Genomic DNA, 72,089 nt, shown 5'->3' with positions numbered 1-72,089 from the left:
ATAATTTTTTATCTAAAAAAATAATATATTTTAAAAAATAAAAATTATATTCTAATAAAATAAAAATATAGATTCAGAAAAAATGTTTATTTATTTTATATCTATCAAATTTTTGAAAGAAATTAATTCTCATGTAATAAATTTTTTTTTCTTAATAATGAATTAATTTTTTAAAAAAGTTTAATTATAATATATATATATATGTATATATATATATATATGTCTTAATATTCACATATATAATGTAATATATTAAAATAAAAAGTTTTTTGATAAAATAAAATTTTTACTATGCATGTTTATCTTTTGGGTTTTTTCTTTATTGTATACGTTGATTGAAAAAATCAAAATAGTAAAATTATATATATTGATTAAAAAAATCAAACTAAGAAAAATCAGAAGATTTATGTTCCATTTAGAATTGTTATTATAAGATATATTTTAAAATAAATTATCATCTAAAAATATATATTAGATATTAAAAACATATTTATATCATAAATAAATTAAACTCGATTTTTATAAATTTTAACATATTTATTTTTATATTTTTAAAGAAAGTATATATAAAATTGTTAATAAAATATAAGTTCGTTAAGATAATATACATAATACTTAAAAAAAAACTTTTAAATTCTAATAAAAAAAATGCTGAAAATTTTGCGACGGTTTATGACTAACTGCCGCAATGTTAAATTTGCGACGGTTATGATTAACTGTCGCAATGTTAAACTTGCGACGGTTTATCATAAACCGTCGCAATGTTAAACAAATTTTGCGACAGTTTATGATAAACAGTCGCAATGTTAAACAAATTTTGCGACGGTTTACGATAAACCGTCGCAATGTTGAACAATTTTGCGACGGTTTTGAAAAATCGTCGTATGAAGGGTCGCAATATCAAAGCGACGACGGTTTCTAGCTAACCGTCGCAATTTGTCCGTCGCAATTTATCATTTTTCTTGTAGTGAAAAAAAGGGTTTTAGGTTAAATTTTGTTTTTCTAGCTAATGTGAAAAATAAAAATGTTTAGATGTCTCATTCCGCCTAATATCAAATAAATTTAATATATATATATATATATATATATATATATATATATATTTATTGTGTGTGTGAGTGAAAAAAAAAAATCAAGAAAAATTAAAACAAGTGTAAAAAATTAAACTTGTATAATTTAATGGATTGATGTAGTGATTAGACACTTTATACTTACATATTATAAAGACAATCTATTTAATAAAAAAATCTAGTATTTAACTTCTTCCTATATAAAATTCATCAAATTAATGATAGTCACATTATCATAAATGACATTAATCTTTTCTCAAATAACATTATAAAAAAGAAAATTGAACTTGCGTAATATCAATCTAGATATTAATTAAAAGCAAGAGCAACCGAAAGGTCATCTAGTATAATCATATAATGAGATATTAAGAGACCAAAAATTCAATTGTAATATAATTACAATGTATATGATAGGATCATCTTAGTTAGATATGGTAACAGTCCATTTCTTCTTGACAAGATGAGAGATGGTATTGGTCGCAATGATGATGCTGCATGGAAATGAGACTCTAAAGAATCTGTTAAATTTGTCCTGCAATCAACATGTTTGATTCCCACACTCCACACAATTAGGTTCATTGTTCAAGCCCTTTCATCATAGCCAGCAAGCCCATGTGATTCAACATGACAAAAAGTAATGCTTTAATTCATGGCCATGAAACCCTTTTCATCCTAAAGCTGAGACCACACACTCAGTTAGACTTGGATTTCCAAACGTGATTGTGATTCTCTCTAAACCTGTATCAGTTGAATAAATTTGAGTATTTATTAAAAAATAATAATAATATTACATTAATAATTGAAAAAGAAAAATATTAACTTGATTTAACTTAAAAGTTAAAAAGATCCATGTTACAAAAATGACACTGTCATAAAAGATTACAAAAAAAAATATTATCTTACATTTGAGAATTAAAATTCAAATTAATAATAATAATATAGTCACGTGATTTTAAAAATAATATACTAAATAGAGTATAGAAAATATGCACTATCCCAAGTTAGTTGCAACTATGAATTAAAAATGCAATAAGTTTGGCATAATTATTATTAGATTGTTAAGTTCTTTTTTAAGTCCGTTGAATTATTGGTTACCTGTATAGAGAAAACTTTATTGTAAGAAATAAAATGTATTTCAGTGATTTCTATAAGAAATTATTAATTTTTATTATCAGTTGAGATGTACCTTTGGTGTAAAAACACTATAAATTAAAATATATTTACATTGTTTAATATTTTATTTCATTAAATAATTATATTGTTTTAATAAAAAAAGAATAATAGTTCATTATAGATGCAAGATTTAAAATATAAAAAAAAAAAAAAAAAACAAAGTTGTTTCTATGATTGACAATTGTTTATAAAGATCATAACAAATGTTTTTAGTGTACGTTGATTTGATTCTCACACATCTTAAGAAATTATTTTCTTAGAAAATCACCCAAATATGTCATACTCACAAAGTCACACTTAACTTAAATTTTGTAAAAAGAATATGCATTTAGTTGCTATAAATTCTACTAATCAATTCCTTTAAGTGTATAGTGATTCCTTTCTCAATTTGATGTGTATTCTATTTATTCATGTGTCTTATCTCTTTTGCACCCATAATCACTTCTAGTAGAAGTCTTCTAACAAGTGCTTTATGTGTCGTATTTATTTTGTATTGATAATCACCCACCAATCTAGTTAGCATGTGACATGCCACTTTGATTACAAATTAGAATTGTGTTTGAAAATTGCAAATACAAATTAAAATTAAGTATTTACAATTCAATTTCTATATTTTGTTTAGTTAACTAATAATGATAGTTAAAAAAGGAAAGAAAATGGAGATCAAAAGAGAAAATCATTTTACAATAGAGATATAGGTATAGATCCATATTCAACAATGGTTTTTCATGCTCATTTATTTAGACGACTAAATTGTTTGCATGTCTCAACAATTTTAAATCCTTTTTAATGCTCGAAATTCAAGCACATTTTTTTCACTCTGTCTCTATCACAAGCCCACTTGGCTTTGCTATCCAAACTCCAAGTAGAACAGAAAAGGAAATTAATAATTTTGAAGAAAAAATATATTAAAAATATTAAAAAGGCTAACATTTATACACTTTTGGCGTTTTATTTTGTTATAAAATTTTGTTTTCTTCTTTTTTTTAAAAAAAAAATATTTTATTCCTTTAACTTTTAAATTTGACTTATTTTTTTTTATCATTTTTAATTTTGGGACATAATTTTAGATTATTTTTAACTAATTTAAAATACAAAACTTGTTCTACTAAATTTGTCTACATGAAGTTCAATTATTTATCGAACAAAAAAATTGTAAATATGATGAAAAATACACAAAAATGAGTCTTGAAAACTATAAAAATAATATTATCTCAGATTATTTTGGATTACTTATGCCGCTTTGCACCATATTTATAATCTTTTGGTTGCAACACTAGTTGTATTTCATAGTTTTCACATGTATGAATTTAATATGCCAAACTTTATGTTTTGAATTAATAAAAAATGTTTAAAATCATACTCTAAAATAAAATTTTAAAAAAATATTTTGAAAAAGACAAGTCTAAGTTAAATTTGAAATTAAAAAATCAAAATGAATCATTTAAAAGATAAATGATTGAAACATTTTTTTTAAAAGAATAAAAATATTTTAACTTATAAAAATAAATAATTTAATGATAAAATTATAGAGATTTTCTTTTGAAGATTTAGCTCCTCTAACATAAGTCATAAAAAGTAAATTTCTTGATTATTATATACAAGTACAGAAAATAGGAACTCTGTATCTCTGTTAAAATAAGAAAGAATAATAATTTTTCTAAGTGGAGATAAAGATATACATCTCCATATAATATTAATTATTGGACACACACGTAATATACGGCATTACATTAATTAATAACTAAGTTTTTAACTATTCGGCCATTTGATTCGTCAATTCTATTTATATCATACTTTAAAATTAGAACCATTTGTGCGTCTCTTGGCTATTCTCTATCACGCTTTTTCTTGTTTGACGTATCACTAACTGGTCATTAATATTTCAATATAATAATAATGATTTAATTTTAATAAAATTTTAGGTCAGTCACCTGAAATTTTTACTCTTAAATATTTCTATATTAATTCTTTTGAATTAGTATCGTTAATTAAAATGTGAAACAAATGAAGCAAACTAAAAAACAAGCAATAATAAACCCAGACAAAGATTATTAGATAAATATAAAATTTTATTTTTATAAGTATACAATTTTAATTACTGTGACTCTAACTGCATGATATATATATATATATATATATATATATATATATATATATATATATATATATATATATATATAAGTTTTTACACTATCAAATAATTGAAAATTATATACTGATGAAAAAATAATTAAATATGATCTTTTATATGACTTCTAAAATATTTTTTAGATTGGTGCAAAAAGAAAATGTTTTTCACATATATAAAAGTTTCTGATTAAAAGCTAATAACAAAATATTTATTTTCTTCTAGTAAATATATTATTTATTCTTATTAATATTTTAAGCTAATAGTTTATTTTGAAATGAAATTGATTTGTCTCATACATATATTTTAAAGTTTAATTTCATTCATAGTTAATGTAAAAAATAATATACCGTTAACAAATCAGAAATTAAGTTTGAAATTATTTATTTAATTAATTATTACAAAACTAAATACATTTACTATACACACAAATACTCAATATAATTTAATTAATTTCATATTTATATTTTTTTATCTAACTCCTATAAAATAAAGAAACTACACTTTATAAACATGTAATGATTATTGATTGAAAAATTAATAATTGATATTATAATTAATTATTCTTAAGTGCACTTCCTCATTTTAGAAGAGTAAATATTTTTTTTTTCATATGTATTTTATATTACGTCATTTTTTATATTTTTCCTTTTATTTTCTGTTTATCCTTTACTTTATCTGTTTTCTTTTTAGTTTTTTATCTATTTTTTTCAACAATTTTTGTTATATATCTACCTCTGTATCGCTAAGTATCCTTTTCTCTCTCTTTTTTTTTTTCTTTTCAAAATGTTCTTAAAATGCAAAATAATAAATAGTTTTCGCATATGGTAAAATTCAATACGGAATGTTTTCAAAAATAAATAATCTTTTTAATATATGAGTATATGATATTTAACTATTACGATAATTTTAAAAAAATGTGAGAAATTTTTATAATTTTTGTAAAATTTTATTTTATTTTTATTTTTTAAAAGTAAGTATGTAAAACTTTATTAAAAAAATATGTTCATAAACTTAAATATGAACTAAAATTTGAAGCTATAGGCCATTAATTAATTTCAATTAAATTCTAATGAGAAAGAGTAATTAGAAAATTTCTTCTTTATTTAAATGCCTGTAATTCTAGAAAACCTTCACTAGTTTATAATCAACTTTTCAGGAGAACCAACTTGAAATTTTAGACTTACAATATCAATTGAATTATAAAAGAAGATTAAGGTACTTGAAGCTCATTAATTTTAGACACTTTATTATAAGTTGTTATTTATTTTTATCTTATTAACACTTATTATTTATCTTTATCTCTATCTTTTTTTCATTACATTACATTACATTACGATATTTATGATATCATATTTGTTAAAGAAAAAAATAACATTTAATAATAAATTTTTACGTTAGTAATAGAATATTGATGTAGGAAAAATATGATGACAATTTTAAAATTAACTAATGTAAAATGAGTTTTTGATATAAGTATTTTATTATTATTATTATTTTAATTATGATATAATTACGAAATATTAATAAATCTCTATCATAAATTATAAATATACACAAAAAATGAATATACTCTTCTCAAAATAAAATTTATTTCATATGAAAAGTTAAGATTTCAACAATTTAATTGAATAATACAACTTATTACTATTTAATTATGTCAATTAGTGGTGGTATATTTATATCTCTCTTTTTTGATAAATATCAAACAAGTACAATGATTAATGAGTGAATAATTATTTTTGTAAAGAGAAAAAGAAGGGTAAAAAAAGAAGGTAGGTGTTGTTAGCTGGTGGTATTGGCAACATTATTTATGTTTCTAATGTGATGGGTGATGGGTGTGGGGTATAGTAAAGAGGGTCCGTTTGAACAAGTGATCATTTCAAACTTTAGTTACAACTATTTTTTTTTTCTTTCTGCTGCCGTATTTATTGCTCACAATTGAAGACTTCGATTTCATTTACTCTTCCATAATTCACAGCTGGTTGTGGTTGTTGGACTTGGGTCTTTAATTTAGAATCTTCATACCATTGCCCTAAGTAAATTCCAAATCATCTCTAAGCCTCCACTACCAACCACTTATTTAAAAATTTTAATTTAACTTGTCTTAATTGAGTAATTCATTTTAAAGAGTAAGATTATTAATATAAAAAAAAAATCAACACTTAATATTACTTAAGTTCAAAATGGTATTCCTTCCACCCCCTTTGAAGGTAAAGTAATAATAGATTATGATGTATCGAAATATTATAATTTTATAAAAAAAAAATAACTATTAATTTTATTTATAATTAATCTTTATCATATAATTAATTATTTTTAATTAAATCTCTTCTATCATTCGTGCTTTCTTTATGTAAAATACTTAAATATGCAATAAAGTTTAATAAATATTAAAATTATTACTAAATTACCTTTAGCTTATTTCTTTAAGAAAAATTAAAAAAAATTTATATTTTTCATACCTTTATTTAATTACAATTAATCAAATTCAAATACCATTAGCATTAGCTGTAAGTAAAAAAGGAATTGGAATAGTAAAAACATGTGTAATGCCATCGTAATTGTAATTTTCTCATCCCAAGAAAGAAAATCCTAACAAGTCTATATACTCAATAATGCTTATTTTTTTTATATATAAAAAAAAAAAAAACTTGAACACACGAAGTAGATAAGCTAGAGCAAGAAAACAGATCTCATATATCACACTTGAGAAGCATCATCACAAAGACCCGTATATGATATATCATATAATATATATTCCTATTGAGATTTGAGACCGACTTACTTAGTACTTACAAACACACACCACATAAAGCACAAAAGTAACCCACCACACAGAACTGAAGCTACATCTACATGTGTTTCCCAACAACAACCAAATAAAAAAATAAAAAAAAAACACAAAAACTTTTGGAGCGTTACTTAATTCCTTGTGTTGGTAGCTAGTGTTTGGCAGCATACTGGTTGATGAGGGAGAGAGCATTGCTGGTGACCTGAGCGACATTTACCATTTTAGCCCTAATGGAGTCCTTGATTTTACCATTAAGCCCCTTCCCAGCGAAGCCATCCCCGCACGTGGACTCGTCCGTGAGGGCAGAGCTGACCCACGTCTCCACATTGCTGATGTGCCACGTGAAGTCCTCCCCCTTGCCCTTGCACAGCTTCAGCTCCTTCAGCGACCGCCTCAGCCGGTCCACGCTGTCGCTTATCTCCTCCGCGCAGTCCTTCAGCGCCGCGTACTCCCGCGCCTTCAACCCCCTGAACCGGTTGCACTTCGCCACGAACGCCTTCGTCGTCTCGGTCCGGTTCAGGCTCACCGACAGTGCGGTCTGGACCAGCTCGTGCGGGTCCTGCTTGATGCTCGACGCGTAGACCGAGAGCGAGGAGACGCACAGGGCTGGGTACTGCGTGCTGCTGCACGACGATTTTATGAAGCTGCTGGGGCTTGATGCTGATGTTGATGTTGCTGTTGCCACTATGCATGCTGCTGAGAGAAGCGTGAGAAAAAGAGAAGCTTTTGCCATTTTGGTTTTTGGGTTTGTGAGATTGAGAAGTGAGGGAGGCTTTGGATCTGGATATTATATAGAGGCGTTAGCGTTACCCATATTGTATTGAAAAAAATTGAAGAGATTGATTAGTGTTTGGGTGTGGGGTCCAGTGTGGAGGTAACAAAAATCTAGGGAATTATTGGGTTTTGGGATGCACCAATCAAGGAGTGAAGCGTGGACTGCTTGATACACGTCTTTGTCTGAACTGGCGCATGTGCAGCACCTCTACTTTTCTCTCCTTCTTTTAAAAATATGATAGGGTTTTGCTAGCTCCGACCGACATCCAGAAACCTAGCTTGTATAATTTTCTAACTCATTCATTTGTTTATTAAATCAAAGGATCTTTTAGTGGGGGAGGGGGAGTTAAATATCTACATAAACATTTTTATGAGAAAAAAATTAATCAAAGAATGAAAGTTTAATCAATTGAAGAATGTAAGTTTTAATCGATTAAAATGAGTATTTGATCTGAGTGAGGATATTCTTTCTTGTTTTTAATCGATGTCTTTGTTTCTCTTCACTCTTTAAACTGATGTGTTGAGGAATGTGCACCTGTAAAAGACACTTTGCTGCTCGAGTAAATTACTCATTTAGTATAATAAATGTAAATTATGAAAAGTCAATTTATTTTAAGATAAGATTATTTATACTGATGTTAATGAATCCCCCATCTTGATGGGTCGTAAGTTAGGATTATCAATTAGATAATATGTCGATAATTGATTTCGTATTCATGATTAAGCCCTAATCATCTCTGTTAGAATATCTCAGAGTTGTTTACATCCATATGTCCTTTGTCTTTATTAGCTTTCAAAAGGATTGGTTTACTTCTAATCATTTTAATTGCTGAGAATGTCAAAAGGTATCTTGATCCTTCTCGCAAAGGGTGTCAAGAAGTGACACGATCTTTTTGAATGAATTCATTACTCTGAAGAGTGAAAGTTTAATCAAATGAAAAATATAAGTTTTAATAAATTAAAATGAGTATTCGATCGACTATAGTAAAAAATAAAATGTTAATCAATAAAAATTAGCATTCAATCTAGGAATGGCAACGGGGCAGGTCATGTACAGGTTTCATGATACTCGTCCCCGTCCCCACGAGTCAAACCCATCCCCGTCCCTGTACTTGTACCCGTCGGGTATATGATTTTCATCTCCATCCTCGTCTCCGTCGGGTATCGGGTATACTTGTACCCATACCCGTCAATTTTTTATTTTATTTTTTTTGTAAATTATTTTTGATATTTTTAAATTATTTTTTATATTATAATCATAATTAGGTTATTTCTCTATCTCATATTATAATAAATAAGCACACATAAAAAAATATTAAAATTCTTATAATTAAATTAAAAGTGGGTATTAAATTAAAAATGGGAACGAGATGATTATGGGTACTAGTATGGGGCGAGTAAGTACATACCTGTACCCGTAACTGTACTCGATTTAATATATCGAGTTTTACCTGTACCCGTACCCTGTTAAATCAGGTATTCCTCATCAAAGTCGGGACAGATTTGGGTATTACCCGCGGGCACGGATATATTTGTCATCCCTAATTCAATCATTTAGGATGAAAAAATATTTTCTTTATTAATGATATAGATAAAAGAAAAAAAAATTAAAATGTCTAATTAAAAAAATAAAGAAAGTAAATCTACGTAAATTTATAGAGATGATACTCTTATTATAAATTATTATTTTTACTGTATTTCACATTATCAAAATAATTTATAATTATATGTATATAATATTTTATAAGTATAAATTAATCTTTAATTATTAGTTTTAAAGTGAACTATATTTATAAAAAATAAAAATAAAATAAAATAAAAAAATAAAAAAAAATAAAAAAAAAAAAAAACGTAGTTCCGCCATGCGCCTGCCTTATGGTATCTTAACCGCACTATTAAAGAAGGACGGTCTTTGTCTAATTTGGCAATTACCGGTACATGTCCATTTATTCAGTCATGTCCCATAGAATCCACCTTGTGGTAAAAGAAATGTATATAACATTACAGGACCCTCTTTCATGAATCAGATTTTGTTAATTTTATTACGTGGGATTAGTGTTTTATTAACCAAAACGGTCCTACCTGGCCGACATTAAATCAAAGTTGCTTTCACACACGATCTTATGGTGACTGCACCCATGTGACAAACACAGCCTCATCTTTGATTACTACAACTTGGACTTATCTAGAAGCGTCAGCCACCTAGGATTCTATTTGATTTCTTTTTTTTTTTATAGATCAGGTTGTAGTACTTAGATCTTGCTCGGTAAATTTATGTTTGTTTTATAAATGTTATTTAAATATTAATTTTATTCATTAGGTATCTATTTAAGATAGCTATGACTATGATCCATTGCGTAATTCTTTTGTTCTAACTATTAAAAGAATTGCTTACAATTAAGCAAAGGTAAAAAAAAATGACAAGTGGGTATTTAAACAAAATGCATACTCTCTCTATTTTTTTTTTTCCATTTCTTTCATTTTTTAATTTTTTAAAAAATCAATAAAATAAATTTGATAAAGCTGATGTGTACTTTTATATGAGTTACATTTATATTTTAAAAACTTTAGTAATGGAAGAAATAGATATATTTATATATTTTTTTCTTCTATTTTTATTTTTTAAAAAATATATCTATATTTATCTATAGATATAGATATAGATATATTTAATTTGTTATAATTTATTATTTGTTGTCCCTATCAATCAAATAAAAAAAGAATTTATATGGGAATGACCGATTACATAATTTAATTATATTTTATATTTTATATTTTACAAAATTTATACTTTATAAAATTGTTATATTTTATTGAGTATTTCATAGAGATCCTAACTTCGATATTTAATTTAGTATATATTTCATTCCTTTACTTAAAATTTGTGCATGCAAAATTATTAAGAGATTTAATCTTATTATGCTTAGACTGTTTTTAGGTTAGATAAAGTTTATGGAGGGACCTTGGTCGATTAGCATGGATAGATAAATCTTGAAGTGTTATTGGAGACTTTAATGCAGTTTTGTGTGATCACGAATGAAGTGATTATAACACATCTTCATCTCGTAGAGGGGATAATAACTTTAGAAATGAAGTGCATGAGTGTAAGTTGATCAACATTGGGTTCCGAGGGGCCCTTTTTACTTGGCAAAAAGGATTGCTTCTAGTAAGATTGAATCATTTTCTCATTAATGTTGATTGGCATATCATGTTTCCAAAAGCTAACATTTTTCATCTAAACCTGCTTAAATAGAATCATAGTCTTATCCTAGTTAAGTTTCAACATGGTGTTGGAGAACAAAATGTTGGGTATTGGACTCCCTTTCTATGTGGAGAAAATGCTCAAAATTGAGAAGTCCACTTGATGTCTCACTTAATTAAGTGGAGAGAGAGTCTGAAGCACAAGAGTGAGAAAGAGGGAAAGTCAGAAGTCACTTAGAACACCAGCACTTTGAGAGAGAGAAAGAGAGAAAATCATTCTCGTTTTTACACAGGGCTGCGACAGTAAAATCGATACTTCAGATTCGATCACCGTTGGATCGGGCTGAAAATTGGACAGCAGGTTCGTGATCCGGTTCTTCATTCTGACCTGTTGGATCGTTGAAACGAGGTCTGAGTAGGGAGATATTCAGTACGCACTATAGCTGTGTATTTGGAGTTTTTCATCTTCTTTGTTCTCTATTTGTAAGCTTTATTGCTTTGTTGTTTGGTTGGGTGTTAGCACTATTTTGTGCAGTTGATTGAGACTCTTTTGTACTCTTTGTTGATCATAGTGGAGCTATTTCTTTGGTCTGGACGACTCATGGTTTTTACCCTTACTTTGAGGGGTTTTTCACGTTAAAAATCTTGGTGTCTCTGTGTGTGATTTTGGTGATTTATTATTGTTGTTCATTGGTTGTTGCTCCTTACAGATTCTTGCAAGTTTGGGGAATTTATTTCCACTACGATAACTGTTTGAGTTTGCTCTGTGTTGTTATTGTGTTGCTGTTTCCCCATCACAAAACACAAAGAAGGCCTTTATCATAATTTTTTGAATGTTGTTTGACGCGATATGAATCTTCAAGTGATAAGAATTATAGATTGGGTCACTTAGAGTCTTTTCTACATGATCAAAATAAATCTACTTTTGGAAACATTTTCTATGCTAAAAGGTGGATTCTTCGAAGGCTTAGTGGTATTACTCAAAATATGTTACAGGGACCTAATCCTTATCTAGATAAGCTTTAAGGCAAGCTTTGCGTGAAATATGAGTAGATTTTGGTAAGAGAGGAGCTCTTGTGGTTTCAAAAGTCTCATTGCAAATGGCTTGAATATAAACCACTTCTTGTTATATAATAAGAAACATAAAGTCAATATTTGTGATATATTGGTGTTCATTGCATAATATATTATAATCTTATATGATATTGTTTATTATGCTATGAATGAATTAAGAGGAATGATTCTATTATTGGTGCATGCTACAACTAAACAACTATTAAGATAATGTTATATGTGTATGGTATATCTTGTTGTATGCATTGTTTGTATTTTGCTAGTCGGTTTACATTCCTATACTATGAGACAATGTGAGATGTTTTTCACTCTTTTTTCTTTTATGTTGTTTTCTTGTGATTTCTCTAGGTAATTATCAACATGGTGCTGAGAATGTTAGTGGTGAGACCTAGTCTTCAATGATGGGTTATGCTTTGATAGGTCATGTGATATTGGGACATAATTAAGACTAGTTTAGGAGTTGGTTCATGTTATTAATTTTGAGAGTTTTGTTTTAATTCTTTTATGATCCTATTGTTCTAATAAGCATAGTTTTAAAAACCGGACCGGTCATCGAACCGGTTAAGGTACTGGGTCAGTGGGTCAAAGGTTGAACCGGTGGGTCACTAGTTGAACCGTATGACTCAATTTTTATTTATTTTTATTAAAAAGTATTCATATTAAATATATTTTATACTTATAAATTTTAATAAATTCATATCTTATTTTAAATTTCAATTTTTCTATCTTATTTAAAATTATTTTTATTTTTATTTTGTAAAAAAATACATAAAAAAATTATATGTTAAACGGTATATTAATACAAATTAAAAATATAAATAATATGTACATATATAATATGCTTGCAATTAATATCAGAAAATAATATATGTAATATTTACATAGATATTGCATTATTAAATATATAATTTAAAATTAATAATATACTATAAAATTTATTTAAGTTGTATATATTGCAAACAAAATATATTAGAACAAGTAGTCATTGTTATATTTAATAAGACTCTTTGCTTTTCATTAAGAGATTCAATTTTCATTATTATTTTTGTGATTTATGGTCCCTTAAAATTTAAAAAAAAAAAAAAAAAAAGTGGTTGAACCGGTTTGACCCACCGGTTCACCGGTTGAACCGGAAAATTGACCGGTTCAATCCGGTTTGAAACGGGTCGACTGCATAATCGATCCAACTTCAGATTCGGACCGGCTGGACCACCAGTTCCCGGTCCAACCGGTCCGACCGGCCGGGTCGGTCCGGGTTTTAAAACACTGCTAATAAGTATAGTTTTGTTAACAATATGATTCTTAATTTCTACCTATAAGGACTTCGAGTTCTTTTATTTTCTTACATATTTCAATTTTATATTATTTACGTGTTATGGTATACATAGTAGAGGGTATCACATAAAGTTCTTCAATTTAGTGCTTAAGGACACTCAAAATTCGCCAATAGTATCATTGGTCCTAGAAACATACATCAAGCTAGCTAAATTATTTGCTAGGAAGGGGAAGGAAGCAAATGTAATGTTGTTAGTTGATCACGAATATGGAGTAACTGTCATAAAAGTCATGGATGACAATTGACAAGGTGACAAAATCAACCTTTCACAAAGTTGAAACGTTTGACCGACAAAATCAATCATTTATTGTGTTTGAAACAATAAACTCACATGAGGGTGGACAACCACAAAAAAAAAAAAAAAAGATATTCTTCTAAACACAAAAGTGTGACTGTGGTAAATTTCAAGGGATACACATGCCTTGTTCACATGTCATCATTGCATGTGCATATATTTATTTGAACCACATGTCATTCCTTTCTCCGGTTTATAAATTACAAAATATTTTTAACGTGTATAGTGCTTCATTTGGATTGCAACTTGACAAAAATGAGTGGCCGAAATATAACAAAGATGAATGATGTCATGATCCAAAAATGTGAAGAAATCCTAAAGGTCATCTAAAGTCTACTCACATACATACTGAGATTGACCTAAGAGAAAATGGTCAACTCAAAAGACGTAATTATTGTTGAACCATTGGACATAAGAAAAAAAAATTCCATAACTATAACAATTATGATTTATATTTTTTAAACTATTCTGTATTTGAATAATAATAAAAAATTAAAAAGTTCATGTAATTATTTTTTTGTAATTTATATTATTTAAATCTAATTTATCCTTTAAATTTAATTTATATTTTAAACATTTTTTTAATAATATTATACTTTATTCATTTATATATATATTAAAAATATATTTTTATAAATTAAAATTTAAATTAAAAAAATTATAAAGACTTTTTAGAACTAATTCAAAACATAAAAATGATTCTATTGAATTCACAAGAGTGTTAATCATTGTTCAAACAAAAAAATAATATACATTAAATAAATTACACAAAAATTAACCTTTATAACAAACTTAAAAAATTTAACTAAATAAAAAATGATTGACTATAATTTTTTATAATGATTTCTATTTTAAAGTAATTTAAGAAAAATATTTAAATTTGTGTATTTATTATTTTATAAATTATTTTATTTAAGATTATTCTGTATTTGATTATTTTAAAAATATATTTTTTTATATATTAAAAATATTTTTTTATAAATTAAAATTAAAAAATAAAAAATAAAATAAAAAACCTCATTAAGAAGTCGAGTCTCTTATACCGACTTCTCACTGTATAAAAAAATGTGTGATATCTTGATTAATAAAAACTGAAATGTAACATTGAATGGTTAAAAAAAATTGTGTCAATATGAAGAAAAAAAATCTCATCAAATCCCCTCTTCATCCTCCAAAGTACAAATGGTAAGTTGTTTGGAAATGCAAGTGCACCAAAAAAATGGAGAAAAAAAAAGTTAGTCAAATTCGTGTTGTAACGACCCGCCAAGGTCTCTACACTTAGTGGAATCGCACTACTACTAGTGAACTAAGGAAAATATTAAATTGGATAACTCATACATACATGTATAGATAAGAATAAAAATAACCAAATTCTTTAAATACAAAATAAAATGCTATATATGTACAGTCATCCCAAAAATAATATTTCCTATTGCCGGTCAAACAGACAAAAATCGCTACCTAAAATGGTAACCCTAACACGAGGATCAAACTCCCCGTCTCGCAGCGGTCACATCGACTCCAAGCTAGCCCTGACCTGCTCCCATACCAAGTATGATCATCGCAGTTCCACCACATGGAAACAGAAGGGTAAGCTAGAATTCAGAAATGAATCATAATAATCTATACTACACAATCGTATTTATAGAGTCACATCATACACTCTATCCAATACTACTCATGCATAAAATACAATCCACCAATCATGAAGTCAAACACCACACTTCATCATATTAATAATCATGCAATAAATGCATCTCATGACAGATATCAATGCATATCAATCATCTAATGCGTCGTCACGCATACACCTAGGAGATCTCCATAACAATAGAGCTGTATAAGTGACATTCCATCCTACCGAAACCACCCCAACCGTTTTCACGCCCAATGCGCCCGCTCGGTCACAGCTAAACAGGATATATAATCCTCCCTCGGGTTTACTCGGATGATGTCACTTACACAATTGGAAGTCCAGATCCACCGTCAGGTATAGCACAGCTGGGTACGGGCTTACCACGACCTTGGCATGCATTAACCAAGTCAATTGTGGAGTTCGCCCACCGACTATCCGCAAGGATCCACGCACCTTCCCGAGTACTTGGTTAAGGGAATAACCCTCGACCTCATACCCCGCTCCAACACTAGCTAAGGACTTAGAGGAGACTCACCCAACCCAGTGGCCTATCTGAGCACCACTCTCCCAAATCCAGTGGCCTCCCAGAGCACCACTCTCATATATCAGTGGCCTATCCAAGCACCACTCTCAAGAGACTCTATGTGAGCTCTTCCAGTTCGAAAATATTTTTCCTCTCCTCAAGTCCTAGGCTAGACTCATGCCATAAGGCATCACATGCAATAATGCATCATACATCATAATGGTCTGCCCACCATCATGATCAACAATCATACACATGTTCAAACATTCATACGTATCATCACAAAGCATACATATGAATCACACCGCACCATACATCATATATCACACATATATGATCTAACATTTTAACTTTTAACATATTTACGCTCGGCGTAGCTTGAGCTCGCCCAGCCTAATCCCAACCTGAGAGCCCTAAGCTCTTCCATGCCTGGCGCACTCAACCTGCGCCTAGCCTAATCCCAGTCAGAGAGTTCAGAAACTCTCATCCAAACCAACAAATTGTTGAAGATTGAAGAATCTACATCTGGAAGATGTTCCCTAGAAGTTTTAGTTTTGATGTTTTGCTCATGTTGCTTTTTATTTTAAGCCTATGTCAAAAGGATAATGTATTGATTGTTTAAAAGATTAGGCTTGTATGTGTTTGTTTGTTATGTGTTAAAAGTTAGTAATTAACATGAAGGTAAAAATATCATAATACTCATTTTTCTTATTTCATTCATTGTTGAGAACATGAAGTATTAATTTACTGAGTGTTTGAGACTTTAAATGAAAACTTGAAAACATCAGAAATTTTTCTGAGTTAAGGAATAGATTACCTGAACTGGTAATAGATTACCTGACTCATGTTGAAAAACTGATTGATACTGGATTAATCGATTACCATGTGTGGTAATAGATTACCAAACTGGTTCTGATGATTTCAAGAGGAAAAAGGATCGTGTTAATCGATTACCTCTTTAAAGTAATCGATTACCTCTGTTCAAAATGTGAGTTTTGTGTTATTTTGGCATCGTGTTAATCGATTACCATGTTAGGTAATAGATTAAAACAGGAGCTGAAACAATTAGTTCAGTTATTCTAACTCGTGGTAATAGATTACCATCACAGGTAATAGATTATCTCTGTTATGAATATAACTGAAATAACTGTTTCCTTGCACATGAAAATTATCTTTAAATAAGATTAAAACTGAAGTTTTTTTTAAGAAGAAAAAAAGAGAGATACTTACACGAACAAGAGAGACTTTTTTTAGAATACACATTACTGCAAAAGAGAAAAAGATTTTCTGAAAAAGATAGAAAGAACATATCTGCTGAAAATCAACTTTTGGAAAAAGAAGTGTGCAAGATCAATTCAAGAAGATGAAGTTCATATAGAAAATTCATTCTAAACTGGTTTACGTTGTTGAAGATCATATCTACACGAACAGGTGTACTCGTTTCTGATCTTTTATTGTTTGGATGGTTTTAACTCTTGAGATTAGAGAATCTCTGGAAGAGTTGTGTAAAGAGAAATCTTGAGATAGGTTTTTCTCAAGTAGGATATTGTGGGATCAATATTCTTGGGTTATATGTTTCTTGTGGAGTCAAGAAATGGTTTGTTAATCTTGTAGGTGTCAAGATTTGCTTGTTAAATTCATTGATTGGATATTGCTTGTGCAGGGTGCTTGTAAAGAATATCAATAGTGGATTTGACTGGATTTAGAGGTGTATCTAAATCTGAAACTGGATGTAGGCCTTTGGATGGCTGAACCAGTATATATCTTGGTGCATGATTTTCTTAACCCTTACACTCTTTACATTCTGTATAAGTTTCTTGATTAATGTTGTATGAAGAAAAACATTATCTGCAGAAACTGAACTTTAAAGATTCTTGGTAATTGATAAATTCAATCTTTACATATCTTGTTATTCAAATCTTGTTGGATAAGCTGTGCATTTATAACTCTGAATTACCTTTTATGTTTAAAGGTTTGTTTTAAATCAAGATTTGTTTGGTAAAGATTTAGAAAGCAAACAAGAAAAGGAAAAATAACATAGAATCTATTCAACCCCCCCTTCTAGATTCTAACCGTAGGGACCAACAATTGGTACCAGAGCTGTATCTTGTAAAACATTCAAGACTAGATCTTTAGAAAGGTTAGATGGCTGGTAATCAATTACCGTTTGCTGAAGGTGCTTCTATAAACAGACCCCCATTGTTTTGTGGAGATAACTATCCCTTTTGGAAAGTTAGAATGAAAATTTTCATGGAATCTGTTCATAGAAATATTTGGCAGGCTGTAATCACAGATTACAAAATACCCACTAAGATAGAGGGAGGAAAAGAAATTGAGAAACCATATGATAGCTGGGATCAAAGTGAAATTAGAAGAGCAGAGAATGATGCAAAAGCTTTAAATATAATACATTCTGCACTAAATTCTGATGAATTTTTTAGAATTTCAGCTTGTTCTACAGCAAAGGAAGCTTGGGATTTAATCCAAGTAACACATGAAGGAACTCCAGAAGTGAGAAGAGCTAGAAAGAACACACTCATTCAGGAATATGAAACCTTCAGAATGAATCAAGGTGAAACTGTCATGGATATGCAAAAGAGGTTCATTCACATAATAAATCACCTAAAAGGATTAGGGAAAGACTTCGTGGAAGAAGAAGTAAATGTCAAAATCCTGAAGTCACTAAACAGAAGATGGCAACCAACTGTCACAGCAATTACAGAGTCAAAGAACTTAGCTCAGATGACAAGTGCTGAGTTATTTGGAAAGCTAAGAGAATATGAGATGGATCTGTCAAGGATTGCTGATGAAGAACAAAAAGATAAAAAGGCAAAAGGTTTGGCCTTAAAGGTAAAAGAATCCTCAAGTGATGAAGAGGATAGCAGCAATGAAAGTTCTGAACAAGAAGAATTAAATCTAATGGTGAAGAATTTCAGAAAATTCATGAGAAGGAAGAACAACAATAAGAGATTCTCCAGTCAGAAGAAATCCTTCAAGAAGAATGAAAACTCATCTCCAAAGTTCAAATGTTTTGAATGTGGAAAAGCTGGACACATGAGAGCTGACTGTCCAAGCCTGAAAAAGAATGAGGAGACGAAACAAAAGTTCAGATCAAAGAAAAAGAAAGCATACATAGCATGGGAAGAGAATGCCTCAACAACTTCAAGTGATAGTGATGAGGATCAGGAAGCAAATCTCTGTCTCATGACCAAACATAATTCAGATTATGAGGTATATGATTCTGACTCATCTATTGACTCGTATGATGAATTGCAAAATGCATTTGCTGAACTGTATGCTGAAGCAAAGAAATTAGAAAAATCAAATAATGTTTACAGAAAGAAAATGACACACATGAGAGATAAAATTTCTGATTTAGAGAATGATAACAGGAAACTACTTTCAGATATCTCTAAACTAAAGTCACCATGTGAGAACTGTGAAACATTGTATGCTGCATTAAAAGCAAAGGATAAAGAAAAACAGAATGTTAATGTTATGAAATCCATTAATTCCCACTCATGTAACTATTGTATGAAATCTGGTCATAACTACTACAGATGCATGATAAGGAAATTTGGCATTCCTAGTGGAAAATATAAATGGATTAAGAAATTAGATTATGTACTCACTGATTCTCCAGGACCCAAGATCCATTGGGTACCAAAATCAAATTGAATAACTTGTGTTGCAGGTGTGCTTGAGAGCAAAGCAATCAATGTGGTACTTAGACAGCGGCTGCTCAAGACACATGACAGGAGATAAAAGCAAATTTATCTCATTACAGGAAAAAGAAGGAGGATCTGTAACATATGGAGATAACAACAAAGGCAGAATACTAGGCTCAGGCAGTGTTGGTAACAATTCCAATACTCTCATTGAAAATGTCCTGTATGTAGAAGGTCTCAAATATAACCTGCTTAGTATTAGCCAGCTTTGTGACAAAAATTACAATATCTCTTTTAATAATCAATGTTGTATGGTTTGTGATAAGGAATCAAATGAAGTCCTGCTTATAGGAAAAAGAGTCAATAACATATACATCTTAGACTTAGAGCATTCATCATCCAATTCTTGTCTCACATCACATGATAATGTAACATGGTTATGGCATAGACGCATTGCACATATAAATGCAGATCAGTTAAATAGACTTGCATCTAAAGATCTTGTTAGTGGTCTTCCAAAGATCAAGTTCTCTAAACAAGGACTTTGTGATGCATGTCAAAAGGGAAAGCAGACTAGAGCTTCTTTTAAATCAAAGAAAGTTATGTCAACCTCTAGACCGTTGGAACTTTTGCACATGGATCTCTTTGGACCATCAAGAACCAAAAGTCTAGGTGGAAACACTTATGCTTTAGTTCTCATTGATGACTACTCCAGATTCACATGGGTTGCATTTATATCCCATAAAGACAATGCTTTTAAAGCCTTTAGAATCATTTCAAAAAGAATTCAGAATGAAAAGGACTTGAAAATTAAATCTTTGCGAAGTGATCATGGTGGTGAATTTCAAAATGAATCTTTTCAAACTTTTTGTGAAGAAAATGGTATTAATCACAATTTTTCTGTCCCTAGAACTCCTCAACAAAATGGAGTTGTAGAGAGGAAAAATAGATCTCTAATAGAGCTAGCAAGAGCCATGTTAAATGAAAATGGTTTACCAAAATACTTTTGGGCTGATGCAGTAAACACTGCATGCTATGTTCTAAATAGAATCTTGATTAGACCTATTTTAAAGAAAACACCATATGAGCTTTACAAAGGAAGAAAGCCTGACATTTCACATTTTAAAGTGTTTGGCTGTAAGTGTTTTGTTCTGAATAATGGAAAAGACACTCTTGGAAAATTTGATGCTAAGGCTGATGAAGGAGTTTTTATTGGATATTCTGCAATTAGCAAAGCATATAGAGTCTTTAACAAAAGTACCTTATCTGTTGAAGAATCTATACATGTTACCTTTGATGAAACTAACATCCTTGAAAAAGGAAAATCTCTTAATGATGAAGATGAGATAGGTGACAGTATTACACAAGAAGAAGAAAAACTGGAACTACAGCAGAAAACACCATCTGAAGACACATCACTACCCAAAGAATGGAGGAAACCCAAAGATCTATCTCTGGATAACATTCTTGGAGATATAAATAAGGGAGTTTCTACTAGACACTCTTTTAATCTTCTAAGTGATGATATGGCATTTGTTTCTCAAATTGAACCATTATGTGTGGAACATGCATTAAAAGATGAATTCTGGATAATGGCCATGCATGATGAACTGAATCAATTCAAAAGAAATGATGTTTGGATTTTAGTTCCTTTCAATAAGAATATGAATGTCATTGGTACAAAATGGGTTTTCAGAAACAAACTAAATGAAGAAGGTGTTATAGTTAAAAATAAAGCTAGATTAGTAGCCAAAGGATACAATCAACAGGAAGGTATAGACTTTGGTGAAACATATGCTCCAGTTGCTAGACTAGAAGCTGTTAGGCTTTTACTTGCATTTGCTTGTGTGTTTGATTTCAAACTATATCAAATGGATGTGAAAAGTGCATTTTTAAATGGTTTAATTGATGAAGAAGTTTATGTAGATCAACCACCTGGTTTTGTTGACTGCAAATTACCTAAGCATGTTTACAAGCTCAAGAAAGCTTTGTATGGACTGAAACAAGCTCCAAGGAAATGGTATGAAAGGCTGAGTAAGTTTCTACTAACTCATGACTTTCAAAGAGGTAATGTTGATAAAACTCTTTTCATAAAGAGAAAATCAAAAGATATTCTGCTGATTCAGATTTATGTTGATGATATAATATTTGGATCTACTAACCAATCTCTTTGTGAAGAATTTGTTTCCAATATGCAGAAGGAGTTTGATATGTCTATGATGGGAGAATTAAGCTTCTTCCTAGGACTACAAGTCAAACAAATGGAAAATGGAATTTTTCTACATCAAACTAAATATAGCAAAGAACTGTTAAAGAAATTTGATATGGAGAATTGTAAGATATCAAATACTCCTATGTCTACTAATTGTTATCTAGATAGTGATATTGCAGGAAAAGATGTTGAAGAATCAATGTATAGAGGGATCATTGGATCTCTTCTGTATCTAACAGCTAGCAGACCTGACATCATGTACAGTGTATGTGTATGTGCTAGATTCCAATCAAAACCAAAGGAATCACATCTGAAGGCTGTAAAGAAAATACTGAAGTATTTGAAAGGCACAATCAATGTTGGATTGTGGTATCCTAAAGGTACTTCTCCATCTTTAACTGGTTACTCTGACTCCGATTTTGCTGGTTGTAAATTGGATAGGAAAAGTACAAGTGGAACGTGCCACACGTTTGGAGAATGTCTCATATCGTGGCAGAGCAAGAAACAAGCTTGTGTAGCACTCTCAACTGCTGAAGCTGAGTATATAGCTGCTGGAAGCTGCTGTGCTCAGTCAATTTGGTTTAAACATCAACTTCAAGACTTTGGTTTGAAGATTGATCACATACCACTGAAGTGTGACAACACAAGTGCAATTAACATTTCAAGGAATCCTATTCTACACTCAAGAACTAAGCACATTGAAGTTAGACATCACTTTATCAGAGATCATGTAGAGAAAGGAGACTGTGACATCAAATTCATAATGTCAGAAGATCAACTTGCTGACATCTTTACAAAGCCTCTACCAAAGGAAAGATTTTTCAAGCTAAGAACCAATCTTGGTATCATTAGTGAGTCCAATCTATCCTAAATCTCATAATTAAAGTATGATTGTGTGAATATGCATGAAATTGCTAAGCACTTATAGGTTTAAACTTGATGTATGTGCACTCATAATAGGAAATCACACAAAACACAGTATGCCCTGTATCTGCACACATTTCTCTGTGATAATCGATTACCTATCGGGTTAATCGATTACCATTGGAAGAAATGAAGAAATTGCTGAAAAATCAACAGCAGTAATCGATTATCAATTTTCAGTAATCGACTACCTCTGCTACTTTGATGCAATTTCTGATGCATACCCACTGTGATAATCGATTACCATGCGGGTTAATCGATTACCACTCACTCACTTGCATAATTACCCTGTTTCAGTTGCGAGATAATCGATTACCAACTGGGTTAATCGATTACCTGACGCGAACCCCTGTTTTTTTTTTTTCTCTCAAAAACCCTCTTTAAATCTGTTTCGAATTCAAATTAATTCAAAACTCTCTCCATTTTTACTTCAAACTAAAACGAACGAAACCCCTGGTTCCCTTTTCTATCTCAAAATCTATTTCAAAACCTAACCCTAAGCCCCATTCATGGAAAGTCTTGGCAAAGGAAAGCGTGTAAAGCACATAGCCAACAGAGATTACCCTCGTCCTACTACTCAAGGCCAAGGTACATCTAAAAAGAAGAAACAAGAGTCCTCTCGTCCAGAACCTGAAGAAGAATATTCTCATTCGTGGTTCACAAGGAAGTCTCAAGAGGAAACTTTCAATGAGTCTTTTGCTTGCAAAGACATTGTGGCTCCAAAGGTACTCTACTCGTCTTGGCTTATAGAGCAAGGTTTTACATTTCCTACTCTGTTATCTAGTCAAGGAGTTAGCAAATTTGTTGGGTTAAGTGGACTGTACTACCCTGATCTTGTTAGGGTCTTTTACTCAAATTTGGGAAAAGATGAAAATGGTGCTTTGGTTTCAGAAGTTAAAGGAATAAAAGTTACTCTATCTGCTGATGTATTTTTGAAGATTGGTGGATTAACCAGAAATGGTATTAAACCTACCTTCAATGAATTAAAGATGAAAAATTTCTTAATAGATAAAGATACGTTTTTTATGAGTATGCTGAGGGATGTTTCAGCCTGGGAGGCTAATAAAGAATACAAAAGAAAAGAAAAGAGGAAAATTACATATAATGCTGGAGGTCTACGAATGGAAGATAGACTCCTACATTATGTAATTGTCTGGATTCTGGCAGCAAGGGGGAGCAATCACGCACAAATCAGTGAAGAAGATATGGCACTGCTCGCAGCTTTTAAGAACAACATTCAAGTTGATTGGGTATATGTGGTAGAAGACATAATGCTAAAGACAAGGAGGTTAATGGACTGCAAGTGTCCATATGCTGTGTTCATAAGCAAGGTATTGGTGTTCTATAAAGTTCCCTTAACTGGTGAAGCAAAAGAGGTCACCAGAGATGTTCATGATATCAAGGATAGAGCTCTGAAAATGATGAAGCTAGTGAAAACAGATGCTGGTTGGATAGCAAAGGAAGATGTTCCTACTGCTGAGACTACAGAGCCGTCTCAACCTGAAGTTCAAACTGAAGAAGAGGAAGGTGCTGAAGAGCCCAAGCCTCTTTCTACTTTTGAGCTATCTGTTCTGGCAAAGCTAGATGACATCAGAGAAACTCAGAGAAGAGATTATCAAGAGCTGAAGGCTTGTTTTGAATCTATATCTGAACGACTGGATGCGATGAACATACCCTACCCTGAAGAACTTTAGTTATGCATTACATTTTAGGCACTGCATTTTAATTTGTTCTGCATAAATACTTTGATTTATATTTCAGACTTAAAGTTTGTAATAGTTGTAGTATTTGTATGCTTCTGAACATTTTTAATGCTTATATGATGAAAGTCTTATTAAGTGCTTGTTGTTTTTGTTGCATAAGTATCATGTTATTTCTCTGTTTACTCTGTTTTTTTTTGGTTTGGTTAAGCCAAACAGGGGGAGAAATTCATGAGAAACTGATTAAATGTTTATATGGTTGTTTATGTATTGTATAAGAAAGAAATGGAAATAGAACTGCATAATGCTTTGTATGGAAGTTTTTGTTCTAGACATATGCAGGTTCAAATTCAAGTTCAAATTTCAAACAAACAAGTGAAACAAAACAACATGATGATCGTGAAAGTCAACATGAAGAGTTTGGCTCATCAAAACCAAAAAGGGGGAGATTGTTGAAGATTGAAGAATCTACATCTGGAAGATGTTCCCTAGAAGTTTTAGTTTTGATGTTTTGCTCATGTTGCTTTTTATTTTAAGCCTATGTCAAAAGGATAATGTATTGATTGTTTAAAAGATTAGGCTTGTATGTGTTTGTTTGTTATGTGTTAAAAGTTAGTAATTAACATGAAGGTAAAAATATCATAATACTCATTTTTCTTATTTCATTCATTGTTGAGAACATGAAGTATTAATTTACTGAGTGTTTGAGACTTTAAATGAAAACTTGAAAACATCAGAAATTTTTCTGAGTTAAGGAATAGATTACCTGAACTGGTAATAGATTACCTGACTCATGTTGAAAAACTGATTGATACTGGATTAATCGATTACCATGTGTGGTAATAGATTACCAAACTGGTTCTGATGATTTCAAGAGGAAAAAGGATCGTGTTAATCGATTACCTCTTTAAAGTAATCGATTACCTCTGTTCAAAATGTGAGTTTTGTGTTATTTTGGCATCGTGTTAATCGATTACCATGTTAGGTAATAGATTAAAACAGGAGCTGAAACAATTAGTTCAGTTATTCTAACTCGTGGTAATAGATTACCATCACAGGTAATAGATTATCTCTGTTATGAATATAACTGAAATAACTGTTTCCTTGCACATGAAAATTATCTTTAAATAAGATTAAAACTGAAGTTTTTTTTAAGAAGAAAAAAAGAGAGATACTTACACGAACAAGAGAGACTTTTTTTAGAATACACATTACTGCAAAAGAGAAAAAGATTTTCTGAAAAAGATAGAAAGAACATATCTGCTGAAAATCAACTTTTGGAAAAAGAAGTGTGCAAGATCAATTCAAGAAGATGAAGTTCATATAGAAAATTCATTCTAAACTGGTTTACGTTGTTGAAGATCATATCTACACGAACAGGTGTACTCGTTTCTGATCTTTTATTGTTTGGATGGTTTTAACTCTTGAGATTAGAGAATCTCTGGAAGAGTTGTGTAAAGAGAAATCTTGAGATAGGTTTTTCTCAAGTAGGATATTGTGGGATCAATATTCTTGGGTTATATGTTTCTTGTGGAGTCAAGAAATGGTTTGTTAATCTTGTAGGTGTCAAGATTTGCTTGTTAAATTCATTGATTGGATATTGCTTGTGCAGGGTGCTTGTAAAGAATATCAATAGTGGATTTGACTGGATTTAGAGGTGTATCTAAATCTGAAACTGGATGTAGGCCTTTGGATGGCTGAACCAGTATATATCTTGGTGCATGATTTTCTTAACCCTTACACTCTTTACATTCTGTATAAGTTTCTTGATTAATGTTGTATGAAGAAAAACATTATCTGCAGAAACTGAACTTTAAAGATTCTTGGTAATTGATAAATTCAATCTTTACATATCTTGTTATTCAAATCTTGTTGGATAAGCTGTGCATTTATAACTCTGAATTACCTTTTATGTTTAAAGGTTTGTTTTAAATCAAGATTTGTTTGGTAAAGATTTAGAAAGCAAACAAGAAAAGGAAAAATAACATAGAATCTATTCAACCCCCCCTTCTAGATTCTAACCGTAGGGACCAACACAAATCCAGCCCCATGCAAACACAAAACACAATACATAGGCTCCATACAACTCAAAATAAACTCAAATCTCACATGCATCCAACCTATGCATCAAAATCATCAAAATCCTCTCAAAACCCCAAAAGATGAGATTTTCTTCAATCATCTATGGATTCTCAACATTCACGCACCTATTGAGTTTCTAAACTCACATGCAACCTACACAACAAACATTCTAGCTTCCCTTACCTGAAGGTTGGCTAAGAATGGCCAACAACTGTGACGAAAAAGAATTCCTTTCCAAAACTCAACCCGGAACTTCAATCCTCCCAAAGCAAGCTTTCTAATATGAATTTCAAGAATTGTCTGAAGGAGTTAGTGATCTAGAGGAGAAAAGGAGTCAAACAGAGAAATTTGGGAGAGAAAGGAGCTCACTGACCTAGAGACCTTCTCTCTAAAACTTCTCTCTAAAAACTCCAAAACTCCTGAAGGCCCCCAACCCCCTATTTATAGACTTTCGGATTGGCCCAGAACGGCCCGTACCGAGTTCGGAACGGCCCGTTCCGAACTCCCAAATCACGCACAAAATTCACGCCCAGAACGGCCCGTTCTGAAATCAGAACGGTCCGTTCCGGGACTCATCCTGAACGGCCTGTTCTCCCTCCAGAACGGCCCGTTCTCCTTCCAGAACGGTCCGTTCTCCTTCCCAGAACGGCCCGTCCTCCTTTCCAGAACGGCCCGTTCTCAACTACAATATGTAGTTCAATTCAGTAGCTTGGAACGGCCCGTTCCAGTTTGGGAACGGCCCGTTCTGGGTTTTTTTTTTTTTTTTTTTTTTAACAATGTTACACGTGTGACAGAAAAATAAATTTATACCAAAATACATTACTTATTAAAGAAGAGCAGTTTTTTTCATAAGCTGATAATGTTTTCTTCATTTCATAAAAAAATCCATTGGGTTAGCAATTATTATTTACTTGAAACCTCAATAAGGATTAGATGATTCTCCCTTTTCAAGTATATATTTGTCACATTTTTTTTATTTAACACATCATTTTCTGTTGGTGACCCGACATCAACTTTTAGAAAATGGACCACATTTTAAAATTTAAAAGAAGATGATTCGAAAAAGCAAAACCACATTAATACCTAAAAAATATTTTTCACTATAGTTAATATGATATATTTGTTAAAAGCCCAAATTGCATGTTACATACAACACTAAAAACAGAAAATAAAATTATATATACCTCCCTTTTTTAATAAATATATTTTCATTCTCTCTTATTTTTAAAATTGTTTTCTACATACCTTTTAATTAATTTTTTTTTAAAATAAATCTTATTTTTAAAAATTATCTTTTTGGTTCAACTTCTCTTCTCTTTACTATCTATTTTTTTTTTCGTTACTTTTTTTTTTTGGTTTTACTTTAATCACTCTTGGTTGAATTTTTATTTCTATTTTTTTCTTTATTAGTTCTGTCCCAACCCGTGCCTTGTTCTTCCCTAGTGTTTTCACACATTTTATATTTTGATAAAGACACATTTTTGTTCACACATAGTGTCAAGTTGCATTGCATGCCTAAGTTTAATGCATTGGCCAGACAAGGCGTGACCATGCTGGTAAGAGACCATTTTCCATTTCCAATTGAAGGGTTCTTTTCATTATAAATGATTTTAAATAAGGGTCGGATTTTTGAAAAATTTATATCGAACCGAATTGATCGGTGATTAGTTAACCGATTTATTTTTTATAAAATAAACTGGTTTGACTTTTTTTAAAATATGGATTAATTTTTTTAAAATTGGATCGATTTTATGTGGTATAATTATTCATTTTTTATTCATGTATAGATCAATTTTTTTTAAATCAAATCAAATCAAATTGATTCATTTTATAAAAATAGATTGGATAATTTAAAGTGGATCAGTTTAATTTTTTTTCTAAAACAGATCTAATTTTTTAATATAAATTGGATGATTCACATTAATTTGAATTTTTTTATACCCCTAATTTCAAGAGCCACCCATACTGACGAAATCTTCCTCATCTTTGTGGACTAGTGCCAGCCATCAGCTTAAAAAGAATATTTTCATGGTATAGGTTTAATCACACTTTTAATTTTGAAATATAATAGTTGGATCATTTTGGTCCTTGATTTAACTTTTTAATTTTCAAATTTTAAAATACCTAATTTAATTTTTTCAATTATTTTTTTTAGTAAATTTCTATTAATTGAATATTCAACATAAATGATGATGTGAAAATAGAATGTTGATATAGGTTTATTGACGTGAAGTTAGATTGCAACGACACGAGTCTTAACTTATAATTCCCTTATTTATTTTTATTTTTATTTTTTTTTTAGATCGGCAAATATTAGTAATTAGTAAGTTATGTTAGTTGGGTCACGAGAGTTCGAACCTCCGACCATCCTTATTCCTCCAGACCCAGGACCACCCCTTCGCCACCAAACCACCTTATCACTCCTCCATTGATCACACAAATGCAGACAACTAATAGAAATATCTGCATCACCTAATGTTTTTAGTATATGTATAAAAAATTATTATAAGAAAAATATTCTTAAGGGAGTTTTAGAGTGAAAAACCCTGCACATATATTTTGTGTTTTTTCTTTCTTTCTAAATAATGTTTTTAATTAATAAATTTATTTTAATGTTAACTAATAAATATTTTCATACTTAATATTATTGATAAAATTTGTGAGTATTTTCAGATAAATAAAAAAATTTAATTGAATAATTAATTAAAGAAAAACTTATTTGAATTGTCATAATATTACCTTGAAACATCAAAACCAATTAGAATCAACCAATATTTGTTACTTAATCAATTACGATTATTATTTATAAAAGTATTCTTCTTGGCTCTTCAAGCTTTCTCATAAAAATAAAAATGGTTAAGATAGTTATTCAACATATCTTTATTTGTTTAATATATCAAAATCTTAAAAATTAGACACTTCATACGTTTTTATTCCAACAATCTCTGTATTTTTAGGTGACAAAAATTATTAACATTTTATTTTTAAAAGATTATAATAACTTGTAAAGTAATACGCGAACTTCCCCTAAGTCGATGGTTACAAAATAATAGATGTGGGTATCTTTTGGACTCATAATGAATTTAACTATCTAATAGTGTTATACATTTCTGGTTTTATCACAACTTATGAAAAACATTAAGGAATGCATAATATGTGACATAAAAACAACTATGACATCAGAGCATAAAAGAAAATATGCATGGCATCGGAAAAATTGATCATGCGCCTATATATATATATATATATATATATATATAGAGGAGGGTTTAAACGACACCGGTGTAACTTTTACTAAGTGTTACACCGCTTAATAACTTTATATTAAATGTAAATTTTAAAAATCCAACCGTTAGATTGAAAGTTCATATCTCTTAGATCATATATACAAAATTTTATATTAATCCAAAATGATTTGATACTTCATTCTCATAAAACAAAATTGACGTAATATATTCATTTCAAAATACACTAAAATATGAACAGTTTGATTACCTTCAAGTTGTTGTTCAAATTTAACAAAATTTGATATATATGATCTAAGAGATATGAACTTTCAATCTAACGGTTAGATTTTCAAAATTCAAAATTAATATAAAGTTATTGAGCGGTGTAACACTTAGTAAAAGTTACACTGGTATCGTTTGAACCCTCCTCATATATATATATATATATAAAATATCCATCATTGTCATAAAAATCATAAGATAGAAGATGAGGAAGAGGGTTTTGCGGCAGAGATAAAGAGCTAATGTGTAAATGATTTGAGTTAGGTTAAGTTGTTGAAAAGTTTAGATTTGATTTATGAAAAAATTAATTACTTAAATTTGATTTATTTATTTAATTAAATCTAATTAAAAGTGTGAGTTTAATTCGTTAAAAGAAATTATGTTTGAACTTGATTTGTTTAACTCATTTATAACTTATTATTCTTTACTTTTATGATTTTTTTTAAAATTATTTTTTTTAACTTTATGAATACAATATTTAATAATCATGTTAATATTAGATAATTATCTACTAATAGAGAAATGTGCTTCAAATGTGATATGTGGAGTTAAATTTTTTAACTATAATTTTTCCATGATTGAATAAATAAAAAATCATATCTTATTGACTATTGAAAAAAAAACTTCAAAATTAATTTAACTTTTATTTTTTATTTTGAAGAGATAACAATTTTTATTTTATTTTATGAAGAAAAAATTGAATTTATTAATAAACCAAACTTGCCACCAAATGTATCAAAATTTAATAATAAAAAAATATGAAAACACTAAAATTAAGTCTATATATAAAATATCCACAATATTAATAATAAAAGAAAAGCACAACCCAACCACAATTATGAGTGTTTGTAAGTTGCTAGTAAATTATATAAATCTGTTTTCATAAAATAAATATCACACAAGTCCATGTACAAACTCACAACACAATTCACAACATTATTAAAAGGGCACACATACATATAATAAGTAATTGATGAACTAAGAGCAATAGTTGATGAATAATTTGACCCATTTATACCCTATTTAAAAGTGTTGGCTTGATTATTGCTTTTGTTGTTCTTCAAGCAAAGTCTTCAACATACTCTCTATTCGTTCAATGGAAGCAGCCATTGCATCCATTTTTTGTATGCAAGGTGTTAGCTTCACATCCAAATATGCCTTAATAGCAGGATCCAGTTCAGGTATCAAATTTATGTAACCATTTTCAATCATCCACTTGAGGCTCCAATGGCCGAACTTACACTTGTAGGCCCAATAGGCCCATCCAAAAGTTGCACGAGAATACACATCCAATTGTGCTTTGGCATAATTTTGATAATCTTCTTTGGTCGCACCATTTATGCTCCACTCACCAGTCCACTCTCCTGTCAAAAAATAATATATATATAAAGAAGTCAGAGAACAATTTTAAATATTTTTACAATGCCTTTTTATTTATTCTTCTCTTGTTTGTTGTGTTCTATAAACATGGTTTACAAATTCCATATAATATCTTAAAGTTGACAATCATATAGATTATCACATGTCTCAAGATAAATCTTAATATCATCAAGTCAAAAGACTTAATTCATTCTCCTACTTGTTTAATATGTTGATTATTCATATATTTTTTTTAAATGTTTTTTAAACATTCATTAAAAGAATTTATTATGTTTTATTTTCTTTGATTCATCATTTTAGGTTAGCTATAATATTACCATATTTTGAATCCTATGCCTCACTCTTGTTTTCAATATACACTAGATATAAAATAGAATAAGATTAGTACGTTACGTTTTTTTTTTTGAATTTTTTTTATAACATGCCAATCAAATATTTACTAAACTATTTCTAGATTATTAGGTGATTAAGTATTTATTTTTAAAAAAGAAATCCCTACACTGAAATCAAATTAGTGATTGTTTTACAACCTGATGAATTAAGTTACAACCTAAAATCAGTGATTGTTTATGAATAAAAAAACAAAATGAATAAAAGAAATAGTGATTGTTTAACCTAATTAGTTACTTTTGAAAGATATTAGACTCCATTCCCTTAAAAAAAAATTACGAGTTTAAGTTTTGTAAATAGAAAAAATGTAATTAAAAAAAAAATCCTATTAAAAGTGGTTAATTAAATTCTGTGAAAGAAATAAACTATCCACAAAATTAGTATTTTTTTTTCATAAAAATGTATAGGACTATACTATAGGTTAGGATTAGGCATTTACCTACAAAACTAAGAGCTTTTGTGGAAGAGACGCCGCTAAGATCAGAGGCTCGATCATTTCTTATGAAGTCAATATTTTGCTGAACATTCATGTTGTTGAAATTACTCCAAAAAAGATTGTAGTAATGCACATCAATGACTACATTGTCAAAGCCTTCCACAAATGAGAGAAGCACTTTAGAATCTGCATCCAATGGGTTTGACATGATCACATAAGCATTTGGGTTGTGCTTCCTCACAGCATCATAAGCTTGCTTGTAATATTTCTTTAGGCTCTCTAGATTCACACCTCGTGGCTCATTCAACAGCTCTATTCCTCCTAAGTTTGGTCTGTTACCATATCTATCAACAAATTCAAGTATAAAAATATCAGTTCTTAAACTATAGCAGGTCATATATCCTCATGCTGATAAAAATATACTGTCATTTATATTAGTCCCTGGATGATGAAAAAAATGCCTAAAGCTAAGATTTTTGAATATCTATGCATTTCTTCACTCAAATTCAGAGACTAATTTGATTGATGGAATACACACTTAGTAACTATCTTTGACAATTAATTAAATGCATATAGACACCACATATAATTTCTATCATTTAGGGACGTAACATGACCAGACATTATCTTTCAAGTAATAAATCAACTTTATGTTTAATATATATATATATATATACAAAGGGACTTTTCTTTAGAAGTGAAAAAACCTTTCTGCTAAGAAGTCTATGACTTGGACCGTGTTTGGTATGTATGGATCTCCCCATTCTGTATAGCCATCTCTTGTGCCACTGTGGTCATTGCCATTTTGTGAACCTTCAGCTGCATGCAAGTCTATGATCACATGAATCCCATGGTTTCTGCAAGTTACAAAGAGTACATGATTTGCAATGCAACGTTGGTAATTTAGAGCTGAATTAAATGCTGCAAAATGGTTATATAACATTAAACTAACATATTCACCGGAGAAATTATTGTATACTACAAGACTACATGGTCTTGGTCAATCTCTACATGACATATATAATTACATTTTTCAATTTATAAGAAAGAGTTAATAACATGCCAAATGGAGGGGACTACATGATCTTGTACCATATTATAAATTCTCAACTTACTGTGCCCAAATGAAAGCATTGTCCAATGCTGCCAATGATCCTCCAACAAAAGGCTTTGGCGGGTTTGGATCTTTAGCTATCCACCATCCAACAGGTATTCTCACAGCATTTAAGCCATTCTCTGACATGAATCTGAAATCATCTTCAGTTATGTATGTACTCCAGTGATCCTACAAAGCCAGAGTATGAAGATAATGTTGGAATTCTAGCAATGAATTGAGGCAAGTCCAAGATGGTTTATCATTAAAAGTTTCTGATATTTCTCACCCTCATGACTTGAGGAGCTCTATCAGGACCATAACCATTAGTAAGCTGGTACTCTCCTTGTAAGGTGGTGTTTGGTACAATATTCATACGAAAGACTGATGGGTCACTTTCATTCCAATTTGTGCCTACATAATTTGCAGTCACTGATGTCTCCGATTGAACCTTCACATACACGATATAATAAGAAAAAGATTTGGTTGCCTAACTAATAATTGTTTCCATTAATTTGTCCAATGTTAATCAAAAACAAAAACTCCATCTTATTCATGACAGAAAAATGCTGAGGTGAGATGTATTTGCTATCAAGAGAATTGTCGTGGTCGATGGATTGGCAATTCTAATTATTATATATCTCGGCATCTTAACATTTGGTTTTAGGACTAAATTAATCCCAAAAAAGCTAACGTGCAATCCTCACATTATTTTAACCATATTATTAAACAATGTGAGATTCAACACACTGCTCTGGTTTCAATGACATGACATGTGAGTGGTCCCATAAATTAATAATAGTTATAAAGATAGTCTCTAATATCTTATGTGATGAAAATTGTCCTATTTATATATTATTTTAGTAACTAGTAAATGTGGAATGTCTAACAAACCAAAAGTATTTTAAGGCTTCAAATAAATAGAATTACTTTTTAACCTTTAATTTAGAGATCTGTTTAAGATTTAACGTTCGATGCAAGATTTTCCAATATCAATAATACGAAGATGGAGCATGTCTAACCTGTAAAAACAGACCATTTGATGCTTTGATTCGAACTTTGAAGGGGTCATCACTATTCCTTACAATCTCAAATGTTTCTGGTTTGCTAGGTGAGTTTGAAACTGCCACAATTTTGTTTCCACTGCCTTGATTTTCCAGCCCCACAAATTGCTTGTTGAATACTCTTAAATTGAAGGATGAGTCACTGACCCTCCACAGCTGCATATGAACAAATAATTGGCCTAAGTGAAGGTGATTCCTAATGCACATAAAATGTTATCATCATTGGCGTTAGATTCTTGCAGTTGAAGTTACATAAGTACCTTGAATGTTTCCCAACCAGAAGCTACATCACGGTTGGCCACAACTGTAGTTCCACCCCCATCTTCAGAAGCGAGATACTTGTTAAACTTTGTGGACTTAAGTTGCACTTGAGTTCCATCCTGAAATGACCAAATATCAAAAACTTGTCTATTATCTGAAAAAAGATAAAGGTACCATGATATTATTTCCCTCATGAATATAACTTTAGAACTTCTTAATTTGAAGACTTTGGAAATTATTTATGCACATTAATTGCTAACCATTAAAAATGATGCATGGTGCTTTGTGAAATGATAACTAAAATTCCATAATCTAAATGAAGTGAATTCTTTGAGAGTAATAATACCAAGAGATCTTTGTTGACAATTCCGTCAAAGAGAGAGGGCTCTTGCATCCATCCCTCCACAACCAGCCAGTTTCCTAGATTCACAGCTTTGTATGGCATGATAGGCATTTGGAATGAACTTGAGGAATTAGTATTGCTACCAAAGGTTGTAAGCTAAAGTATAAATAGAGGATTGGTTACATATATGGATTTCTGTGGGCAAAAGATAAATATTATGTATGAAAATATCGCTTAAAAAATTTGAACAATTGGATTATGTCGGAAGAGTTCTGTTATTTTTTAAATGCAAAGTTATCCTATGCTTAAAGTATGGTTATACTTTTTAATAATTAAATACAACTTGATTACTGTTGTTAGGAGTCTCATGTCGGATAGAATATGAAGTTCACTATGATACTTAATTATGCGACTCTTTCACTATACTAGTATTTTGGGTTAAACTCTTCTCACATACCTATGTCATCATAATTGGTGTTCTCATGAATTAGTGATAAATAAATTTAACTGTGAAAAGGAAAAAAACTATCATCGGATAAGGACAAATAGAGTAAAAGTTAATGTAGATGTTGAGTCGTTGACTCTTTTAAGAATGTCAATGTTAAAATTCTCATATATTAAGTAGAATAAAAAACTCAAAATGTAGTATTTAATCTTGAAACTCTTCGTTCTAATGAACCAATCGTTTGTGTTTTTCTATCTTACAGTCTTAATTCCTAATAACTTCACGCAAAGATTTCCTATACATCCAAATAATGCATGTTGGTTTTATAATAATAATACAGCCACGGAATCATCGAACTTCAAAACAATCATGACTATAACAACTAGCCAACTTGCCTTGACACTAAGTCGATCAATATATCATACTTTAATCAACTTGTATGTAGAATTGGGAAAACCGTGACAATGAGTACAATGAATTTGAATGCAAGTTGGTTTTATAATAATACAACCATGAAATTATTGAATTTCAAAACCATGACCGTAACAACACAACTTGCATTGGAACCAAGTACTGGATCAATAAATCATAGTTTAATCAACTTGTATGGAGGAAATTGGAAAATCCGGAACAATGACTATCTAAAAGGACTAAAGTTCAAAGCATCTGTATGGAAAAAAAAAAAACTGAACTACTAAGATTCACACGGTTTTAATCAAATGAAATTCATATACTATGCCAAGCTGGTCCTACATTTTTTGTTTTGTTTTAATTTGGTTTTAAAATTTTAAAAGTTTTACTTTAGTATCTCAAAGGGTTTCTATATATTAACCTAATTAGTTATTTTGTCAAATTTGTTTTCGTACTAATAGTGTAAATTTTGGTTGATATGATATCTTTCACAATTTGTCACGTGTCATTAAGCTGACCAAATTAATTAATATAATAAATTGATAGAATGATCAACTTGGTCAAACAAAAATACTTTACACGAAAATAAAGTGGAAACTTTTAAATTTAGAAACCGAACTAAAAATTAAACTAAAGGACCAAAAATCTATTTTAGTTTATGCTTAACTTATCCAATATTAATGAAATAAAAAGCCATCATATTATTCTGATTAAAAGCACATTTGAACTTTGTTTACTGATTAAACTCCAAAATCATTTACTTGTAGAGAGACAATTTTCTACATCCAACCCAAACTACTAGTTTTGTATATCTCACATAATTTAGGAGGTTTTGTTGTGCAAATAAAGTTCTATTTTCTGATTCAACTAAGACAAGAAAAAAAGGAACAACAATCACATGCATTATAAAGCAAAAAAAAAAAAAAAAAACTATATATGGAGTGAGGTGACCCTAATCATGACTTACTTATTCTTTATTACTTTCTAATAATTTGTCACTAAATTTTGTAAAATGTATACATTATGTCACTTCAATCCTAAATTAACTTACTAAACTTAATTGACACTAGTGTAAAATATTATTTCACTGACAGATTTTTATGTCGGTTCCAAATCACTTGTCATAGAATTTAGAGTGGTGACATATAATGTGATTTCTATGTTGGTTAAAAGCATAATTGAGCAACTGACTTAGGACTTGATACAAAAATTTCTCAAGAAGAACTTCTAAGAGAAAAAAAATAGGAAGAAAATAAAATGTTTTTCCATAAGCTAATTTGCGGAAACTTTCTCTTATTAACTCTTCCAAAATCTTATTTTTAAGCCACACAAAAGCTAGTTTTAGCTTGTGGAGAAGCTTATTTTGATTTTTCTTTCTATTTTTCTATCTTAAAAGTGTTTATGAAAAAATTTATCCAAATAGACCAATAGTAAGTCCTTTAATTTGTGCTAAAATCCAAAATTAGTTTGTGGTCCTATTCATATTGGTTTCTTTGAACCATGCCCTCACCCTCTCTAGATCTAATCTTCTAAGACATTGTGTGGTCCAAACACCTTCTCTAGATCTATATATATGTTATCAAGTTGATTTTAATTTTATTAGAAATCTAAGACAATTATTCCAAACTTTTATATTGACCTCAAGAACTAATTATGTCATTACTATTTAAAAAAAATACAAAATTGTCACATTTTAACCTAAATCTGACAGTTTAACTTTTAGGTGATTCCAATGGCATTCAAAAGCTAACATCCAGGACTACAACTCATATGAAGATTAGAAAACCTAATCCTAATAGTATCATGCCCAATATGCAACATTTATTGCACCCAACACAAAGAGGACAACACCCTCTCAGGAGTATCTGCTCCCAACGTGGCTAAAGTCATGCTTGGCACGAAATGATTTGACACCCATCACAATATTAATTAGTTCATGGGATACCTGCAAACTATGTGAAAATCAAAAAATACAAGCCTAAACCCTAAAACTCCAAACCAATCAATAAAAATCACAATTAAAGGTTAATATCACTCTATTATATGATCAATTACTCAAATTCAACCTCAATTTCACATTCTAATTACATATCCTATTGACTACTCACACAATAACCATTTTGGGTTTTCACTAAAACCTGCAGACACTCCAAACTTCACAATTACAGGTTCAATCACAAAATTAAAGACATATACAACTACACAATATCAAATAAAATAATAAGGAATCATACGGAATGCCAAAAACACATAATGCAATCAATTGGGAAAACTCCTTTCACACGATACAAGTAACATATAGAAGGGATTGGGAGGGCAATCTCACTACCCAACATACATTCCACGTCTATAGTAAGACTACTCACTTCCTCATTACTTCAATAAACAAGGCTTGAAGACCTCGATGAATAGGGCACAAATCTCCAAGGTGTTCTCCAATATATAGTTTCTAGTTCTTCTCCCAATTATTTATAGCATAAACGTGAAAAGAAAAGAGAAACATAAAAATAAAAGAACTATCATAACCTCCTTCTTAAAACCTTAACTCTTTGCTAACCAATAGTTAAATCTTTTTAATTCCAATTACAAAACCCTTACCTCACTTAATAAAATATATAAATCATTTAATTATAAAATCTTATAATATATTCCTATACATATAAAACAATTAAAACAATTATTAAAACCAATCCAAATAATTATAAAAAAAATACAATAATAGTAATTAACAATATATATATATATATATATATATTAAAATATCATAAAACACATTTCTCCAATAAATATTATATAAGATAATTTTTGTAAATATTTATTATTTAATTAAAAATACTCATAATTATCAAAAGCCTCTAAAATATTTTATACATCTCCTTTAATTAATCAAAATATCCTTATAATAATTTTAGAAAATTTGGAGTGTTATAATTCCCACCTCTCTTCAGAAATTCCATCCCTGAAGTTTTGTACATAAATGAATATATATATATATATATATATATGTATATATATATATATAGATATAGATAAAAGAAGGCACCAACATAGAGTAACAACAAGGATGTTTGACAGAGTAAGAAACAAGACTACAAGATGGACAACTTCATCAATTCCTTTTAAGTAAAGGCATGGATCAATGAAACATGGAATAAGTCTACATGGTCATATGTCAACTTATTCTAGTTAAAGAGTTCGGGATTTAGGGTTTATACCTAACAATATTAAATTTGAGAAACCAATCAACCCATTGTGTACAGTTCTCAAAGAGATTGATTTTTTTATTTCAATTTATCAAGTTGAGAGTAGTTGTATCTGTTTAATAGATTCCATTTTTCATATATAATATGCAATAAGGTAATGGATTATTTCACATTGCATTCTATTACAATAAAAGTAATATGACACCACTTAAATATTATTACAAAGTAATTTGTTAGATTTTAATATATGATGATTAGACAAGTTGTTGAAATTTTAAATTTTGATTTTAGGAGAAAAATATCTACTTGCAATTTACGATCTTTGACACAAATTAATTATTATTTTTAATAGTGAATATCATAATTATTAAAAAAAATATAATCACACCTATTATCATTTGAACTCAAAAGTTCCACATACATGTATTAAATTGTATTCAATTCTATATATTGAGTAACTTATCATTATAAATCGTATTAAATTTAGTTATATTTTAAGTTCAATTTTTAGATAAGAGAAATAAATTTGATTAAAATTAATGACAATTATAAAACAATTAATGAGTCAAAGAATTAGAAAAAGGATTCTCACTATTTCATTCTATAACAAAACACATAATCAACTATCAAACAAATTGAAATTGTGTTCAACTTTAGTTGACCTACAAGAATATAATACGTAATGAGATTGTTGTATTAATCAAGGTACGAAGATAAATTGAAATTAGATCTTTAAATACGAGATTGATGATAATAATCAAAACACTACTCAAAACTAAATGAGTATATGTCGTTCTTTTAATTAAAGTAAAGTAAATAAAATTAATAAAAGAAAAATTTTAGTAAAAAACTAGGAAAAGAATCAAATTAGGCTTCTATGTATCTATATAAACAGCACCAATTAACTTCTTTGTAAATTCATTCCAATAACAAAAAAGAACATAGAGAGAGAAAGAAAAACATAGTGAGAGACAATATTATTTTTATTTTCAAATTTTAATTGAGTTGTAAGTTTAGTGATTGTAAATATAATTTTTTTTTTCACTTTTTTAATATAAAATCTACCGTAGGGTCGAATGTAGGCTTAATTTGCCAGGTTTTATTATCCATTATTATATATTATTATTTTGCATTTATTGCATTTCTTACAATTCTGATTATAAGATATTTGCATAATTTTTAATATTTGTTTTAAAACCATGGAGGTGACGGAAACCCATGGTTTTAACTTGGCTATGCTTGGGAAGCAAGGGTGGAATCTACAGTCCAACCCAGATGCTCTATTTACACGGATCTTCAAAGCTAGATACTTCCCTCAAGGGGACTTCTTGGGTGCCCGCCTGGGCCACAACCCAAGTTTTATTTGGAGAAGCATCCACGCTTCACAGGTTCTAGTCAGGCAAGGTGCCAGGTGGTGTATAGGGAACGGATCTTCTATTAACATTTGGAAGGATCCATGGCCCCGCAACTCACATAGCTCGTATGTTACCTCAACAGCCCCTCAAGGATACGAATCCCTCACTGTCCACGACCTCATTGACCGCACTCTTCACAAGTGGGATTCACATCGAGTTCAAACTCTCTTCAATCATCAAGATGCTCAATCCATCCTATCTATACCACTGTTGAACCCCTCACGCCCAGATTCTTTAACTTGGAGGCTCACCACCAATGGCTCCTACTCGGTACGCACAGCATATCACCATCTCATGGAACATGTCATCTCCAACAATACATTGAGAGTGCAGGGTGACTGGATGAAACTTTGGAGCTTGAAGATCCCTCACTCAACACAGATTTTCCTCTGGCGACTATTGAGAGGTTGCATTCCCACGCGCCTGAACCTACAACAGAAAGGCGTCCCATGCACGTCTTCTTGCCCCCATTGTTCTGCAAACCAAGAGAACGAATGGCACCTCTTCTATAGCTGCCCAGCCGCCTTATCCATATGAATAGACTCAGGATGTTGGCCGCGGATCGCCCATATAGTAGAGCAAGGCATCAGCTTCATCGACACCACGTGGAAACTGCTGGGTCACTTAACAGGTTCTGATTTAACATCGTTCACCCTCATGCTTTGGTGTATCTGGCGGCGGAGAAATGACAAAGTATGGAAGGAGGGTGCCCCTCCCCCAAAAACCTTAATCCAGCTAACGGAACAACATTTCCATGCATGGCGATCTGCACACAGGAACTTGGTGCAAACTGCCTCCCCCGTAGTGAACCACAGATGGACCAAACCTCCAGCCGACACTTTCACGTGCAATGTTGATGCGGCGCTCTTCAACGATTCCTCTACCTTTGGGTTCGGTATTTGTGTCCGCGATACAAGAGGATTATTCCAGACTGCCATATCCGGATGGAAGCATGGCCTACCACCACCCCATCAGGCAGAAGCAGCAGCTATGTTGGAAGCAATCCAATATCTCATCCATTCTCCATACGATAATGTCTGTGTGGAAACGGACTGCAAGCAAGTAGCGGATCATCTCAACAGCACGCAGGTTCTTCACTCAGAATATGGGATCATTATAAATCAATGTAGATCCCTGTTACGTTCCCATCAAAACCTTCAGGTTAGGTTTATTAGGAGACAAGCCAATCGGGTCGCCCACACTTTAGCAAGGGTGGCTAGATCTTCCGCTAGTCACCACTTTTTCAATTTTATTCCTCCATGTATTGCATCTCTTATCATTAATGAAATGAGTTAAGTTCATTTGCTTCAAAAAAAATATTTGTTTTAAAATAAATAAATTGATTCTGAAAACAAACACGATGGGATTAACAAAGCAAGAACCTTCTTAATTTTGAGAAAAGTTTGGCAGCAAATGAGCAAAAGAATATAATATATACCAGGACAATTTAAAGTTTACAAGCAAAGTCACCATTGGTTGTGTGTGATGGGATTATTTTATGGTATTTATCTGAGAGGATATTTTATGAGGGTTATTAGATAAACATACTTCACAATGATAAGATATTATCCGCTTTGGGCCTAAGTTCTCACAGTTTTACTTTTGGTCATTATCTAAAAGGTCTCTCTAACATTGGAGTATGTATGTGTTTTATAAGTTATTATTTTTTCCTCTTATTTTATCGATGTGAGACTTGTTTGTATCCCAACAATCCTCCCCTCAAACAAGAAATCTAACCTTTCATGGTAAAAAAAATATGTTATGAGTTATGAGAGTTGTTACATTGCGGCTCTGATACCACTGATAGTGTTATTTTATGGTATTTGTCTGAAGGGATATTTTAAGGTTATCACACAAACATACTCCACAATAATGAAATATTATCTGCTTTGAGTCTAAGCCTTCACGATTTTACTTTTAATTATTACCCAAAAGACCTCTTTAATATTGAAGTATATATATGTTTTATAAATTGTTATTTTTTCTCTTATTTTATCAATGTGAGACTTGTTTGTTATATCCCAAGAGTGGATATGTGTAAGTTTCACATTACAATACGATGCTCCCTACACCTATGATCAAAAGTATAAACAGAACCTTGAGAAGTATTTATATATTACCTTTCCAATAAAAGCTGATGAAACTCCTCTTCAGGATATGCATATTGCGTACTACAACATTAGGAGGGGCACCTCTTGGAGCCTTTTTAAATACAAAGGCCAATTTTAGTTGGAAAAAAATTAGTGACCATTAATTGAATAGAAAATTAAGAGATGATTCCTTTGTTTCATGTGTCCAATCATTATGAAATGCCCATAGCACAACACATGTATCTCTCAATTCACCAAGAAACATGACAAATTTCTGGTTTCTGAAATGAACATTGGCTAAATTGTTCAATAAATAATATTTGGCTTGAATATATTTTTAATTTTTTAAATTTAAGATAAATGTGCTTTTGCTCTTCAAAATTTAATCCTTTTAATCTTTATAATTTTTTTAAAAAAATCTTATTTTAGTATCATTGCTCAAATGTCATGAGTGAGTTTGTCTATAAAATTTACTTATTATTGAATCTCTCAGACAAAATTTATTTATCAGTATTATCGTTAGTGAAATATTATAAAAATCTAACTAATGTTATATAATTATCACAGTCTTTCATTGTCAATTATACCACTCATGATCTTAAGAGACAACAAAATAATTTTAAATTTGAAGAAAAAAATAAATTTACTTAATATTTGAGGGGTTAAAATTATATTTAAGTTATAATATTTCGACTCCAAAATTAACAAGTACAAGACGTGAAAAGCTGATTATAAGATAAAAGAGATAATCCAGTTTACTGTTTACCAGGTTTAAATCACTGTAATCATATTGTGAGAGAAACTAGAACTCCACATCTCATGAATCTCAAAACAAGCAACTAGCTTAAATGAAGAAGACATTCATGTGAAAGATATTTGAATGAAGAAAGGCATAGAAGAAAACACAGATCTGTTTATATGCTCCCACAGCTCAGAGTGAATTTGAATCTTAGGTAGGGTAGGCATTATGCTAACTTAGGTAGGGTAGGCATTATGCTTGCATGTCAAATTATTTGTAATAACCAGCAGCCAGCTTGATCACCCTAGCAATAAGAAGGAAAAAGTTAAACATGCAAACACAAAAAAGTTTAAGATGATGTAAAGAAGTATTGACCGAACTATTAGGGGCTGGTTTGATTACTATTTTCAAAAACAGTTCCCTATTTTTGAAATTTATTTGTCCCCTGAGCTTATTTTTGTTTTCTTAAAGTTTATCTACAAAATACTTGAATAAAATGCTTCAAGAAATTAAAAAAAGAGGATGAGAAAACATCTCCCAACTATTCATGTTTCTTTTTTGGTTTTTAAAACATATGTTTTGGAAACAATTTTCAAAGTTTAATATATTTTAGATAAGAAATTGATTGTAGACTCTCGAGCAATGTATATTTGATTGAAAAAGGGATCAAAAGCACAGTTATCCTTTGTTCCTGTGTTAGGATACACACTCCAATTATCTTAGTCGTAGCGGGTCGGGTCTTAAGTCTTGATCTTCTCGTTCTTGTCCGAGTAATCCGAAGCAAGGTGGGAGGTGCCTGCAAAGACACTCCGACGCTCAAGTTAGTTCTCGGCGTAATAAATGTGGTAGTTGAAAGTTAGTTACATACCTCGTTAGGGCTCTATTTATAGGTGTTCCTATTGGGCCGTGATTAAGGATTGGGCCCCGGAAAATTAGGGGGCTAATCCAGTGTATTACGCTAATTAAACTATCCGTAACCAGCCTGGCAGGGGCACTGATATTGGCCGACCACACCGATACGTTTCGCTCGTTTATAAGTAGTCGGTTGGCTAGGATGATCGGCCTCACCATCTACGGGTTCGGGTGTTCGGTCCGATTACTTGCGGGTTCGGGTGTTCGGCCTAGTCGGCCACCATACGGTATATCCTTCATTGGAAGTTGAACACAAAATGAAGATGGAGGAAAAATAAAAGTACAGTTATCCTTCATTGGAAGTTGAACGCACCTGACTAACACGAGAAAAATTAAAGCAAGCAACCCCCTAGAAGACCTGTCAAAACCAAAATGGAATTATTCTCAAACAAGAGGAAAATTAAACCATGGAAATCTCATAAAAATTCTCACCGAAATCCCATTTACATGAAGTCCTGAATTTGCATACAATGATGTTTAGTCATAGTTCTTTGATTCATTCATTCAAGCAATACAAAATTCTTCAGTTTAAGAGAGCATGTCACTAGTGTCCTACAATGTAATGCAATGTTGCTGAAGTAGCTAGCAATAGTTTTTTTATGGAGATTTTGAACCTTATAGCAAATGGTTTACAAAGGAAGGACAACTGACTCTTCTCACAAAAAACAGGTAATAGAATCACAAAAAACATGATACATTTGGGATAATTAAGTAGAACAAAATTTTCATGTGGAGAGTTCTCAATTAATAGAATCAATCACCGCACCCAATACATTCCTTGGTCACTACCCCTACACCTAATCAATCACTACACCTAACGTGTATTGGGCTATAATTTTCTGTGGATAACAATTTTTAATTAATAACAAATTGTTTTAATGCTAACGTATAAACATTTTTATACTTAATATTATTTGCAAATGAATGTAGTATTGTTTAAGTAATTTAAAAAATAAAAGTATGATTCGATTGAATAACTAACTAAGAAAAATTATATTAATTCGGATATATAATGATACTAATGTTACTAATTGTATCATGCACAAAATTTAATTCAATTTTTATTTATTTTAGTTTTAAAATAAGTACTAAAATAGTCTATCATTTTATATATGTATGTCATTATTGAACACAAAAAGTAACATTATAAAACTAATATAATTTTTTAAAACAATGTTCAAAAGTAATTTAAACTTAGGAAAAATTCTTTATTTTTTTTAATTTCCTTTATGAAAATTAGGAATAATTCTCTCCTCAAATGAGATGAAATAGGGGATGGAGAAGCTTTTTCACGTCTGTTTTTGTTTTCTAAAAAATTAAATGGACCTTTTATGTAAACAAAAAATAATAACATAAGATTTAAATTGTGCGTTAATTTTTTATATAATTTATTTATTTTTAATTTTTTCTTCCATTCAACTAAACAAAATAGTATAGAAAAAAAAATCACTTCTTTTTTTCCCCTTTCTGTCCATCTAAATAACACAAATTTTTTTTTTGTTTACTATTTTCATATCTCTTGTTTATTTTCTCTCTATTGTACTCTTCATCCAAAGTAACCATAATGATAAGTGAAAAAGATGCTTAAAAATAGAGGGTCCTCCATTGAAATAAATTCTGGGGAAAGACAACAAACAAGGGGAGATAGGAAAACAGAACAAAAAGTAAAACAAAATGCAAGAGAAAAATGTAAAACAAAATGTTCTTTTTCGCTAAACCTGTGGACTTAGGCCCCTTTTATTCAACAAAAGAAAAACCCAAAGCTCCATTTTGGGTCCACAATAAATCTAGAGGTTAGTTTGATCCAAAATCTAGAGCTTAATGTAACCGTTTTCAATCATCCATTTGAGGCTCCAATGGCCATACCTACACTTGTAGGCCCAATAGGCCCATCCAAAAGTTGCACGAGAGTACACTTCCAATTGTGCTTTGGCATAACTTTGGTAATCTTCTTTAGTCGCACCATTTATGCTCCACTCACCAGTCCACTCCCCTACCAATAAAAATCATAATGCCATTCTCAATATATATGTAAGACAACAATTTTTTAAATCTTTGGTTAGGATTTGGATTTTACCAACAAAACTATGAGCATTTGAGGAGGAGACACCCTTAAGATCTGAAGCTCGTTCATTTTTTATGTATTCAACATTTTGTTGAACATTCATGTTGCTGAATTTACTTGAATAAAGATTGTAGTAATGCACATCAATGACTACATTGTCAAAGCCTTCCACAAATGAGAGAAGCACTTTAGAATCTGCATCCAAAGGGTTTGACATGATGATATAAGCATTTGGATTGTGCTTTCTCACAGCATCATATGCTTCCTTGTAATACTTCTTTAGGCTCTCTAGATTCACACCAAGTGGCTCGTTCATCAGCTCTATGCCCCCTAAGTTTGGTCTGTTACCATATCTGTCAAGTGTCAACAAATTCAAGTATATAGATACCAATTCTTAAACCATAGCAAGTCATATATATATATATATATATATATATTCTCATGCTGACAAAAATATAGTCGATTATGTTAGTCCCCACATGTTGAAAATAATGTTTAAGCTAAGATTCTTGAATATATATATGTGCACTTCTTCACTCAAATCAGTTATCATCTCATGAATCCCAGACTAATTTGATTGGTGGAGTAATCATTCAGGAACTATTTTGACAATTAAATTCAAATTTGGAAACCACATATATAATTTCTCATTTAGGGACTAACATGACCAGACATTATCTTTCAAGTAATAATTTAACTACTCACTATGTCTTAAAAATATACACATGAAGGGACCATTCTTAAAGAAGTAAAAAATACCTTTCTGCTAAGAAGTCTATGACGTGGACTGTGTTTGGTATGTATGAATCTCCCCATTCTGTATATCCATCTCTTGTGCCACTGTGGTCATTGCCATTCTGTGAACCTTCTACTGCATGCAAGTCTATGATCACTTTAATCCCATGGTTTCTGCAAGTTATAAAATTAAATAGCACATGAATGGTAAATAACGAAACATTGATGGATTGGAGCTAAATTAAATGTTGCACAATTGTTGCATATTAAGGCTTAAATATGTTTCTGTGGTATACTTATTTTATGGTTTTAAACTTTAATTCCTATGATTTTTTTCGTCAATTTTGTTTTCTACAAAAAAAATTTCCGGTTATAGTCCTTAAAGTTATATTTTTAGTTTTTACAAAATTGTAAACTTTTTATATAAGTCCCTCTTATGTTGAAAGATTTTATTTTAATTTTTAGAAAACATTAGGCATGTTCTCAAATATACATTTGCTAGCTGCATCATCATTGAACAATAACAGGGATTAAAAAAATATAGGAACCAAATCTATCTGACCAAAAAAATTCAAAGGAACTAAAAAAGGAATTGGTATATTATAATATTATTTGGGCCACAATTCCAATAAGCATACTTACTGTGCCCAAATGAAAGCATTGTCCAATGCTGCCAATGATCCTCCAACAAAAGGCTTAGGTGGGTTTGGATCTTTAGCTATCCACCATCCAACAGGTATTCTCACAGCATTTAAGCCATTCTCTGACATGAATCTGAAATCATCTTCAGTTATGTATGTACTCCAGTGATCCTACAAAGCCAGAGTATGAAGATAATGTTGGAATTCTAGCAATGAATTGAGGCAAGTCCATGATGGTTTGTCATTAAAAGTTTCTAATATTTCTCACCCTCATGATTTGAGGAGCTCTTTCAGGACCATAACCATTAGTAAGTTGGTACTCTCCTTGTAAGGCGGTGTTTGGAACAATATTCATACGAAAGACTGATGGGTCACTTTCATCCCAATTTGTGCCTTCATAATCTGCAGTCACTGATGTCTCCGATTGAACCTTCACATACACAATACCCAATATAATGAAAAGAAACAATTAGGGACCTAAATATAATTGTTTTAACTTTTAACTATTCTGTCCAAAGTTATACAAAAGCAAATTCATTTTGTTTAGGACAGAAAAATGCTGATGTGAATAGTATTTGTTATCATGAGAATTGACATTTCTAAGTATTTATATATCTAAGGGTTGACAGAGAATTGCCATTCACCCTATGTAAAATTGTAAAAAACATAAATTAGTTCATGGTTTGAGGGTTTGCTATTTATTTTATATACTGATTTGGTCATATCACTAATTAATGTAAGATACCTCGTGCTAAGAATCAAACATATGTTGATGATTTAATAAGTCAAACAACAATTATTAGTATTGACTTTGATAACACCTTGAAATTTAGATTTAAGACTAACTCAACTCCAAATTTAGTTCTTAAAGTGAGTGTTACTCCTCATTCATATACTATTTTAGGCATATCACTAGTTAGCATTGAATCTTTGACAAAACAAAAGTATTAAGGCTTCCAAGTAACAAGAATTACTTTTTTAACCTTATAGAGATGTGTTTAAGATTCAAAGTAGTGTAAGATGTACCTGTAAAAACAGACCGTTTGATGCTTTGATTCGAATTTTGAAGGGGTCGTCATTATTCCTTATAATCTCAAATGTTTCTGGCTCGCTAGGTGAGTTTGCAACTGCCACAATTTTGTTTCCACTCCCTTGATTTTCTAGCCCCACAAATTGCTTGTTGAACACTCTCAAATTGAAGGATGAGTAACTGACCCTCCAAAGCTGCGTAGGAACAAACAATTAGGCAAGTAAATGTGATTCCAAATACACATAATTAAAAATTTATCATAATTGAAGTTAGATGCTTGCAATTGAAATCACATAAGTACCTTGAATGTTTCCCAACCTGAAGCTGAATCACGGTTGGCCACAACAGCAGTTCCACCCCCATCTTCAGAGGCGAGATACTTGTTAAACTTTGTTGACTTAAGTTGCACTTGAGTTCCATCCTGAAATGACCAAATATCAAAAACTTGTCTATTAACTGAAAAAGATAAAAAGGTACCATCATGATATAACTTCCCTTACGGATACAACACAACTCTGAACTTCTTAATTTGAAGACTTGAGAATTATTTATGCAAGTTAATTGCAAACCATAATTTTACTCAAGAAGACAAAGAAAGAAAATGATGCATGGTGTTTAATTTGTGAAATGATAACTAAAATTCCATCAAAATGAAGTGAATTCATTCTTAGAGAGTAATAATACCAAGAGATCTTTGTTGACAATTCCATCAAACAGAGAGGGTTCTTGCATCCACCCCTCAGTAACCAGCCAGTTTCCTAGATTCACAGCTTTGTATGGCAAATTTTGAGCAACCAAAACGTTGTGAGGACAAGAGAGGCATAAAGCCAACAAGAAACTCATGAAGTATCTATAACCCATTTTGAAATGAATGTGAATTAGTTTGCTTCCAATGATATAAGTATATATAGGATTCTTGGTTTACAGATAATTTAAAAGTAATGCTAGCAACTCATATTTCACATTGTTTTGAAAAATAAAGTTGTAATACAACGATTTAAAATATTATTTATCTACACATATCTTTCAGATTCATAATTTTTGAATGCACCCTATAATTTTATAAAACTTTTCTTAATTTCTAATTTTATAAAGTATTCACTTTTATATTTTTAATTATATTTCTAGTGTTATTATTGATAAGGTAATATATTAAGATGACGATTTTATAAAATCATCGGTAATTAAGTAATTAGCATTTGGAAATATATTTTTATTAAATCATCTAAGTTTAGTTTTTTATTAATATCATTATATAAAATATTTAACAAAAAATTATTATTATTTAAAAATTTTAAAATTATAAAACTATCAGTAAATTTCATTAAACAAAAATGGATCAAAAAAAATATCATTAAACAAAAAAGAGGATTTTACAAAATTTCAACTAGTAAAAAATAATATATTAATAACATTTCTCTTAATTATTTAATATAATACAGTTGGCCACAATGAACCAAAGGGTGTAGTTCATGAGTAAGATGTGAAGTTCAATCTCCAAAAATCAAAAAAGAAGGAACAAAACGCGTTAAGGAAAAAGACGTTGACTGCGATTGACTTGACAAAAAGATTAAGTGCTTGTTTGGTTACCTCTGTGATCCACGTTTTTTAACATTTTTATGTCATAACGCACAAAAAATGATTAATAGTTGTTTCTCCAAATCATGTCTAAGTTGACAGAGTAAAAACAAACACACACTAACTAATAAGACTCCTAGCCCTCCTACTAATACTATCACAAACCAACCGATAATTTCCATGATAGTATTAGTAATATATTAATTAATTTCATTTAAAAATAAAATATTTTGATTTGAAATTCAAGCAATTTGTTGGCCGAAGAATTTATAAAAATTTTAAAATCTTAATTATTTTAATTTTAATTTTTATCATTTATTAAATATTTTATTTGACTAAATCAATTTAAATTTTTTAAACTTTACATTCATAATTTGAATACGACAATTTGATTTTCACCGTAAGTAAAATTAATTTTAAACATATATATAAATATATATATATATATATATATTAAATTTTTAACATCAAATTAAATATTAACTAATTTTTAAATATTTAATAATTTAAAAATAAATATTAAATAATATTTAATAATTTTAAAATTAAATATTTAATGATTAAAAATTTATTTTTATTTTTTATGTCGATTTTAAAAAATAAAAAAAGGAAATAGAAAAAAAAATTTCAAATTCTTACTATTTAGAAGAATTTGAAATTCTATAATTTTAAAGATTTTTATAAATACATAAATTTTAAATTCTTTATAAATTTTCTATCTAAACAAAATATTTCACCTCAAAATATTTAAAATTCATAAAAAAAATTAAATTACTATTAAAATTTTTCATCCAAACACATTAAAAAAAAGCATATTTATTCTTTCCTTTTCTTTTCCTTTGCTATTGTTTTCATTTTTCTTCTATATCATATATTGAAAATCACAAATATTAAGATAGTTAACAAAATACTTATAATCAGATAATAATTAATCTATATTATTTTTTTCTATCTGTACAAATATAATGTCTATTGTTATTTTTCTAAAACAAAGTTGAAACTATTAGTAAAAAAATTATTTATGAAAGTCAAACTCAATACTAAGAATTTACTATAAATCATAATTCAATCAACTGGGATAGATAATCTTAATTTTAATAAATTAAAATTTGAAAAGATAATACCTTCAGTTTTTAATATTGGTCAAAATATAAAAAGCATAACAATATTTATAAGTTATTGTTAAAAATGAATTTATTTTGTTCTTAGATTAGTACCGTAGAAATGAGACTTAACAATATTCTCACTCTTTGTGTTGTTTAGTGGTTGTCTTTCTTGTTTGTATTGAACATCATGTAAGAGTTGATTAAACATATGAGGTTGAGCAAGAGGAAGATGAAGCTTGAGACTTTGGTTTTATGTCATGAGTCTTGTTATGATAATGTGACATATGTGACACCCAAATCTAGAAGGCACATGTACACTTTTATTAAAAGCATTAAAATCTTTCATTTAATTAGAACATTCTTCAATTACTTTTGCCTACATACAAATAATTCTCCTTTTTTGTATGCATAAAGCACTCTTACTAATAAATGTATTAATTTTAACTAATTAAACATTGTTATTAATCCATTTATAAGTTGTACATCACATCAATAGAATAAGTATAAAATGGCTCATGCATAAAAAACAATAAACACATTGAAGTAATAAAATATAATATACGATTGAATAAGGACCTCTAAATCTCACCATTATATATATATATATATATATATATATATATATATATATATATATATATATATAAACCAATGTAAAGAGCATAAGTAATTTATGAAATACACAAATGACTAATAAATATAAAATATTGAGATCTTATAATACTCATCAAATACAAAAAAAAAAAAAAAAAAAAAAGCCTAAAACTCAAAGTACTCACCTTGTACAACATACCCAATAATTTTATATGACTAACATCTAAGTTGATCCCTTTAAAGGATCTTCTTTAATCTCTTCATCAACAATAGCTCTCCAATTCATATCATCGTCAAAACGTTGAATACCTTAAAATTTAATCCACTACAATTATCACCTTCTAAAAAATAAATTTATGGAGTGAACTTCTTCTATCCTTAACAATATCACGCACAAAATAAATTTGAAAGTTCCGCGACAATCTTATATACCACTAATAGAATGATTTTTTTATGTATATATTTTTCTATACATTGTTTTTGGTTTATTTGACTTTTATTAGTATCATATTATGATATATTAGCCTTGATTTGTTCTAGTGAGTCACTTTAGTCTTAGTTGTAAATTCTAGTTAATTTTCATAATTTTTTTTCCTATTTTGACATTATTTTTTGTGCAAGCCATATCTGGAGCTCCCGACATTGAATTTGGATGTTTTTAGTGTCCTTATAAAGATAAAAGAAAGTTATACAACTTCTTTGTTAGGAGTAAAGGTCAATTCAATGTTAAGTGACCCAAAAATATATTGCAAAGTTGCAACTCTGCATAGTATTTTTTTTTTTTAAATGTAATGTTAGAATTTGTTTAATGAAGTAATTAGTTAATTTAGTGGATTAACCTTTAATTACTCTTATTAGTCCCATTAGTATAGTATATAAATAAGTATAACATATGTACACTTGATATCATATACCTCATTTTTTCAAAAAATTGAGTTGCTTATCTTAGAAGTCTCTCAAAATTCTTTCTTTTTCTCTCTCTCTCTCTCTCTCTCTCTATTTTTCAAGAGTACTAATCCACATCCTAATGTATATAGCAAAAACCTCATTGATTAAACCCACCACACCATTGAAACTTAGTTGTCTTACAGGTTTCTTTATGGATGAGATTGGTGGCACAAATTCTACCCTAGTACTTGGCGTAGTCGCTCTCACCAATCAAGGCTATGCCTCACATTTGTCCGGATTTTTCAAGTCAGCATATAAGAATTATCCATCCACACTAGGTCTCCACAACCTAGTGCCTTACTATCCCCAAGGACTCGAAGACAACAAGCATACCTCAAATACCTTTTGTAGTCATCCATATCCTACTTTCGAGGACATTGTCACACATGATATTCTTTTTAAGACTTATACACTGCACCAAAATTAATTTTTTGTGGCAATTAATTTATTATTTAGCAGCTATATAAATGACCATTATTTTTTTTACCAGCATTTAAATAAAGGCTGGTGTATCCAGTGTCGTTAATACTATTACCGGCATTTATATAAAATGTTGGTAAAGATCTACTAAATTGTCAGAAAAGTTTATTTTTTTAGTAGCAATTCTAGTAGCCATTTTAAAAGCTATTAAAAGTTATTTTTTCAATTGTCTCCTTTACTTTAAATAATTTATTCCTATAATTTCTTTTTCTAAATTCATAACTTATATACTTTTTTTATATCTACTCGTTGTAGAATTTATAAGATGAGGGTTGTCTTTTATTTATATATTTTTTAATTTATTTTTTTAATTTTCTTGTCTCTTAAGAAATGTGAGATTTATAAGGTGAAAGTTGCTCTCTAATTATTTTATAACACTATTGAATTTGGTAATAATGGGTGATTTGATACCGATTTAGAATAGTGAATTAGGAGTTAACACTATAAAATGAACCTGTAAGGTGATAGTTATTACTCATTTATATACTATTTAATTATCTTATTTCTAATCGATGTGGGACTTAAGTTTTTTGTAATAAATAATTGTCGCTAATAGAAAACTTTAGTGTAATATAAATACATTTTTAGTTACTATTATATATTAGCCATTAATATTTTTATATATGGCGTCATTAAATAATTGTCGTTAATAACAAATTTTGTTGTAGTGATACCAAGCTATATTTTCCAAAAGTACATGGAAGCAGCTAGAGGTCACGCAAATACAAGTAGAAACCCACAACTTCATCTCCCAAAATCAATAAATCAAAGTACATAACTTCAATCTACGACAATAACATACATACCTCTCAACACCACTTATAATTCTTGTCTCCCTCATTGAGGTCCACAAATAAATATAGGTCCACAAATAAATATGTTTACGTAGTTACTTTTTTCTTTTCCACAATAGCACCACACGAGTTAAAATATGTAAGCTTGCGACACAAGTTTATATTTAATATATATATATATATATATATATATATATATATATAGGAGGGTTCAAATGATACCGGTATAATTTTTACTAAGTATTACACCGCTCAATAACTTTATATTAATTTTATTTTAAAAATTCAACCGTTAGATTGAAAGTTCATATCTCTTAGATCATATATACAAAATTTTATATTAATCCAAGATGATTTGATACTTCATTCTCATAAAACAAAATTGACGTAATATATTCATTTCAAAATACACTAAAATATGGACATTTTGATTACTTTCAAGTTGTTGTTCAAATTTAACAAAATTTGATATATATGATCTAAGAGATATAAACTTTCAAAATTAATATAAAATTATTAAATAGTGTAACACTTAATAAAAATTACACCAGTATCGTTTAAACTCTCCTCACACAACCCCCCCCCCCCCCCCACACACACACACACATATATATATATATATATATATATATATATATATATATATGTTAACCATATTGAATTTTTGGCTTGATAAGTTTATGGACTTTGTAAGATAACCCACTTAACAAAAATATGCTGTACTTTTCTTTTAATAAGATAATAAGATTTTGATATTTTTCCTATCATATAATCATGGAATCTGCTTTCCATTATTTTTCTTTAGAAAAATATTTTAAAATGATAAAATAAAACAAAATACCTTAAAGTGACAATTTATTTCTCGAAATTTATTACTGGTCGCAAACAACGACGACATTGCTCACTTCTCTCACTGACTAACTAAGCGTTCTTGCAGGGCTGCAAAGGAGCACCACAGAGACAATCATTTCCGACAAAAGAACTAGCCGGAAACTTGGTCTTCGGAAGCTCACCACAAAGATGGTTATAACTCACATTCAACCCCTGAAGCCCCACAACGCTGTTTGGAACCTTCCCAAACACCGAATTACGCGACAAATCCAAATACTTAAACCTCTCTCCAAACCTCAACCCTCCCAAATCAAACCTCAACTTGTTCCCCGCACCCCAAAACCCCACCAAATACTCCGTACTATTCACCAACCCAATCGCACTCCCCGAGATCTCGTTCCCCGAAAGATCTATAAAATCGTAGAAGTAAGTCTCCGAAGGCTTGAAATCCTCCATCTTCATCTTTATTCCGCAGTTAGCAAGCTTCAGGGAGAATATTATCGGCGACGAAGCCACCCACTTCGGAATCGTCCCCAGGTGGAAACTGTTGTTCGACAAGTCCAACGATTCGATTCCCTTCACCTCCATCTCGGGAAACGGGTCCACCAAGAGGTTGTTCGAGAGGTTCAGGTTGAATATCTTCGTCAAGTTCTTGAAACTCGCAGGTACAGTTCCCGAAAACTTGTTCCACGAAAGGTCCAGCGTGTCCAGCGCCTTGAATTTCCCCAGAAAATTAGGAATTTTCCCGGAAAGCGAATTGTGCCCTAATTCCAAGTAAGCCAATTTGGGGGCCAGGGTAGAAATCGAGTTCGGAACATTTCCGGAAAATCGGTTCTGTGTTAAATTCAGAATCCGAAGATTGGTATAGGACGAGAAAAAATCGGGTATGGCACCTTGGAGTTTGTTCCCTTCGAGTCCCAAATAGGTTAGGTTAACGAGCTTCCCAACACCCTCGGGAACGGTTCCGGTGAGTAAGTTGTGACCGAGTTTAAGCTGAGTGAGTTGAGTCAACCTGGCTACTGAACTCGGTATGGTTCCGGTGAAGCGGTTACCGGCTAAACTGAGAGCCTCTAATCGGGTCAGGCTTCCTATGTTTTGGGGTATTTGACCCGAGAGGTTGTTGTTTTCTATATAGATGAATTGGATATTAGGAAGCTGAAAAACGAAAGATGGAAAGGGTCCTGAAATGCCCTTGAGGTCGATGAGGTAGAGTCCGTCGAGGAGTTTGAGTTTTGAGAGAGTGGGTGAGATGGTACCCGACAATGTGGATTTCGGGTCTTGGTCGGGTTGACCCGTTAGGGATAGTCTTTGGACCCGGGTGCTGTTATAGTGGCATTCTACTCCGTTCCATTTGCAACAGTCCGTTCCCGCTATCCAATTCTTGAGCATTCCGGACGGGTCGGATTTGATTCCGGATTTGAAGCCCAATAGGCCCGCTTCCTCGTCGGCTTGACACGTGGCAGCGTTGGCCTTGTGGTGTGGGAGTGTGAAGATTGTGAGCAAGAGGAATGGGAATAGGGTGGCTTTGGAGAGAGTGCGGAAGAGATTCATTTTGGGTTTCATGAGAATGTAGAGTGAGTGAGTGAGTGAAATTGGGTTTGGTGTCTTTAATGGTTGAGTTAGGAGTGTGTAGTGAGCAAGTTTGCACGTAAATGCAATCTGGACCCCTTTAGTGTACGATATTTTATGTGGAGGAGCCACCAGAATTGACTCAAGTGACTCAAACTGGTGCAAATAATGTTGGGTGTGATTCAATGATGTAGCTCACCGCTTTGAGCATGTGGAGCAACTGCGCAGTGTGGATGCAAATTGGAACTAGAAGCTCCTATGCACATGCTCAAAGCTTGAATCACCCGACATCTGCAACCAATTGACTCAATTCTGGCTGCTTCCAGATAAATATGACCAATGATAAACGCTATCAACAAATCATTTCACACCCTCATTTCGAACATATCTTTATCAATCAATAAGTTTTACTGAAAATATTTCATAAGACTGACAAAAATTTTATTTAAAATGTTTTAAAATAAAATTAATTTTTATAAATAATATTACTAACATACTTACCATTCATTGTAATGCAACTCTACTATTCATATCATTAACAAACTTGTCGCGATTCTATTTCATTATTATTCAAAACTTTTATGATTAATTGTACATATAAGAAACATAGTCATTAAAATTTCTTACGGAAGGACCCTGAAGGTTTATCATATAGCATTTATGTCTAGGCAAAAGTGGCAACCTTATCTTTGCATCATCACTTCCCAATCACCCTTCTCTCTCATGAAACCCAAAATGAATTACTTCCACTCTGCGGCCTTTTTCTTCCTCCCCGCCATTTTCACACTCGCAAGTCGCAAACCACAAGGCCAAGGTGCCACGTGCCACGGCAGCGAGGAAGCGGGCCTATCGGGCTTCAAGTCTGGCATCAAATCCGACCCCTCCCTAGTAACATAATCAGATCGGATATGAATAATATGCCAATTCGAACTTATCCAAACTAATTTAAGGAATTTGGATTAAATTTTTTTACTATTTGAGTAAATTTCAATCTAACCCAGTTAAAATTTGGTACAGTAGGAGTCATGTAATGGATTTCATATTCTTTTTAGTGTGTTTTAACCTGACCTAATAATAATAATAACAAGAAACGATAATGACGATGATGATGATAATAATAATAAGTTAATGTGATTATTTGTTTAAGATAATATTTTCTGTTATTTTTATTAAATAACGAGTATTGTATTTTTAGATTGATAATATTGTAATAAAACATACTTATTTTAAATTTTATTTTGTATTAATGTTAGTTGTTTAAGTCAATAACAATGTAGCACATTAACAAATTTATTTTGGAATTTAGTTTGTAATCCTAAAAGCATTTCTAGATCCTTTTCAACTATTGTTTTCTAACTTCCAAATATACTTCAAAATCCTACATTGCTTAGGTGTCGAGGTTAAAAATTGTTTATAAACTACCCTTAGTCTCGACTCTTAAGCGATGTAAGACTTTTAAGTATACAACGTCCAAGGAATTGTCTGCTTTAACGTTTGTTAGGCCGTCACGATTTTGTCTTTTAAGAAAGATATAAGTGTTCTTTTAATAAGTCACTTTTGGCTTAAACCTAAGTATTTTTTGAATTGTCTCTTAAAGCAATCTACCCAAATATTCTTTCACACAAAATCTTTCCAAGTTTCAATACCAAGTATTCTTTTATAATCAATCCTTTCCAGGTTTAAATGAGTATTCTTTTACAAACAAGTTTCTTTAGGCCCAACCAAGTATTCTTTTACTAACAAATTTTTTTAGGCTCAAACAAGTATTATTTTAACAGACAAGTCTCTTTAGGCTTAACCCTATAATAATAGTTATATCTAGATAAAGTTTTACAAGTGTTGATTAATCTACAAGCAAGACGTGATACAACCAATTAAGAACAATATCTTTACGAAAGGGATGAATGAATAATGATCTGTACAAATGTTCTCTTTTTCTCATCAATCTTTTTTTTTTATCTTGAAGTTCCTTATATAGTAGTTTAGGTGAAGATGATCATTGCAAAACCTTGAGGATTCTTCACAAGCTTAATTCGTTTGTCTTCATTACAAGTCCCTTAAGATGAGAAGTGTCTGTTAAAGCATTTAAATGCTTGTATTAATTACACTTCACGAAATTGTCACTTCTTATTTGAACAAGGACACTACTTATTAGCTTTAGAATACCAAACGGACTTTCTGTGGCGTGTGTTAGAATACCAAACGAACTAATACAAAAATATCTTATGTTATTTGATTTGTTTTGTTTGCATTTTTTAGACTTACATTACTACTTCACTATTTTGTAAAAATGTTAATTTTTTGATTGACACTATCAAATCCTCTTCTAGTATCTTTGTTTTCTCCACATAATTGCTTTGCTAACTTTCCAATTTCCATAAAATAGCTTTAAATTATTATAGATTTTAAATAATAAATATTCATTGAATAAAAAATTAAAATTAGAAATTTAACAAACATTTTAGCCCCAACTCAATTATCAAATAAAATAGAAAAAAATTGAGAAATTGAACGGTTATTCATTTTATATAGTTTCCTTTATAATATTAACTGTTAACTTTTTAATCAATAATATATATATATATATATATATATATTATTTTTATTTTTCTAAGGTTTATGAAATTTACAATATAATTAAGAATTAATTAAATATTAGTTATAGCTCAAACCGCAAGGAAAATATCTTGAATGAGGAGTCCATAAGTCAGCCGTAGTGAATTGGCTAAGAATGAGCACGAAGACAAAGGTAGTGGCATGAATTTCGCACTTTTGTTTTGTACATTCTTTAGTAATATGGTGAAACATAAATTATCTTATGTGTAATTAATGACAAAGGAGTAAAACATCAATAGAGAATCTATCCATGTATATAAAAGCCATTTTTTTTATATAAATTTTTTAATATTATTTTATTTTTAATTTTTAAATAGTAAAAAATAATATTAAAATTTAACTATTTTTATAAATTTACAATTTGAATCCGAGATTTTGATGTTCAAGAATTAGACATAATATTAATTAATTCAATAAATATTAATAATTTTTAAATAATCTTAAATAAATATAGAGGTATAACATATTTTGACTTCGTTAATTAAGTAAAAAACGTTCGTGAAGACGACAAATCTTGATGAAAACAATGATGAGAAATTATTTATTTATTATTTGCATGTAAAAAGAGATTTTATGTCTATGTGAAAAAAAATAAATTAATGTTTTTATAAAAAAAAAGTGAATAGTTATTATTATTATTATTATTATTATTATTATTATCTTCTATTTTATCTTTAAATACATATTAATGAAAAAAATTAAATATAATAAAAGAGTATAATTATCTTTAAAAAATAAATATTAAAAGAGGTATTTCTTTTATATATTGTTAATATTATAAATTTTTTATTTTTTATCGAATCAATTTAGTAAACCTATTTGACCAATTATATTGATCAGATAAAAATATAATATAATTTTATTTAAATAATTTTTTCAAGACCTAATTTGATGTTATTTATTAGTTGGATTAAAATTAACAATTCTAATTTTAGTAACCGTACAAACTATTATAAGAAAAAAAATTTCCTTTATCTTTTATTAAGAAAATTACGAACTGGTTTTTTTTTCTTCTTCTACGGAAATAATAGATATAACACACCTTATTATCAGCAATAATATATTTTCTTTTATACAATAATATTATATTACAAATTATATAATACTATTCTTTGGATTTGTTTTTTTTAATTTTTTTCATAAAATAACACTTTTTTCAAGTAAAATAAATACTTGTTACTTTTATGATGTGTTTGTGTAGATTTCATTTTTAAAATATATTTTTTTCTTTTTTAGAAAAAACTCTTATCTATTTTTAAAGAAAATAAAAAAAAATATTTATTTAAAAACACATATTATTATTAGTAGCATTCCTTCTTTATACGAAAAAAAAGGGGAAAATTTTTCTCGTAGGGTTTTTAACCCCTAAACCCTTTGTACCAAAAAAACAAACTACATGTACCAGAAAAAACCCCTAAACCCTTTCAAACGGTATCGCAGAGTTTCAGCAGCGACTATAGATTGAGAGTTTCCGAAAATAATTTGATAGCACGCACTTGATTACTCCATCCACGTTCTGCGGTGAGTTCCACCGTCTTCTGCTTCATTCTTCTATTTCTTTACTCAAAATGAGTTTTTTTATTTTTATTTTTTATTTTTTATTTTTTTTTGTTTCATGCTTCATTTTCTTTTTTCACGAGAGAAACATTATTCGCCTTTCAATGAACTCTATGGTCTCTGAGGCTGGATTCCTGATTTCTACTTTGCCCCTAAATTTGTTTTAATCATTATTGTGGAAAATATATTTTTTCGATCCACATATTTGTGCCATTGATTTTCTGGGTGAAAGTGCTTCATCCTCTGAAATGGTACCCTTTGTAGCTGTGTGTAAAAACTTGTGCTGAATAGGTGATTGAAAAAACATAAATACATAGAAGAAAGATTATATGGGGCATTTGAGAAAAATTGGGAATAGCAAAACTAGATCTTTTAGGTCTTAAATGTTGTTTGTTGCTTATTTGGATCCTCTTATCCCTGCCGCTGTGTATTTTCTTTGGTAATGTTTACACAGTTGGATATTGACCCTTTATGTTTGATTACTCGCACACATTGCTCAGCTAACTGAGTTAGACCCCTTTGACCTTTATGTCTGCAATTGCCTCAACTCGCTGAGTTGATTTTTTTAAAAAAAAAAAACTATGGTATACTATGGCTCTACTTACTTTGGGGATCTCTGTTTGCTTATCGTAAAATCAACTAGATAAAAAAGCCTATGGTATGCAAACTTTTTGAGAAGCTAGTCAAACCAGATCAAGTAGTTTGGTATCCTGAAAAATAAGGGTGCAGACCTCATTGTTGACAGTGAGCATCAGATGGATCACTTTGCAGCAGCTGAAGAGCAAATTGCTTCCCAGAGACTGAGGCAGAAACTTGAAGAAGTAAATGTGGCTGCCCAAACTAATCTTGCCCCTGTCCAAGACCATGTCAATTTTACTCTTCAGGTTCTTTCTGGTCCCTTTTTGTAACAAGTAATTCAGTGTTTGCTTTTATTATTGCAGTGTTGTTAAATAGCCGTTATAGCAGCGCTATAACACAATTGAATTGTGAAATTCCTTAAATCCGTGATCAGGACTGTCTGCTATGGTGTCGTGCATGTATCCTACTTCCTCTAGTCATCTATGCCAAGCTCCAACTAATTGAACTTTTGGGTTAATATTATGTCAAATTTTATTGCCTTTCTGCCATTTTCTGCAATCCGCAACTGATAACATTGTATTCTTGATGCAATTAATTGATATTTCTTCAGAAGATTGGATGGTTTTATGTTTTGATGACAGAAATGATATGAGAATCGGGACCAGAAAGTTTCATCCCTTTTGGATAGCTGATTTTTGTGTCAGATTATTTCTTTGTTTCTGATTTTAGTTCAAATTATTGTAGCATAATATCCTTCTGGTCTAATAAGTCATATGCAAAATATTACATGACGTTAATTTTGTATTTCTAGGTATTAAAGGTTTTGACTTTCTGTACCTTAAGTCCTCAATTTCCTTTCCATCAGATTGATTTATTATGCATCAATATCTCTTTTGGATGGAATGGGGATAATGGTAATTTCTTTCCTTGAAAAAGCAGACTTTCAATTCCATATAGTTGATTGTTTGATTGAATAATTGCAGAAAGCCTATTTTAAATGCGCATATGAGTGCTTTGATAGAAGCAAAAGGCAGGAAGAAATAAGCAATTGTGTTGAAAATTGCAGCATTCCTCTTACTAATGTGCAACACACATTTGATAGTGAGATGGCAAAGTTTCAGGTAAGCTAATATTACTCTCTCTCTTGGTTTTATCATATGTTATTTCTTGTTTAAATTTGTTAAGTGTGTATAAAATTATTAAGGAAGGTCTTATTTCTCTCTTAGTTTTACTATCTGTTATTACTTGTTTAAATTTGTTAAAGTGTGTATAAAATTATTAAGGAAAGTTTGATGAATTAAAGAAGCTTTGAACCTACAAGTCTTAGAATTTAGACATAACTTGCAATTAAGGCAAGTTTTTCAACACTCCCCCTTGTGCCTAGGGCTACAGGCCTGGAGTGTGCCCTTGTTTATTCATTTATTTTCTTGAAATGAGGACTCTGTCCTTGTTTTGATTTGAAATTTCTAGATTACATCACATGAAAGCTGACAGCAAGTCATGGTTAGCTGCAAATTCAAGTTGCTTAGGTTATCTACTCTGCTAGTTGGCGGTCCAAATTATTTGTATATTTTGTAAGAAATTAATATCTGACATCCACAAGAAGTTCTATTTTCTGGAAGCATTTTGACATTTAATTCCTTCCTTCCTCTTTGGTCTGACAGTGTTTTGAACATGCTGCAGGAGAGGTTGAATAGATCTCTGATGGTGTGTCAAGATAAGTATGAGGCGGCTAAGCTTCAGCAGAATGGGGCCATGAATGATTTGATTTCCTGTGCTGACCAGTCAATCCAGGAAAGCATCAACACACTGCCACATCTTGCCAACAAGTTGAAAAAATCCTTTGGAATTGAGTGAAAATGGATCCTTCTAGCTTATTTTCCTTGTGAGATAACACTATTCTTGTTTCGTTATTGGTTCCTTACTTCCTTGTAGCGCTTTTATTTTTTATTTATTGTTCTTCTCCTATACATTTAACCCCTCATGCAAATCAAATTGGGTGCAAACCAAGCTTGCATTATAAACAGATTATGGTGCTTTCTCAATATGAGAGTTTCAGTCAACGATGGACGTTGTACTTTGCAAGAAGTTCAGCCGCGCACTTCCTGTAGACTATAGTTATTAGTTGCATATGGTTAGCTTCGAGTATATAGTAAAACACATTCCATTCCAGTGAATATGCCTAGAAGGCGTTGAAATTAAATTTTAAAAAAAAAAAAAAACCCTACCTTATTTAAAACTAAAAGAAAAAGGGTAACAGACGTAAGTGGACTCTACGTGAAAGCCTTGGGTGTATCATATGTGCAATGATTATGAAAATTTGACGCATGCATTCCTAAATTTTATATTTTATACTTTTTCCTTTAGAATTTTGTATTACTAGTTACTACTACTACACATGAAAACTCTAGAGAAAGGGCGTCTGATGGGCTTTTTATACCATTTATGCACTTTTATATTTAATTTTCAGATTATCTCGAATGTGAAATTAGTTTTCAAAATACGTTGACTCTTAAAAGTTATAAAGGAATCGAGTTGGAGCGTATCAAATTCCAAGCACATTTCACATGTATTTTTTTACAATATCAACACACATTGAGAACCCCAAAATTGACTTCTCAATCTGTTTTATTTCTTATTTCATATAACATTTTTTATGTAGTCTTTATGGGAATTGCATAATTTTGAAAGCAAAATTAAAAAAAAAAAAAAAAAACTTCAGTAAGCTTTAAAACAATTTATAATGTATTTTATAAAAATTGAGAATTAAGGGTAAAATATTTATTTTATAGCCCTAATGTCATATTTAGAAAATTATACTATCAACAACTTATTCTCTCTTGATATTGTTTACTACTCCCTCCGTTTTTTTTTTCATAGTCGTTTAAGGTTTTGCACGGGACTTAAGAAAATCATTGATATTTTAGTTTTCAAAAATATTTATTACTTACTTTCCTATTTTACCATTTATTTTTTTTTTTTGTATTTTGGAGACGGTTGAACTGCAATGTATTCTATTAATTATTAATGCATTGATTACACGTGAACTGTAATCTACTGTATTTAATTATACATGTCCCTTTTTTTGTTTTTTGATAGTATTTTGTTAGGAACATATTGCTCTTATAAATGCACATTAACTTTATATGAGTAGTTGGAGAAAAAATAGGTAGACATCAAAAACAAATATACACATTGTTCAGTAAACATGTATTCATTATCAAGGATAAAAATGGAGAAAAAAAATTAATAAGTCATTGATTTTAGTAAAATGACAATGAAAAAAAAATAACAAATTCTGACAAAATGACTATGAAAAAAAATGGAGGGAGTAATAAAAAAGAAAAATCAATTTTTCACTTTTTTTAATGTATTTCTCTCTTTTCTGTTATCATGAAAAAGAAGATATTATTGTTTTATAAAAAAAATATTAGTTCAAGTGATTTAAACTTATAATTCTTTTTACTCTATTAAAAGAATATTATTTTAATTATTTTATAACATTTTTAAATGAAAAGTGGCAAAATTTTGTGATTGTGTCTATGTAAGTCTTTTTTCACAATATGAAGCAGTGACAGATAAGCCAGTGGCAGCACCCAGCAGCAGAGTTTCGCCTCCACAGCACAGGTGATAGCTTTTTTCCTTTCTTATCTCTTTCTTTTCATCTAACTGCGCCTAACGCACCAAACACACTGCCCCATATTCAATAAATCTTCGAACTTGAAATTATGCTATTTGCTTACACACTTACAGCACGAGGGTGTGAAATCTCATTTTGGTGGCTTAGAAGTTAGAACTAAACGAATAAAGATTATGCTATTTTTTCTGTTACAGGCTTGATTGATGGGCCCGGCTTATGGTTTTAGTTTTTACATACTCTGTATTTAAATTATGTTTACGAGGAGGGCTAACAACACATTCTTTTATTATTTGGTGAAATTTTGCATCCATTCTTTACTTGTGAGGCTAATTTAAAATTTTACCTAATAATAGAAACAAGTGATGAAAAAAGAGTATTAAAGAATGTGTTGATATTATTTCTCTTTTTTGCATTCTACCAATAGCTAATGCTTTTATATGTAGAATTATACTTATTGACCTTATAAAAAACATTAATACATGTAACTTTAAGATTTGAAATTGCTTTGGTGATGTTTAGTTACATTCTTTTTGACACTTGGTACGTTTCTGGTGTGTTTTCCCCCCTTTTCTTTGAATAAAAATAGTGATAGTTGATCATAGTTGAATGCAGCTAGAAGAGATTAGATTAGATTTAGTTGTTTATGTTTCCCTATTGTGATATTTTAACCGGAAGACAATGCATAGCAGCATATTTTAAATTTCCTAATGTTTTGATGGCGGAAGGGGGTTGTATAATCTGAATATGGAGTTATGTTAAATGTGTTTGATGTATTATTTTTGTATAAGCAGTGACATGATATTCTTATAGGGTGCATTTTTTATCCTTTAAGAGGAAAAAAAATCTTACTGGTTCCAAGACCTGGGGTGCATAGTTAATATTCTTCTGGCACACCCTCTCTTTGGGGGTGGGTGTCATAGGAAGATACAGAAAGAGGCTTTTTGACCTAAGAAAAATAGTGGATTCTGAGACATACGGTGGTGACAATTGAAAGAAAGAATGCATGCAGCATCTCAAACCTTCATCTTAAATCTAACTCCCCAGGTTAATCCTTTTCTCATTTTCATTTGCTTTTTTAAACTTGATAATTTCCTATTATCTCGTTCTTCTAAGTTGAAAATCAAGTACTGGTAGTTTGTTGCTTGTTCCTAAGTAACATAAAATTTTGTTTTCAGATGACCAGATGCAAGCAGAAAGTAGATGAGTTTATTATGCCTAGCCTGAATTGTAGACGTTTTGGTCTTTCATGGAAGCTTAGACATGGTGCAAGAAATATTTTAAAAAGGCACTTCTGCTTTCTGAATTATATTTCAAGTTGCATAGATGGTTATTTGAGCCTATACTATATATTATACAACGTAGCCATTTAAATTCCTCAAATAATTACACAACAAAAATTGGGGCATTGAAGCATTTCTCCTCAATTATAGTATCAGTGTTCTCTACTGACTCAAACATCACTATCTTGACAGAGATTTATGTAAAATTTGTTCAATTATTGTTCAGTCATTCCTCAGTTGCCTATGTGCAACTAGTTTTCATGCAGTGCTTTCCATGTGATTTTTATCTGAATCTATTTAAATTATTTAAATTGATTTTGAAATGTTCACTCCTTTTAACAGAGAAGACATTAAATGCCTTCCTACTGCTGGTGTAATATCAGGTGCTAGTTTTTCTTTTCTGGCGGTATGCTTATTTCAATGTTAAATTGTAGTTTATAAATTAATATCAACTCAGACTTTGATTTCCTTGTTGTAGATGCCCAAACTTCTTCTATTCATTTTGAGGACTTCTCAGTCTCTGTTTCTGACAACAATGATGCTAGAGAACTGAAGGTATCATATAATATTTAATTGAAATACTAAGAGAAAGAGAAAATATCCACAGAAGATAATAAAAAAACAATAAACAAAGGCATAAAATGGAGGAGAAAAACAATGATAGCTGAGATTGAGAAAGTTATGGATGGCTTGGGGTTATATATGGGTCAAATCAATATTTTTTGCTGAGAGCTAGTAGACTAGTGGACTATAGGAAAAGAATTGATTCACAGTAGGTAAAGGCACTATAGCAGAAGGGTGAGTCAACAGGGGCACTTGTAGGGGCCAGCTGGAGATATATGTTATGATTTAAGATCAAACGGCAGTGACAAATTCATAATAGAGGTATGGGAGGTCATCAACTCATAAATACTGTTAGTATTAGGAATATAAAATGAGGTGGTCTCAATGAAGGTAACATTTGCAGAAGCGAAATAGGCAATTGTTGATTGGTGTCTGGTGAATAAGATCAACAGCATTTTTGAAGAGTTAAACAAGAATAGCCCAACAGAAGCATTTGGTTACTAGGCAGCGTTTATCTTGTCATGTAGAAAGAGTACAAACAGAACATGCTCAACCAAAAATGTGAGAGGAAGCATGTAAATAATGAGAGAAAACTTATTGAATTAGAATACATAAGTGAGTTGAACTTACACTGTTTGAACAACTTGATTTGCACTGAGAATACAGCTGATGTATGATTAATGGTTATATTCGCATGTTTTTTTGGATGCGTTGTTCACATGATATTTTCATCATTCAACAATAAATGTATACAAGATTTTGATTTTTCTTAAACATAAATATGATTTTCTGTGAAGATAAGTCTTTTGAGAAAAGGATGAGGTTGAGAGGAGCATATATAAATTTTCTGTTGAATTCTTTTCAAAACTTGCAGCAACACTTGTCGTTGCCATTTGCTAATAAATTTTGAACGCTTTTTTAACTCTTCTATCCAGATAAGTGTAGAGGTATCTGGAAACAAAACTCAAAGGATATTTGATGATGTATTTAAGAAAATGGTTGCAGCTGCACAACCAATCCCAGGATTTCGAAGAGTAAAAGGAGGTAGAGTATTTATGTGTATTTAAAATAGAGGAGTACTCTAGTTTTATTTGTTTGTGTTAGTGTTTTCCTGGACACGAATGCATGCCATGCTAATCATAATTGTTGACATATTTATTCCCAATAGAAATCACTTCTTTCATGAATTTTGTCATGGTTCATGGTCATTTTGTTTCTACACTGCTCAATGATGTTTGATGCATAATTTTGTTGTGTTAAGAGGATTACATTCCCTATCAAAAGAGAAAAGAAAAACAAGTAAAAGTAAGAAGCCAAATACATTATGGTGTAAATCTTGCAAATAATAATTATAATAATTTCATATTGTTGTTATTTTTATGGGTGTAAGATCCGATCTCTTTCTGAGCTTGAATTTCTAGTTTACAAAATCTGTATAAAATAATTTTCATTTTTTATTTGTCAAACATTATATTATGTACTGGAGGCATGAAATTTCTTTGTTGAAAAGAGTGGTACTTGGGATAAAACTTAATTTGAAATCCAAGGAATCTTACTCTATTCCTAAGATAATATCAATATTAATAATAATGAGCAGACTGATCATGATATGATCTAATTTTTTTTATCATGATTATGATATGATCAGTCATGAGATGCTAGGCTCAGTAGGCTGTCCCTTGCTTCTTAAACTTGTATTCTCTCTAGCTTGAGCTCACCATCAAACCATAAATCCCTGATATTACATGCAGGAGCCTTTTTTTAGCACAATGAAAAATGATGATAATAACAGAACAAAAGCAGCAATACAACTATATCAGCAATAATGACATTAAAAAATCTATAATGAATGATAAACATGATGATCAGATGGAGATTTCTGTGAATTTCAAGCAGGTCCGCTAAAGTCTTTATTTTTTTTTTCCTCTTTAGGCTTCCTCATCTTTGTTTTTTTCTTTCTAACTTTCTTCTCCTTATATCGATATATTTTAAATTAACATTTTTCTTGTGTTTCTGATGGCCAATTGCTGCTCTAACAATTTGAGGACTACCAGGAAAAACGCCAGATGTAAGTTTCTGTTAGCTCTCTTGATGCAAATCTTTTGTCATGAACAGGAATGCTGATAGATACTCAATTTTTTTTCCTGTCTCCTTTTCATTTATAGGTATATATAATGCCACTCAAGGCTTGTATGTGATAGGTTAAACAACTGATACTTATTTTATGTCTTAGTTTCTGTTGTGTTGAAGTCCACTTTTTCTGTGCGTGTTAACTATTTTTTGCAGGGTTGTATATAGAATTGAGAAAATTATGAGACATTTTGCTATGTTGTGGGTTGAGAGTTTGGTTTGTAGGACCTTTCTTTGCCTGAGGAAAAGGATAGTGTTCCTTAGGTAATCTGATGCTTAAAAACCATAATTTTTTCAGTACTAAATCGTAAAGTTTATCTTTCAGTAATCGGTACAAAATAATGTCACCACAATTCTGCATTCTCTTCAGTGATGGACATGATAATTATTTTTTGTTGGGGACGAGGGGATTAAACATCAGGAAAAAATCCATAAATGGGCCACGAGCCAACAATATGAGTGAATTTGACACCACATATAAAGTCTTAAAGCATTAGGCGTGCGGGTTCTTCACTTATATATAGCCCAATGTTACCATTTTTACTTGATGTGGGAATTCTTATTCAAACTTGCGCATCAAAATTTTCATATTTGGGACTTCATGTTTTTCCTTGTTTTCATCTTTTCTTCTGTTGCATAAAAATACTATTTTATGATTCCTATCATTGTACTTGTAGCTGAAGTATCTCTTGAAAATATTTTCCTTTTGCAAACTTGATTAATGGTAGAGAGGCTATAAAATTGGTCGTAATATCCAATCTCCTGGATTCTGCATATTGTTCATAGAATTGGGTAATTTGATGCTTTTCCCCCAGACATTTCTTGGATTCTTTTATCTATAATTTTGTGAACTGATGATACTTTTATCCATTCTCCATAAAGTGGTGCTTTCCATTTTTCTTCTTCCATTTGGAATTACATTGTTGCTCTTAAAGCTTTGGCAGATATGTAAATAATATGTTGTGTTGCATATCGTAGTAGTTTACAGTGGGATTATGACTGACTTCATTATGGAGTTGAGATAGAAGACAAATAGTACATGCTAGTATCAAACAACTATTGTGTGCAATAGTCAATTTAGTTGAATATATACGACTTCTAATGCAGAAATCTTAAGTATGAAACATTAATTCAGTATTTTGGTTGTATTGTGTGTTGTGTTTAACAGATTCCAAAAGACATTTTATTAGAGGTACTTGGACCTTCCAAAGTTTTCAAGGAAGTTATCAAGAAAATAATCAATTCAACTGTAGCTGAATATGTGGAGAAGGTATTTTGCCATATGCTATATCTAGTTTTTCCAAATATTTTGCTTCTTGGAAATCATGTAGCTAATAGCGTAAAAGAAAGGGCAGAAAGTATGCATATTCTAGAATGACGGTGAATAGGACAGATCCCATTTACATCAATGGAATCCTCGATCTCTCTGAATGAACCTGTCTGGATTCTTCCATTCCTATGAAAAAAAAATGATGGTTCAATTAGCCTTTAGTTTTTATAGTTTCATGAACTTCACCTTTTGGTACTTATAATTAAAAATATTTCCGTTTAGTCATTATACATACAATTTTTATTTTCTTTTAGCCTTTATAGTTGTATAAATTTTACATTTTAGGTCCTATAGAAATAGACGGCAAATAAAAAATGGTATGCATAAGAACTGAAAGGGAATGTTTTTAACTACAGGAACTAAAAGGTAAAGTTTATGAAGCTATGAGGATCAAAAGGATTAAACCAAAAATGATGAATTAAAATATTAATATCTAGCCCACCAAGGAGCACTTTCCACATAAATTTTGCATAGAAGACATCTCTTCTATCTGTTTTTCTCTTTTTTAACTGAACTTCCAACCTTTGCTTTTTCGGTTAATTCCAAATTTTTGGGTAAAATTCTCTGCAGGAGCGATTGAAAGTTAGCAAGGACCTGAGAGTTGAGCAAAGCTTTGAAGATCTTGAAATTACTTTTGAGGAAGGAGAAAAATTCAGCTTTGATGTTGTCCTTGAGCTTCAGAAATAAGTTGAATTACATTTGTTTGTTCAAATTTTATTTGAGATTTTGCCCTTTCAATGTTATAGTTTTTCAATGCCAAATATAACTCTTCGAAGAAAATATTACTCTTTACAATATCATCTATAGCGTTGTTTACTCCTAGTACCGGTGAACACCTCACTTCAAAAAGGAACGTTTATGCAACGAAAATATCTCTCCTAAGCAAGCTCCTCCTACTCCTGAGTTACAGCAAGCAAATTTCATGGCTTCTAATTTTGGATGCAATTCATGGACAAATTTAGGCCCTCTGGCTTCCCCTTGAGAACTGTATGAACGATTTTTCTTTTAGAGTACGAATCTGTAGAAAACAATGTGATAGTTTCTCTTTGAGATTGAGGAAGCTATGATTGAAAAATGATTCCATTTCAAAGTAGTTGAGAATGTTTGAGGTACATGTTCTAGAATCCATGAATCATGATTGTGAAGAGAGACGCTGATCATGACGTGAGATGTGTAGCATATGTCATTTTGCATGGGGGCTAGATTGGGGAAATGTTATGGGGAGTTGTTACGGTACCCTCAAAGATTGAGGGATTTCAATATTTTTTTTATGTAAATTTATAAAAATAAAAATAAAAAACTAATTTAATTATAAAATGAATAATTTAAATTATATTTATAAAATAAAAAATAAGATAAAATTATAGTGATTAAAATTATAAGATTTCAATAATATTATAAAATATTAAAAAACAAAAAAAATTAATAAATAGTAAAAATAAAAAATTATTAAAATTACAATATAGAAATTCAAAAATTTAAGATAAAAAGACAAAAAATATACTTAAAAAATTATTAAAATTAAAATATAGAAATTCAAAAATTTTAAGTGAAAAGATAAAAATATACTTAAAAAATTATTAAAATTAAACTATTTAAATATATAATAATAATATTATAAATAAATTAAAATATATAAAATAAAATAAAATGACTAAATATTTTAAAAATTAAAAAAATAAAATATCATAAATATTATTTAAATAAATTATTAAAAATATAAAATATAAAAAACTGT

At 30.4% G+C, this 72,089-nt stretch overlaps 6 protein-coding genes across 12 annotated transcripts; 3 read left to right on the top strand and 3 right to left on the bottom strand.

The window, feature by feature from the left end:
- Positions 1-7,046: 7,046 nt before the first annotated feature.
- On the bottom strand, positions 7,047-7,953 carry LOC109793658 (21 kDa protein). Its single transcript, XM_020353117.3, has one exon. It carries the CDS (start codon positions 7,899-7,901, stop codon positions 7,320-7,322), a length of 582 nt encoding a protein of 193 aa, XP_020208706.1. The 5' UTR covers positions 7,902-7,953; the 3' UTR covers positions 7,047-7,319.
- A 22,992-nt stretch (positions 7,954-30,945) lies between these two features.
- Positions 30,946-35,232, bottom strand: LOC109793919 (putative glucan 1,3-beta-glucosidase A). The gene is made up of 8 exons (XM_020353389.3): positions 35,073-35,232; positions 34,726-34,845; positions 34,424-34,621; positions 33,691-33,852; positions 33,424-33,593; positions 33,016-33,165; positions 32,312-32,652; positions 30,946-31,466 (listed from the first exon to the last, which is right to left on the bottom strand). The coding sequence occupies exons 1-8, from the start codon at positions 35,178-35,180 to the stop codon at positions 31,144-31,146; spliced, it is 1,572 nt and encodes a 523-aa protein (XP_020208978.1). The 5' UTR covers positions 35,181-35,232; the 3' UTR covers positions 30,946-31,143.
- Positions 35,233-41,076: 5,844 nt separating this feature from the next.
- On the top strand, positions 41,077-41,839 carry LOC145952737 (uncharacterized). The gene is made up of 2 exons (XM_083065690.1): positions 41,077-41,174; positions 41,320-41,839. The coding sequence occupies exons 1-2, from the start codon at positions 41,077-41,079 to the stop codon at positions 41,837-41,839; spliced, it is 618 nt and encodes a 205-aa protein (XP_082921816.1).
- A 4,026-nt stretch (positions 41,840-45,865) lies between these two features.
- Positions 45,866-49,643, bottom strand: LOC109793038 (putative glucan 1,3-beta-glucosidase A). 2 transcript variants are annotated; one of them, XM_029270284.2, is made up of 8 exons: positions 49,440-49,643; positions 49,057-49,176; positions 48,752-48,949; positions 47,994-48,155; positions 47,727-47,896; positions 47,109-47,258; positions 46,362-46,690; positions 45,866-46,277 (listed from the first exon to the last, which is right to left on the bottom strand). In XM_029270284.2, exons 1-8 carry the CDS (start codon positions 49,614-49,616, stop codon positions 46,096-46,098), a joined length of 1,488 nt encoding a protein of 495 aa, XP_029126117.2. In that variant the 5' UTR covers positions 49,617-49,643; the 3' UTR covers positions 45,866-46,095. The 2 variants fall into 2 exon arrangements, with proteins under 2 accessions (XP_029126117.2, XP_020208097.2); XM_020352508.3 differs by having other exon boundaries at positions 46,362-46,702; positions 49,440-49,641.
- A 5,454-nt stretch (positions 49,644-55,097) lies between these two features.
- On the top strand, positions 55,098-67,936 carry LOC109793036 (uncharacterized). 5 transcript variants are annotated; one of them, XM_083065803.1, is made up of 8 exons: positions 55,098-55,751; positions 61,574-61,712; positions 62,391-62,528; positions 63,091-65,034; positions 65,858-66,091; positions 66,670-66,710; positions 66,806-66,882; positions 67,827-67,936. In XM_083065803.1, exons 1-4 carry the CDS (start codon positions 55,276-55,278, stop codon positions 63,262-63,264), a joined length of 927 nt encoding a protein of 308 aa, XP_082921929.1. In that variant the 5' UTR covers positions 55,098-55,275; the 3' UTR covers positions 63,265-65,034; positions 65,858-66,091; positions 66,670-66,710; positions 66,806-66,882; positions 67,827-67,936. The 5 variants fall into 5 exon arrangements, with proteins under 5 accessions (XP_082921929.1, XP_082921930.1, XP_020208092.1 ...); XM_083065804.1 differs by having other exon boundaries at positions 65,839-66,091; XM_020352503.3 differs by lacking the exon at positions 55,098-55,751 and adding an exon at positions 60,612-60,792 and having other exon boundaries at positions 61,558-61,712.
- Positions 65,950-71,444, top strand: LOC109793037 (uncharacterized). 2 transcript variants are annotated; one of them, XM_020352505.3, is made up of 8 exons: positions 65,950-66,091; positions 66,223-66,332; positions 66,670-66,710; positions 66,806-66,882; positions 67,827-67,935; positions 68,946-68,959; positions 70,190-70,291; positions 70,922-71,444. In XM_020352505.3, the coding sequence occupies exons 1-8, from the start codon at positions 66,047-66,049 to the stop codon at positions 71,036-71,038; spliced, it is 615 nt and encodes a 204-aa protein (XP_020208094.1). In that variant the 5' UTR covers positions 65,950-66,046; the 3' UTR covers positions 71,039-71,444. The 2 variants fall into 2 exon arrangements, with proteins under 2 accessions (XP_020208094.1, XP_082921931.1); XM_083065805.1 differs by having other exon boundaries at positions 66,785-66,882.
- The last annotated feature ends 645 nt before the right edge of the window (positions 71,445-72,089 follow it).

This window comes from Cajanus cajan, chromosome 10 (genome assembly GCF_000230855.2).
Source record: "Cajanus cajan strain Asha chromosome 10, NIPB_CcT2T_4, whole genome shotgun sequence".
In the NCBI taxonomy this organism is placed as follows: Eukaryota; Viridiplantae; Streptophyta; class Magnoliopsida; order Fabales; family Fabaceae; genus Cajanus; species Cajanus cajan.
This window is presented reverse-complemented; position numbering and strand designations above follow the sequence as displayed.

Bases quoted from the DNA above. Each gene is read 5' to 3' on its own strand.
- LOC109793658 (XM_020353117.3), bottom strand. From the start codon at position 7,901: ATGGCAAAAGCTTCTCTTTTTCTCACGCTTCTCTCAGCAGCATGCATA.
- LOC109793919 (XM_020353389.3), bottom strand. From the start codon at position 35,180: ATGCCTATCATGCCATACAAAGCTGTGAATCTAGGAAACTGGCTGGTT. The intron at 34,622-34,725 runs GTACTTATGTAA...GTTCATATGCAG, and splicing joins CTGGTTGGGAAACATTCAAG to CTGTGGAGGGTCAGTGACTC. The intron at 32,653-33,015 runs GTTTTTTCACTT...ATTTGTTGATAG, and splicing joins ATAGACTTCTTAGCAGAAAG to ATATGGTAACAGACCAAACT.
- LOC145952737 (XM_083065690.1), top strand. From the start codon at position 41,077: ATGAATAGACTCAGGATGTTGGCCGCGGATCGCCCATATAGTAGAGCA. The intron at 41,175-41,319 runs GTTCTGATTTAA...ATCTGCACACAG, and splicing joins ACTGCTGGGTCACTTAACAG to GAACTTGGTGCAAACTGCCT.
- LOC109793038 (XM_020352508.3), bottom strand. From the start codon at position 49,616: ATGGGTTATAGATACTTCATGAGTTTCTTGTTGGCTTTATGCCTCTCT. The intron at 46,703-47,108 runs GTATTTTTTACT...GACACTTGACAG, and splicing joins ATAGACTTCTTAGCAGAAAG to ATATGGTAACAGACCAAACT. The intron at 46,278-46,361 runs GTAAAATCCAAA...TTTTATTGGTAG, and splicing joins AAATGCTCATAGTTTTGTTG to GGGAGTGGACTGGTGAGTGG.
- LOC109793036 (XM_083065803.1), top strand. From the start codon at position 55,276: ATGGTTATAACTCACATTCAACCCCTGAAGCCCCACAACGCTGTTTGG. The intron at 61,713-62,390 runs GTTCTTTCTGGT...GAATAATTGCAG, and splicing joins ATGTCAATTTTACTCTTCAG to AAAGCCTATTTTAAATGCGC. The intron at 62,529-63,090 runs GTAAGCTAATAT...AACATGCTGCAG, and splicing joins GTGAGATGGCAAAGTTTCAG to GAGAGGTTGAATAGATCTCT.
- LOC109793037 (XM_083065805.1), top strand. From the start codon at position 66,047: ATGCATGCAGCATCTCAAACCTTCATCTTAAATCTAACTCCCCAG. The intron at 66,092-66,222 runs GTTAATCCTTTT...TTTTGTTTTCAG, and splicing joins TCTTAAATCTAACTCCCCAG to ATGACCAGATGCAAGCAGAA. The intron at 66,711-66,784 runs GTGCTAGTTTTT...ATATCAACTCAG, and splicing joins TACTGCTGGTGTAATATCAG to ACTTTGATTTCCTTGTTGTA.